The following is a 57572-nucleotide window of genomic DNA, read 5'->3' on the forward strand; positions in this document are numbered from 1 at the left end:
CTAATTAAGATACACTTTTACAAAAAGATGCCTATCATGTGCATGATTCAAGACGTTACATCCCATTGCTTTATCCATACCTTGATATGTGAAAACGTCTCAAAATCAAAGCAATCTATTCCATTGTTCAATAACCATGCACGCCTCACGAATTATATTCTTCAATCACCAAAATTGTCCACCAAGTACACCCGTAATCCATTTTTATCAGCAGGAAAACATGGCTTCCTGATAATGACCTTTATCTTGACCATGTTTCCTCAAGGTCAACGTTAATCCGTTATGTAACTTCCGCCGGATGTTATTTCTTATGCATTTCAAGAAAAGTGATTTATACTGCACCCTATATTCTCATGTGCTCTGTAAAAATTATCCTTTATGGTCTAAATATTAACATTTTCTGCTCGCGCTGCGCGCTCGCAAAATTTGATTTGTCAAGTACCTATTATTTTCCTGTATTCCATAAAGTTCTGTAAAAACGTATCAGCTAACGCTGCACGCTCGCATTTAGATTGGTGAGTTATGTATATCTCAATATTAATTATATAACAAACTACTTAAGATCCCCATTTTATGACATTTTATCTAAAATTTCGGCTTGCGATTTATGATGTGATGTTTGTCCACATTCTTTAAAGCTCTTTTCATTCCATTCTTGAAAGCTCTATCCATTTAGTTCTTGAAAGCTCTATCCATTCATTTATTCAAAGCTCTATCCACTCCAACATTAGTGATTGCAATATTCAAATTCTCGCATTGATTGTTAAAGATATATATTAACTCATGCATCTTATTCATAATTACAAAAATGCTTTATATGTCTAGTTTTCATGCCATAATATTAACAGATTTCGCGCTCTAATTAGGCTTATTAGATTAATGAATAAGATATTAATTTAATTATCAAAAAAAAAAAAATCAGAATGGAATATCGACAAGTTTCATCTCGCGCTTAGGAAGAGAAATAGGAAGATAGTCATCATTATCACATGATAACATAAGGTTCTCAGAATGTCCCGGTCGTATATATAACATATATCAGCTCTTTTTTAACTGTGATCCATATCCACCTCACAATTTTCCTACAAAGTGCTTGAAATACAGAGGTTAAATTGATCCTTTTCAGATCGAAATATCAAATATTTTAAGCTCGCGCTTCGCGCTCGCTTTATTAATTTTCATGATGAAAAAAAAAGGTATTTAGAATGTTCAGAGAAGGGGACGGGGTAGACGAGGTTTTAATTAGGTAAATGTGTCGGTGCAATTAAAAATGCGGAGTCTGAGATGTTGGAAAAATGATAAATTGTCTGTTACGCAAGAGCAGGGGTGTTGGACTTCCGCCTGTCTATGGGAAGGTCATGCAGGGCTGTTCGATCCAACCACCTCCATGTTCCTTGTTCAAGCCTAGTCTTTGAGATCCCTTATCTATGTACAATGTCAATTTGCCTATTGTTATCGTTAAATTGTGGTATTTTTTCGCAATGGGAACAAACGAGCTCTTTGTACCGACAGTGAACACAATTCCCGATTTAAGGTGTAAATCTCAACAACAACAAAAATCAGCTCGGGCTTCGCGCCCGTTTCGTATATTAAGTGAGGTCCATTATCCTCTCCACAACTTTCCTTCCCTTTCGGGTCAGTATATCAAAAATTTCACCTTGCGCTTCGCGCTCGTATTATGTTTATTAAGACAAGTCCACCCCAACATAAAGTTGATTAGAATAAAAAGAGATAAATCCAACAAGCATAATCGGCTGTAAAATAAGAAAGTTATGACATTTTAAAGTTTCGCTTAATTTCACAAAACAGTTATATGCACACCCTGGACGGTATGCAAATGAGGAGACTGATGACGTCACCCACTCACTTTTTATTTTGTATTTTGTTATATGAAATATTATAATTTTCTCCTCATTGTCAAGTGAAACAATAATTGATTCCTCTCTGAACATGTACTGTTTAATATTAATTAATTGATTCAACTCTGAACATGTAGTATATTGATTAATACTATATGGTTCAGTGAAGTTGGTCCTTATTGTAAAAAAAAAAAGAAATAGTGAGTGTGAGGGGCATCATCGACCGTCACATTTGCATGCTATTGGGTTGTGCATATCACTGTTTTGTGAAAAATAAGCGAAACTTTAAAATGTCATAACTTTCATATTAATACATTCGATTTTAATGGAATTATCAGCGTTATGTTTGTTTGATTTTTCTCTATTTATTTATATCATTATTTTTCTGACGTGGACTTGCACAACTTGTTCAATTCCATATGCGGAATCTGAGTTTTTCAGAAGCTGTCTGTTCGCACTTCTGTACCGACAGTGATTAAAATGTCCCGGTTTAAGGTCTAATCTACAAAAAAAATCCAGCTCGCGCTTCGCGCTCTCGCATCATATATTTTAATAGCGAGATCCATATCCTCTCCACAATTTTCCTTTATGTTGGACAGTGCTTTAAAGGTTCCTCTTTGGGTCAATAAATAAAAAAATGAGATACACAGCTTGTTCAATAACAGATGCGGAATCTGAGTTTGTTCTTTATATAAAGAAAACGAGTTTAAATGTTTAGTTTTCAAGTCAAAATATCATAAATTTCAGCTCGCGCTTCTCGCTCGCATCGTTCGAATGATACCCTTCCTTTTCATAAAAGCTGCATGGAATGTCCAACTCTAAAAACAGCTAGCTTGCGCTTTGCGCTCGCATATTTGATTAGATACCCATCGTAGTAATAATTGCAAAAAGTGTTTAGAATTTTCAATTTTCAGGTTGTAAAGGGAAAATATTACAACAGTTGCTTAGTTCTATTCGGATGTCCTGTTTTTTTTTTTTATCTATATCTTTAAAAAATTCAGCTCGCTCTTCGCGCCTGTTTACTGTATTCTTTATTGGAACGTATAACCAGTCACGTTTTCAGCTCGGATATCATATTTTTTTAAATATTAGTAATAAAAAAGGGAAATCAATTTAATCATCTCTGTTTTGTTACGGTGCTTGTGGTTGTTCAACTTCAAGCAGAACCCATTCTTTTCAATTGGCTCCTGTATCGCAATTTCCTCAATTGCTTGAATAATTTATAAATCAAACTTACCTCTTCAACTTCATTAAATGAGAAGTCGAGTACATCATGACCAAGTTTGATAAAAGAACTCATTGATATGTGTATTGATATCCGTGCCCAGAGTTCCTCGTCTGAAAGATCTGAGGAAAACGACGACGGTGAGAACACCGACGATGATGATGTAAGAGCCTCAGCCATCGTGGGTTTATCGTAATCCTGCACTGCATGTGGATGTCTCTATATTTTCATCCATTTCACATCGCAGAGTAAGCTAACATATATCACAGTGGTGTATAAAGGGAACATACTGCAGTAACATCCAAAATGCTCTAGAAACATGACTTGTTGAAATATCATTATCTCTTCGTGATCAATTCAGCATTCAAGTATATGTAGTCAGTCACCAATCTGATTTCAACCCTTAACCCTTGCGCGATGGCGTTCCAAACCGGATCAAACAATAACTCCAGTGATTTGGTATTCAAAGAGCTCGCCAAAAAAAAACGAAACTGAAAGCTGTCTCATTCAACAAACTTGTCTAGCCGATCCAGATTTGCAAGCTTCAAAAACTCGGTCAGAGCAATAATTGTAGGGGGACAAGGGTCGAGTTCACGTGACCTTTTACTCAGACCCAACAATTTTTTTTATTCTTTATGGGACATCAATCATTTTCAGCTTGAGTTTGAGAGTTTCGCTCGCGCATATTTGAGTAAATACTCATGATCCTGCTCATGGTTACAAAAAGTGGAGTGCTTGAAGTGTCAAGTTTTTAATCATAATATAAAAAAATTGAGATACATATCTTGCTCTATGAGAAACACTATACCATGACTAATTACCATTGACTTTACACAGTTGGATTTACTTCATTTCATTTCTTTTATTTTCATTCTCAACGTTTATATACAATTTTTGGTATTGTAAATCGTGATATCTAAGCTAATGAAATATATACAAATATGTTCGAAAAGTATGATACTTGGAATCCACTATGTTTGGCAAACCTTTGAAAAGCTCTCAAGCTGCCAATAACAACTTTTGATGAAAATGATGCACAAAATTTGAATATGTTATCAAACATGTCTACGCCTTGATTCCTTGTGAAAGGGTACAGTTTATTTCTTTTCAGGATTTTATTTCGTTTCATGGTTTACAATCATCATTTTAAAGGGATAATTGGTGAAAACTAATTGGAATTATGATTATGGAAACAGTATTCAAAACTATTCCATACTTCTTCAAGAAACAGAAAAAATCCACATAAATAAAGGCGACATATTCCAGTGGTGTCACAACTTCATTATTATATCGTTGATTGATATCTCTATACTCAAGCATGAGTATAGAGACATCAATCAACGATCGAAAAAGGAAAAATAACGATAGAAATGGAAGAAGAAATAATATTGTTTGAATTATGTATTATTAAAGCATGATATATCAGTGAGAATATATTTTTGCTTTCAAGCCTTTTGAGTGCCCCATTCTCGTTCTCCATGCGCTACTTGCAAGCAATATTTCTCACAATGGACTTTAAATAGAACATGATAAGAGCACGTGTTTACACAGAAAATACTATTGATTGTCATGCAGGGAGTCTTTTTTGAATGAAATTATGACATTGTTTGGCATAATTATTGTTTGTTCGTGCGGTAATGGGGATATTCCCCTTTTTGCCATGTACTATCCCCACGTCTTCCCGGGAACCACTATGATATAAACTGTTGGTTAAATTTACCCTATATCAAAGTAATTTCACATGCTTCTAGTGATTGAAAATGGGTTTATTTGAAATCGAAAAAGAAAAAGGCTACTACAGCTAATAACCAAGGACAGTTTTTTTGGTAGTTGATCAAAATCCAAATATGGGGGCAACTTAATGCAATATGACAAAGCCAGAAATTTACTCTTTACGCACATTTTTGGTTCAATTTCCACAAAACATGCAAAACTACCCGCTTTTCCAGATTTAACTTTCTCAAAAAAGAAGAAAAAGGGAAATAATAATAAAGAATGGAAAGTCAACTAATCTCCAGGTATTTGCTCGAAAGGGTCACATCCAGGAAAAATAGTCTTTTCCAATCAATTACTTATGCAGTACTATATGGCAATGATGATTTTATGTAAAGGTATGCTCACACTGAGGGACGTCTTTTTCTGTCTAAAAAAGAGTTTTACGCATGACCAACTGAACCTTCCACAACTTCACCGGCAAAAGTGCATTCATAAATCAGTTCGAAATTCTAAAACTCCCTTAGTGGTAATCTATTTGAATGCATTCAAACACAGACTATTTCCTACAACAGTTTTCAATGTGACTGATATTCAAATTTCAGTTAGCTTAATTTCCCCCCCCCCAAAAAAAAAAAAATGTATATTGCCACCTTTCGCAATCCTCACGGACGCTAATATTAGGGTCCCCTAACACAAAAGTTGACGCTTAATCATACACTTGATTTTTAAGATTGATTGTACATTATAGTCAATACAATCAAACGTAGAAAACTGCTCTACAATCAATGCTAAGATTTTTGTTACAGGGGGGTTACAGGCCCTACAGATCTGCTTTTCGTGTGCAAAATTCTTTCCCGCGACACCCGCGCGCCATACATGCATGTATTACGACTAGTCCAGGATAGAAGGGGTCGAACCTTGTTTTTTTATATATACAATGTTTTTTTATGGTTTCTTGTCAATTCGAGGGTGCTGATTCCGAATCTGAATGATGCCACTCGTGTAACCTTGAGCATTTTCTGCAAATTGGCAAAATCCAATATGGCCGCCAAAATATTCAAATTACCCATGAAAATCATAAAATTGTCCACACATTGGCTATAAAGTACATGCAATTGTGCTGCTGGAGTGAAATAATATCTGAAAAATGATTTTTGTCAAAATATTTATTTTCTTGATATCAAAATGGCCGCCATCATAGACCCCTGTACAATATGAATGGGGAAAATACATTTTTACAAAATTGAGCACTGAAATGCAAGTAATTATGATCTATGAGTGAAGCAATGTCTGAAAACATGTTTGCTAACGATATTTATCATTTGTTATGTCACTTATGTGATAAATCCTGTATTTTGATATTCAAAATGGCCTCCAAAAGCCCTAACACTATTATGTACAATGTGAATGGTGACACAAAAAAATCACAAGAGTGAGCACTAAAATGCATTTTGTTAAGATAAACGAGTGGAATACTGACTAAAAACATTACTGTTAACGAAATTTATTATTTAACATGCCATTTATGTGATAAACCCTGTATTTTGATATTTAATATGGCCGCCAAAGGCCCTAAAATTATGATCTACGATGTGAGAGAGGACAAAAACAATCACAAGGTGAGCACTAAAACGTATTTTTTGTGGTAAATTAGTGGAATACTGTCTTCAAATATAATTTGCAACGAAATATATTATTCGGATTTCATATTTGTGTTAAATATTGTATTTTGACTTTCAAAATGGCCGCCAAAAGACATTGACTGTATTATGTACAACCGATCTGGGAAACCAATTTTCACAGGAGTCAGCACCATAACATGCATATAATTGTGATTTAAGAGTAAAATATTGTCTGAAAACATAATTTTTAACAAGATATATCATTCATTCTGCCAGGTAGGTGATAAATAATGTATTTTGAAAGTCAAAATGGCCGCTACAGGCCCTAACGGTAGGCCTATTATGTACTTTGTGAATGGGAACATATAATTTTAACAGAATTTGGCTTTGCTTGACTAAATGGTGTCGCATGTGTGAGTGAAATATCGTCTGAAAATATGATTTCTAACCAAATAGATAATTTCTTATGTTATTTAGGTGATAAATGCTATATTTAAATTTCAAAATGGCTGCAATATGTTTCTTTGTGGAAATTATCTTTCCCCATTCAAATTTTACATATTAAGATAAGGGACTATGGCGGCCATTTTTCATTTTTAAAAGGCTGCATTCATCACCTTTATGACACAAGCTATGATATATTTCGTTAGAAATCATTGGGTTTAGACAATACTTAACACTTACATCAAAATTAAGCCATTTTCATAGTAAAAATTTTGTCAAAATTATCTGTCCCCAGTTACAATGTACATACTACTTTGGGCTATGGCAGCAATTTTGAATTTCAAAGTAAGGCCTTTATTACCTTCTCAACCATTATGTGATGTATTTAGTCAGAAATCATGTTCAAGACCAAATTTTACCCATACATCACATAGTTACGTGCGTTTTTGGTTCTCATTCTGGTGATGATTAGTTTCCCTATACGCATGTTACAGAATTTGTAGGGGCTTGTGCGGCCGTTTTGAAAGTCAAAATACAGTATTTATCACCTACATGGGAGAGGAAATGTTATATTTCATTAAAAAAATCACGTCTTCAAACAATATTTTCCTTATACAACAGAATTATATGGATTTCATAGTCAGGCAAATCCTAATTCTTTCAAAAGTATTTGTCCCCATTTACATTTTAGATAATACTGTAAGGGCCCAAAGGGGCCATTTTGAATTTTACAATACAGCATTTATCTCATGCATGAAAAAGGAAATGATATGTTTCGCCAGAAAACATGTTTTTATACAATATTTCACTCGTAGATTACAATTACATTCATTTTATTGTTTTTACTCTTGTGAAAATTAGTTTCTTCATTCGCTTTGTTCATAATACAGATAGGGCCTATGGCAGCCATTTTGAATGTCAACATGCAGCATAATTACCGAAATAGCAAGGGAAATGATATGTTTCGTTAGAAATCCTTGTTGTCAGACAGTGTTACACCAATATTTTGCAGTTATTGGCATTTTAAAGTCAAACAAATTCAAAGGTTGTGAAAATTATTTGTCCCCTTTTATATATTGTACACAGTATAAGGGGTCTATGACAGCCATTTTTAATATCATAATACAGCATTTATCACATTAGATAGTATACAAATGACATAGTTTTGTTAATAGTCATGTTTTCAGACAGTAGTCCACTCGCAGGTCACAATCACATGCAATAATAGTGCTCTTGTTTGAAAAAATATTTTTCCCCATTCATATTCTACATAATAAAGTATACAGGGGTTATGGCGGCCATTTTGAATATCAATAAAATAAATATTTTGTCAAATATCGCTTTTCCAATTGGTATTTCACTTCTGCACAACAACTACATGTATTTTATAGCTAATGTGTGGGCAATTTTATGATTTTCATGGGTAATTTGCATATTTTGGCGGCCATATTGGATTTTGCCAATTTGCGGAAAATGCTCAAGGTTACAAGAGTGGCATCATTCAGATTCGGAATCAGCACCCTCGAATTGATAAGAAACCATCAAAAAACATTGTATATCTAAAAAAACAAGGTTCGACCCCTTGTCTATGGGGCCTATCCTGGACTAGACTGATGGCTGGAGATATTCGAAATGCAGGACCTAAAATAGAATATGACATGGATAAGAAAGTGGTTTTTCAAACAAATCGAGTACATATTGAGTGAGGAAAAACTTACTAAATTAAGGCTTAGATATAGATCATTACAGTCCTTCGAATCGATATTGCATTTAATGTGGATAATTGGTGGATGACTGGCAGTTGATTCCATGGGTCAGATCACCTCTCCAGCCGAACCCATTTCGCATATGTACACAGCGTATGCAATACGTTTGAAAATGCGGGTTTCTTTTGTTCACTCCTTCTACACAAACGATACGCCTCTAGCACACGATGTAAAGGGTATTATGTTTTACTTTCCCCAGAAATGGGGGGTTAGATTCAAATTCCGGGGGGACCACTTCCATTGATGAGTGGATACCAGGCATGACCATGGGGTTTCGAAAAGTACCCTAAACAAGGGAAGCAAGTCTTTTCCAGATTATGAAAATGCATATTTTAACAATTATTTGGCTTGTGAAACCCTACAAGTAATGGAAATATATCCCTTTTTTCAGTATTTTAATCATCGTTTTTGACACCTTTATAACGTTACATAGGCCTATACGTAACGTACCCAGAAGGAAAAACCAGTTCCACAGGACCAGTTAGACCAGTAGAATTTTAACTGGTAACTCTGGAAATTGGAACATCGGTTTACAGGTCTAACTGGTCATACTGGTCCAGTTAAAATTTTAATGGTCCAGTTAAAAATTAAACTGGTCTTGAATTACTGAAATTTTATACTGGTCTTGTTTCTGGTCTTGTTTCTGGTGGCTGTTACTGGTCTCACTGGTCTTCAATTCAAGCTGGTCTTTACTGGTATATTTAACTGGTCTGACTGGTCCCCGTACTGGTCGAACTGGTCCTCGTACTGGTCTTACTGGATCAATTTATTACTTGCATTTGGTTTGTTATATACCATGGTCAGTGAAATGTGATGGAAAAGATGGTTAGTAAATTAATCTTTCTGCTGTTATTTTAAATGTGATATAATGAAATTACACATTTTCATTGTGAATTAGTTCACACACTTATTTGGAAAGTTTTTGAATAACAATGAGTGCCATGGCAAGGATATTCCACTCTAAATCCTGATTTTTCTTTTTAAAATAGGAAATATGCAAATGAGGTAAACCACGTGATCAGCATCATCAGAATTACTGGCATTACTGGTCTTGACCAGTTCAATTTCAAACAATGAATTACTTCAGACCAGTTGACTATATCAGAGGAATATATCTTGCTTTGATCTTAATCATAATTAAAGGAAATAATTATTTTAATGATAATGTCCTTGATCATTATGATAATATTAATAATAATAATTACAATATCAATAACAATGATAACAGTAATAAGAATGATAACAACAATGATAATAATCATAATAATAATAATTATGATAATTATAAGAGAATGATGAAAACAATTATAACGATAATAACTTTCTCTGAATTGCAAGATTCATTCTCCATAATTCGTCAAATGATCTGACTTGAAATAAAGTCATTATTGGACCAGTAACACCAGTTTGATGAAAAACAATTTAACTGGTACTTTGCTTCAACTGGAATGCAAATGTTTGAACTGGTCTCCAGTTGATTTTTACTGGTCCAGTTAAAAATCAACTGGTCCAGTAAACATATACTGGAAACCAGTAAAAATCTACTGGAAACCATTTATTGGACCAGAAACACAAGTTTGATGAAAAACAATTTAACTGGTATTACTAATTGCTTTAACTGGAATGCAATTGTTGGAACTGGTCTCCATTTGATTTTTACTGGTCCAGGTAAAAATCAACTGGCCCAGTAAAAATATACTGGAAAGTGGAAACCAGTAATATCCTACTGGAAACCAGTAAAAATTCTTACTGGTCTTACTGGTTTTTCCTTCTGGGTACTTACCCACTCTTTGCCTTTTTACGCGTTGTTGCGCCTGGTATCCACTCTTCAATGAAAGTGGGCGGCCTCTCGAGCTCTGGGAGGAACCAAATGTGGATTTGGAAAGTCGTCCTAAATCGGATATATCGCTGTTACCATAGTAGCAACCAGAATTTTGCACACGAAACGCAAATTTAATGTTTCCGTTCCAGATGCGAAACGATAAAAAAATCTCATGCCACACAATTTGCATTGCAGGACAGAGTTTTAAGACCATGACGACGGGCCCAAAAGTCTCTTCCAAAATCAACTAACGTCGTAAATAAGCGTTCGCGTTCTTCCAACGAAAGGTCGGGTATAATATCAAGTATTGAGTCCGCGCGCCTGTCAGTCAGCTAATCCTATCATCATCAAGGGGCTCTTTCACAAGCTCTGCTTCTATGGGGTCCAAAAACTTTCATGCTATATTCTTTTTGCCAACCTAAATATTTGTATTATATATATCACCTGATTGATGGATGGGTCGGTTGGTTGACTGACGGCTTGATTGATTGATTGATTGGTTGGTTGGTTGGTTGACTGATTGATTGATTGATTGATTGATTGATTGATTGATTGATTGATTGATTGATTGATTGATTGATTGATTGATTGATTGATTGATTGATTGATTGATTGATTGATTGATTGGTTGGTTGGTTGGTTGGTTTGGTTAGTTGACTGATTGATTGATTGATTGATTGATTGATTGATTGATTGATTGATTGATTGATTGATTGATTGATTGATTGATTGGTAGGTTGGTTTGGTTGGTTAGTTGACTGATTGATATCTATCAACATTATACAAGCACTGATAGTTTATCATAACTTTAGGGGAATCTACTATCATCATTGCTACCATTGTATTTGTTTTAGTACCTATTTTTATCGATAAAGTATGATAACGATAACAATAAAAATTGACATGAAAAGGGTCAAGTCCACCCCAGGAAAATGCTGGCTTGAATAAATAGAGAAAAATCAAACTAGCATAGTGCTGAAAATTTCCTCAAAATCGGATGTAAAGTAAGAAAGTTATGACATTTTAAAGTTTCGCTTATTTTTCACAAAACAGTGATATGCACAACTAGGTGAGTCAGTCGATGATGTCCATCACTCACTATTTCGTTTGTTTTTTATTGTTTGAATTATACAATATTTCATTTTTTATAGATTTGACAATAAGGACCAACTTGACTGAACCATATAGTATTAAAAAATGCTAATTCCACATGTTCAGGGAGGAATTAATCGTTGTATCACTTGACAATGAGGAGAAAATTAGAATATTTCATATTTCATATAATAAAATACAAAAGAAATATAGTGAGTGGATGACATCACAGTCTCCTCATTTGCATACCAGCCAGGATGTACATATATATTTTTGTGAAATTAAGCAAACATGTCATAACTTTCTTATTTTACATCCGATTTTGATGAAATTTTCAGTGTTATGGTTGTTGGATTTTTCTCTTTTTATTCAAATCAAACTTTTGTTGGGGTGGACTTGTCCTTTAATCCCATCTTTCACTTTTCCCTCTCATTTTATTTCATTTCTCCTTTGTGTGTGTGTGTTTTGTTCTTGGTTGTAGAACTTTGGGAGCCTAGTGGGCCCCAGGCACCCTTCAATAATCCGTACGTCAGTGCTATGGGGTCGGTCTATATTGTTAATCAAATCGTGGAAATGTTTTACACATCACAAAACTTCAACGCAGTGGCGTAATAAAATAAATATTTTGAGGGGTACAACGTGGCAAATGAGGGAAGATCTCTGAACAGTCGCGTCTGAGCGAAGTGAGCGAAAGAAATTTTGGCCTTTTGAAAATGAAAGTCTGAATGTGATAGATTTTTAAAGTATATACAGCAACATTTTATATTTCACCCTTTTCCTGTCATTAACTTTCGTTGCCTCCTAAATCCTCCCCCCCCCCTCTCTCTCTCTCTCTCTACATGCCAGTGCTTCTTCCTAAAGCTTAAAGGGATGGTCCGGGCTGAAAGTATGTATAGCTTAATAAATAGAGTAGAATTCACTGAGCAAAATGTTGAAAATTTCATCAAAATCGAATAACAAATAACAAAGTTATTGAATTTTAAAGTTTAGCAATATTTTGTGAAAACAGTCGTCATGAATATTCATAGTTGGCTGATGATGTCACATCTCCACTTGTTCTGTTGTATTTTATTATATGAAATTAGGTTTACTCAAATTTTTCCTCCAAGAACTAGAAAAATTGGATTGACAACTGATTTAGTGCATTAGATATTTATTGCTGCAACTTAATTTCATTATAAGGGAGACATATTATTCACACAAGTATGAAATAATGAAAAAAATATGATTTTAATTAATAACATAAGAAAACGGAAAGTGGAGATGTGACATCATCAGCCCACCTAATGAATATTCATGACGACTGTTTTCTCAAAATATTGCTAAACTTTAAACTTCAATAACTTTATCATTTGTTATCCGATTTTGATGAAGTTTTCGGCATTTTGCTCAGTGAATTCTACTCTATGTATTAAGATATAAATATTTTCAGCCCGGGCCATCCCTTTAATGCAGGAAGAGTTCATACAGGGGTCATGCCCACTGGGCAATTTGTTACCGATTACCAATTTTACCGGTTATTACCGGTAATATCACCCGGAAATTTGAGTAACACCAAATATTACCGTTATTACCATGTTATTACCGAAATTATAATTCCTGTTGATACCTGTTACTGTTATCACCCTGATGAAACCTACATTTACCTAGTTACCAGTGGCGTAACAGGCGGGGGGGCAGGGGGGGCAAGTTGCCCCCCCTGGCGGATTTCACCGGGAAAATAAAAGAAAAACGGGAAAAAGAAAAAAAAAGAGGGAGAAAGAAAGGGGAAGGAAAGGGGAAAAGGAAAGGAGGAAAAGGAAAGGGAAAAGAAAACGAAGAAAAAACTTTTTTTAAATGGAAAAGGAAGGAAAGCGGGAAAATGTACGAAAGAAGAACATCTGAGAAAGAGCAAATCATTCCAAAATAGGCCTATGTAATGCAATAGCACAGTGGGAAATAAATCAAAAGATGACAAAATGGCAAACAATTGCGGGAAACGAAGGTAGAATGTAATTAGTCAAAAGCTAATGGACTGCATACAACATTGTGCTTTAAGCTTGCTAAATGCGGGGCTAAATTTTATGCAAATAAGCTACCGGGGCTTTGCCCCAGACCCCACGCAGTAGGGGCTCTTCATTTATAACCTTCAAATGGCTCTATAACGCCCCCCGTTCAATCACTGGCAGACAGGCGGGGGGGGGGGGTCTTGGCTCCACACCCAAGAGGAAAGAAAATAAATTATATGAGACAACGTATAATGAAATGAATGGAAACAATAAAAGGTGTTATTTGCTGATTATAATGGAAAAATATATCACATAATTAGAATTTAATTTCAATAGGCATTTTTTCCAGCTCGCTTTGCACGCTGGCGACTTTTTACAAATTTTTCCCACATTGCAATGTTTTGCTCCCTCAAAATATTTGGTTCATTACGCAACTGGGTTGAATAAAATTTGTTGTGTAAAATTAAGCTATATTCTGTATATGCCCGCGATTTGATTAAAATAGCGGCAATCTGCGAGGTTTAAATGGCTTTGATATCAAGAAGTTCCGGGGGCTCCGCCCCGGACCCCAACCGCACAGCACAGCGTATGGAAGGGTTGGGCCAAGGAGATATCACTCTGTGATATCTCCTTGGTTGGGCCATGGCTTCAAAAAGTTCTACAAACAAGAACAACAAAAAAAGGAGGAAAGAAAAGCAAAGGAAAAGTGTAGGATATGATTTTATTTACTGAATAAAAAATAGCTCAAAGTTAGATTCTCAGGAAAAGGTGATTTTTTCTCGCTCGCTTCGCTCGCTCGGGACTTATATAAAGCAGCTTTTTAGCACATGTGTTATAATGCGCCCTTCCGTTTTTTTTTTTTACTCTTCACGCTACTGCCGCACAGAATCCTGTTCACAGTGGCGTACAGACCACAAAAAAAGGAATCTAAAGAGAGAAGAGTGAAATATATTATTCTCTGGATATCATGTCAAAATCTATCACAAAATTGGATTTTTGTATTAAAAAGGTCAAAAATTTTTGCTCGCTCGCTTCGCTCGCTCGCAACTTTTTTTTAAAGATAAATTCTGCCTGATACGCAATATCTGGCCTTCTCAAAATAGTCGCCTCATTACACCATTGCACCTGTTCATACCATGATATGACCGGGAAATTTTTGGCTCTTGCCCCCCCTGGCCACCGACCCCTGTTACGCCGCTGCTAGTTACAACATGGTGATGAGGGGTAATAAGGGTAATGTTGAATGACTTTGATTGGTTATAACATTGCAAACTTTAGTAATAAGAGCAATCTTACAGCAATCCCAGCGAAATTTTCAAAGTCCAAAAAATTACTGTTATCACCCTGATGAAACCAACATTTTACCCAGTTACAAACAGGTTGATAAGGGGTAATGGTGGGTAATGTTGAAACGCTTCCATTCCCAGACAGCAAAGTATCTGGATCACATACGGTTCTTATCTGGGATATCTGGGTCCCATATGGGCCCACATGGAACCCAGATGAAAACATATACTTGAACCCACATGGTGCCCAGATAGGACTCAGATGGAAACGAGACCTCCAACCCATGCGGAACCCATTAATATTGGGTAAATGGAGTAATATCAGATGGTAATATCAGGAAAATGCTGGGAATATTAGTTACTCATGAATATTCATTACTACAATAAATGGCCAAAATTTTAGCTAATATATATAGCTGTAATAATTAATGTGTTTATGTTTATGCAATTATTCCACCCAGAAAATTTTCAGAAAAATGTGTAGTTTATATATCATATTAGTCATAATCATGACATTAATTTTAGAAAAATGTTTTAGGGTTGAATAATTGTTAACCATAATTTGTCAAGTGTTGTAAACTCGCTCAATATATAGAAGTAAATGACAGGGTTTGGTGGATAGGTGTAGGATAGGATTAGGATTAGGATGTAGGATTTTAGGATAGGATAAGATGATATGGCTTAGAGTATGGAGTTGTAAAAATGTGCATCAATGACCCTAATGACACTAATTGTTTTTTTAATGAGCCGACATTAATTGGGTAATATTGGGTAAACAGAGTAATATGAGGTGGTGATATCATTAAAATGCTGGAAATAGTAGTTACATCATACTGAGAAATATTGGGTAAATGGAGTAATATCGGGCAGTAATATCATGAAAATAACTGGAAATATCGGTTACATCATACTGGGTAATATTGGGTAAATGGAGTAATATCGGGTCCGGGTAATAACGGGGAAAGATTGGTCTACTATTTCCCCGTTACTACCCACTGGTGTTACCGTGGTAATAACTATACGTTATTACCTGTTACAACCCGGGTAATATCGGGTAAAATGCCCAGTGGGTGTATGCAGAGTCCCAAATGCACGGGGCCTGGCGGAGAGTCTCCTTGTATAAAAAAAAACCTATATAGCTTTGGGGAGTTTTAGACACATGCAGTAAAAGTATGGATTTCCACGGTAAATCGTGCCAGTGTTAAGCTTTACAAAAGTGGGTTCATGGGCACGTATAACCCTTGCCTAAGGACAAACACAATGCTCCTTCAAGGGGTCTGGGCGGTATCTCCGATCATCGATCACGAAGTTCTGTAATTTTTCGTCCCGATTGCGACCGTTATTATATGAAAATCCGGGATGAAAATTAGCAACCCTATATTGACTACAATTCATAACACATACGCCATCCAATTCTTTCTTCCTGTTTTCTATTTTAATCGTCGGCAGCCCCGCCGTCATTCTTAATTTTGTTTCTTGTCTTTCTCTTCATTTCGATCCGATTCAATATTATTAGGGCCTACTATTAGCCGATGCCATTCTCCCTCATTCCCCTTTTTTCTATTTTATTTCCCTTCCCGTCTCGGCACGCGCTTCGCTCTCGTATATACTGTGTTCCATGATTTACCTGTCCAGTTTTCAGATGGGAATCTATAAAAATTCAGGTCGCGCTTCGCGCTCACATTATTTCATTGGTGAGATAAGTATTCTATTAATGAGTCACTACAAGCAGAGTACTTGAAAGGTCCTGTTGCAGGTCAGAACATTAACAATTCTAATGAATCGTTTAGTTAGATGCACATGTTCATGCTACAAACATTCCTCAGAATCCAAATATCCAATTAAAAAAATGAGTTCTTAAGCTTCGCAATAGAATGCTTTAATTAGGCCTTATCTTGTTTGTATTAAGAAGGAAGTTAATATGTACTTAAAACCTTTGTTTAAAGTCTTTGTAGTCAGTTCTACCCCTCAAAAAATAAATCAACAACGAAGATTAGATTTGGCTGCCGATCTAGAAAATGTATATAGTGTGAAGTAAAAAAAATTTCCGCCCCTCCTATAAAATATGAGAGCTGGATCCGGGGGGGGGGTCAAATGTATTGCTATACACATGCGTAACCAATTATTTCCAAACACCCTCTAAACGAGTTTTTTCTCTTTGTGCAAAATAACCCCCTAAACAAATTTTTCGTGGGCTTTATTTACACATTTTGGCCACTAAACAAGTTGTCGCCAGAATAATCCCGGGAAAAAAGCTTAGGGAAAAACATACCCTAATTAACACGTTTGGCTTAATCCCGGGGCTAGTCTTGAAAAAAAAAGCTGCGGAAAAAATAATACCCTAAATACGTTTGACTCCGCGATTGACAAAACCACCCTTTTTCTTGAAAATCGGTGTTTTTGCAAGGTCAGCCCCCCACTTTTGGCTCAGCCCCCCCCCCCCCCCCCCCCCACTTTGAAAACCGTTCCGCCGCCCCTGAGTTCTGTATGGGGGTATTCGGCAAGGCCTACACATTTATCGTTAACACTTGAATGGCTGAGCTTAACAAAGCGTTTCAATTTGCGTTTTCACTTTTAGCTTCTATAGAAAAGTGCCCCTGTATATTCAAATTAGTCCTTTGTCTATCAATTTTATCTTCACGCAAACGATACCTTTAATAGTCTTAAATTGCAGCAGTAGGCCTACTTGATCAATTCAACTTACGATTATGTAATTCTAGTTTTGATATTAGGCCTATATTCCGTTTTATTTCCATGATAATTCATGCCCTGTACATGTACGTAACGTAGGTATGATTTGCCTATCCGACTTCGATCCCCTCTAATTATAAGTTCTATTTTATTCCCCGTTCTGATCCCGTACCCGAGATCTGCACAGATAAGACTAGACAGTACAGAGCTCGAGCTAGTTCGCTGCTGTAGCTATAGTAACTGACGTCACTCATACAACATCATCGCAGCTAGCATGCAGCGCACGTTAGGCTAGGTGTGTGTGATGTGGTTCACGTACGATACACGCAAATCCAATTTGTGTGTATTATTTGTGCGGAGATTATATTGCAGCGAATTTGAGACGACGAACTGGGACAACTTACTTATTTTGGCCAACTATTTTACTAAATAATCATAGTGATTTTCAATTTGAAATTTAACCAGACAATTCAACAAAATACTGAAGAGAGGAACAAGTAACCAAAGTGACAGCTTTGTCGCCCAAGAAGTGTGAGATCATCGTTTATTTTGGGCTGACGAAACCGAGGCTTCTTCGCCTTCGAGATGCTGGCTGCACAGAAACCCCGCCGAACCCGGGAGTTCACCGGTCCGACTCCCCACTCTGTAGCGATAGTGAGTATGGAAGTGGATTGTATCATCGAACACTTTTCATGAATTTAATTATAAGAAACACAATATTCTCATAAAATCCACCAAACTGTCACCATAAATAGACAAACACTTACAAAAAATAAATCTGTAAAAAAATTGCCGAAATAGTTTTTCTTTTTTTACGATATCAGCTTTCAATCGGACCCCTCTTCACTTCAGACTTCGGCTTCGCATGTGAAATATTTTGGTTACTTGAAAATGGTATTGATTGTATTCCCAAATGTGTTTATGGGAAAAGTTGAGAAAACAACAAAATCACTGATGAGCTATTTTTACAATATTTTATTATTTTGAGAATATAAATACTTTAAAAATGTGCTTTTTACTATTTTTCATCATCTTTCTATTCAAGTTCCTTAGCCTAGGCTTTAGGAGGATCTTCCAAAGTTTTGTTATGTTATACTTATACCGAGGTTTTTTACCTGACTGCTAAGAAAGCACGAATGCCTGTGAGCAAGCAACCAGGGGACCGACGGCTTAACTTCCTTAAGGTCCTCTCCGATTTTGAGCACATGAAATTATTTTCTGATGCGAATGATGCGCACGTTCGGTAATACAAGGCTTCAAGGCCGGTCGGTAATAAAATCAGTCACTACATGTACATGTATATGACTATGAAATGAAGGAAAGACTGCAAGTGCAAGGAGACAAATGAAATGAGGAGTTAGGCCCCCGGGGGGGGGGGGGACTCACATATATTTTGTTGGTACGGGGACGTGCCGCTTTGATGACCACCTTTTTCAGACCTAATTTTCAGTTCTCTAGATACCATTACTCCGAATGACAAAATTTCAGTTCAAATGCCGCCCAGCCCGCTCGCAACTCCCCCCTTTACGAAATCGACATCTCAGTTGAGTATGTAGCATGACCTACTGTTTGTTTATGGAAGGAAAAAGCTAATCCAAAAACATTAATTTCATATTTAAGAGAATCCTTGGCCATGGCAAAGGTATGTATAGAAGAATGAAATTGGAACAATATTATTTTGTAATTATACATGTGTACTTTCAACATCCTATCATATCTCTATTAAAAGCATGAAAATTGTATCCAGCTCAACCAGAGTGTCTATATTTTATACAGAGAGCTAAGATGCCAAGCAAACTTCCTCCAGACCACCTCATCCTGGAGAGAAGAAAACGAGATGACCAGCGGGAAGAAGCAGAAGCTGTCACAAAGTATAATGCACTGTGTGACCTAAAGAACGACTGGGAGAAGATCACAGACCGGAGAATCCAGTCAAACACAGTCAAGAGACGGGTCCGAAGTTTGATGCAGCAAGAAGAATTCACACTTGAAGACAGAAGACAGAGGTTAGTAGGCTTGACAATCAAGCCTTGAAATATGCAGGCGCTGAGCGCAAATTCGCGCTCATAAAGACATCAATTGCGCCCATAAAGCCCCAAAATCATCAAAATTTTGACGACCGGGCGCAACTATTTTCCAGGTAATTGCGCCTGCCGTGAGTGAGCAGTGAAGCAATATCATACATGTAATTTAAATATCTGAAAAGCCAAAATCAAGTAACTCTCAATTTACGATAAGCACAGTTTCAAATTGCCAAGTGCGTCTTTTTTTCTGTACCATAAAAAGTGAGCTACGTCCGTCTTTTTTTTTTTTCTGTAATACATGTGCGCGGGTGCTTCCGGTAGCGGTTTTTCCATACTTCACCATGTGCAATTTCTAATGCACACATTTCCAGTTGGGATATCACAATTCTGCGATATAGCAATTCGAATTGCACAGAAGATAAATCCCTTCACAGCACATAGGATGTGCGAGTCTTTTATCCTCAGTCACAGTCGCCGACTTTGCTTGTCAAAACGGAGCCTTAATAATCCAAAATCACTTGGCTTATAGTTGTGAATTGTAGCTTTTTAATTTCTTTCTTGGAGAGGGGTAAATATCAGACAATAAATCATCAAACAAGGCTCCATCTAAAAAAAAAAAATAGGAGGACGCTGTGCACTTGAGTGTGGTGTTAGCTAGCCAGTTTGAGCTCATGTTCTCTGCCAGAGCTCTGGGTGAGAATTCTATCAGTAATGGCCAAAGTGATGGTAATTTTCCGTTTCAGATAGAGTTTAGATTTCATGTTAATTTTTGAAAACTGTCAATATTTAAGTTATTAATGAATACATTTTCACCGAATTTAGACTCTCCCAGAATGAAAGGCATTTTCTGTGGAGATCTGCGTTTTCAAATAACTTGTGAAAAACTTAAGGTACATGAACCTACAATACATGTACATAGCCTGTGGCTATGTCATGTGCTGGAATTTGAATAGACTGAGTTAGATATTGATTTCATTTCTTTAACATAATTTATATGCAATCCACACCCATGATTCTAACCATGAAAAAAAACCTTTAAAATTATTTTTCTAAATTTATTATTATTTGATCTGAATTCTCTCTTTCTCCATCTCTCTCTTTTTTTATATTTTTATTTTATTCTATTTATTTAGATTTTTTTGGGGGGTTCATTGTTCATGGTTCATTAAAGATGAAAAATAAATAAGCCTGTGTGTGTTGTTGTAAAGGGGGTGTGGAGTGAGGGTGTCAAAACACACTTAAACATTTAAATCTGATTTCTTAAATGTTTGAATAAGCCTAATACTTAGCATGCTATTCATGTACTAATTAAAAAATTGCAGGAGCTGCGCTTACTTTAAAAAAATTTGCGGTGTGGTTCACCGTTATATATATATTTTTTTAATTGCCCCCGGTTCCTGTAAAAAGCCTGTGAGCCGGGGGCAATTTTTTTTTTAAATTGCCCCTGGTCTGCAGCTGCTTATTTCAAGGCTTGTTGACAATATATCTCCAGAATTTGTATTTTGTGTAAATTCATGTGCCATGTTCATATATGCCTCTTTCATTGGCCTAGGATATTTTGGTTCATTTTTTTTAGTTTTCCCCTTTGTGCTGTAAAATGGAAGGTGCCACATATAAAAGTGGCCTTGCCCTAAAAACATTTAAAGCCTGGAGCAACATGTTAAAAAGCATATATGCAACATGTTATGAATTTCTGCTGTTGGCATGCGCAAACTCCATGATGGGTGCTAAAAACGATCCTACCAGAAAGTTCCACCATCAGTTTTGGTTTTGGAGAACCGTGATAGTCATTGCCGATTCTGACAGGAATTAGCTCTAATCACAAGAAGCCACAGAGATGATGATAAGGAGGAGGAAAATACCTTTGGTTAACTGGGGGGGGGGTGCTCTTAAATCTGTAATACGCAGTCAATATACATATAATTACTAGATTTTTTTCAAGAATCACAATGACAGGTCAAAATATATGGTCCTTTTCACGGTCAAGGGTGTAACTTTCAAAATTCAAGATCAAAATTTCAAAATGGACTGTCATAAACATTTCTACTAAAAACAGGTCAATAAATATCTTAATTCTTCATTTCTGTCTGTTCTGGAGCTTAATCTACTTGAGAAACCTGAAAAAAATTATGTGCAACTGTGAAAAATGAAAAAAAAAATGAATAAAATCAGTCTTTTGATTTTATTACCAAAATGACAAATTTTTTCAAGGAAAATATTTTCATTTGCCATTTTTTATTCACAAATTAAATGTTCTTTGAGGTTTTTAAAAGTTTTGGAATCAAACTTTATTAGTTTTGTAAAAATTTCTATGAGTTCTTGAAATTTATCACAAATTTGGATTTTGACAACAAAGTGTTTAAAATTACATGTCTTCCAAGAGGAAGAGGAAAGCTAAAATTATTGTACATTAACTTCTCCATGAATGTTTATTACTAACACAAATCCCATGGAAATCAGATACCAAGTAAGAAAGTTGGAAATTTCTCACAAGTGTGTTTCGGAGGCTTCAGTTAACAAAAGTATGTGTTTCGGAGACTTCAGTCATGTTAGCACTATAAAAGTCCCTTATTAAAGTTGATTACTTTTACAACTCTACCTTTTTCATATGGCATATCAGTTATAAGACTGAATGCAAACAAAATCAAACAAACTAATGTCTTGTGAATGGGAAAATGTAATTCACGAATGTTAACTATTACACAAAGACCAATGCCTTGTTGCTAAGATAGGTAAACATTCAGCTTTAAAGGGAATATAGTAATAGAAATACATCTAACTACAGAAAAGAATATTTATGATGCATAAACAAAGTGATGAAATGCCGAAACTTGTGTTTCAGTGGCTTTGCTAGGGTTCACAGAGTGTTTCGGAGACTTCAAACATGTTAACATATTGCATTTTCCATCATTTAGCTAACAGATTATTTAAATTTTAACACTTGTTTATTGTTATGTTAAATCCAATTATTAAAAAAAATCCCAAATTATCTGTTAAGTTCAATGCAGAAAGTTGGTTGGCAATTAATTTGTTATATGCCTTTAGTGTTTAGGAACATAGCCATGAGCAATCATGTACGTGCAATTATTGATACTGCACTTTCTGATTTACTTAATAGCACTTTACTTTGCATTATACAACAAGCTGTTTAAAAAAGTACATACAATACATGTAAGTTATATGTACATGGTTGGTATTGGAATCACTTGTAGTGAATGGTGTTAGGGTAATTCTATTTATGGCAAAAGTACTAACTATCCACCTATACCTACCTAGAGCTCAAGCTCATAAAATTAATCAAATTATAGTTGAAAAAAATTGTTAATCATAGGACATTATTGTCAACACAGTCTTCTCAAGGATTTAGTTAGTTATTTTCTCAATATCTAAGTTTTAAATCATGCTTTGCTTTCATCTTGATCTTTTGTCATCTTTGGCACTTGGATTTCTTCCCACCTTTTTTCTTAATGAAGACATACATCATAAGCTGTACATAAAGTATTTATAAACAAATCATATCAAATCACATTCTAAATTGCATCTAAATATACCTTTCAAAACTTAATATTTTTGTAGAGACAACCTGGCAATTGAAATCTAAGTATGAGACAAAATTGTGAGCAGCTTTTGTATAAATTCAACTGAAATGAAAATCCTTCAAGGCAAACAGATTGCAATACATCTGTCACAGAAAGTAATTTAAGAAAGTTTCCTTTAAGCCTAAAACTTATAATGGTATATGGCAAAGAGAATGAAGCCTCTGAATCATACGAGAATTTACATGTACATGTCTCAGATGCCTTGATATTTGAGAAAATGCAAAGATTAATTTTAAATATTTGTATATTAAAGTGTTCCTAAATTGTTCCTAAATATTACATTGTATATTTGTGCGCATGTGTGTAAGTATGCACGTATCTAAACAATAAAGAAACCTGAATTTGATAGAGGGTAACACATGTTTACAACTGTAAAATTGAATCACAAATACAAGTTCTTTTGTATATCATTAAAAATATGAAAATCTGATGAAGACATGCTCATTCCTGTAATTTTAGAAATCAAAACCAAACGTGCTGTTGAAAAAATGCCAAATTTTTCTTATCCAGGACATTGGAATAACACAAAATACTGGCGGTGTTAACTCTTCTTTGAAGCCTCCGAAACAAGTGTTAACATAAGTTTAGGATGCCTGTTAATTTGGGAAAATGCAGAGCTTTATTTTGAGCCACTGTATATTACAATGTTACATGGTTTATATGTGTGAACTTTCTTTCTTTTAGTTAATGTGTAATTTTTATATATTCTGAGTTAGAAATAGGGAAATGCATGTTTTATGAGTGGAAAATACCATCTCAAATACTTAGCTCAGGTATAACTTAAAAAATATTATTAATTCATAAAATGAAATATGTTTCTGTTCTTTAGTAGATCAAAACCAACCAAAATAAATTTAAAATGTGAACACTCTCTTATCTATGAATTCAGAATAACAAAAAAACATGTGTTAACTGATGTTTGAAGCCTCCGAAACAGAATTTTTATGTGATCAGCGAGTTCTGAAAAAAATTGAATTGATATACATACAATTTCTACCTGAGGCCAGTCTATACATCATAACATATGATTACAATACAGATTTAACCTGAAAATTTTTGATTGAAGTAACAAAAAAATCAAAACAAGTGATTTGACTGTTTCGGAGGCTTCATGTGTTTCGGAGGCTTCAACTGTTAACGGAAAGTTTGTATCATCTCTTATTTTCAAACAGCAAGGAATATCTCTGCTATTTATTGACAGGTGAACTAGGTGTCCAGATACTACAATGTGATGTATTGATTGGTCAAGTTCCTTCGTTCATATTTATATGAGCGGTCTGTAAAGTTTGTTTCGGAGGCTTCAAAACAGTTAACGGAAAATTTACCTTCATCAGTTAGGCTTTGTAAAAATTGTAAAAAGAAGTGTGATCAAATATATATTTTGTTATTATTTGGAAGTTTATACTTCAAATGTTGCATAAAGGTCCTAGGGAGCAGAATTTTTATTTTTTTTAACCACTGCTCGGAATACAAAGTTTGTTAGCTAATGTTAACGTAAAATGAAGCCTCCGAAACAACAAATTAGACCACCCTGTTCTAAAAAATAAAGAAGCAGTCACACTAATAACCTATCTGGTATTTTTCATTGAACATCTGACTTCACATTCTGCATATTAAAAAGTAATCCTCAACATTCCAGAAATAATACAGGGCATTACAAAAGAGTCTATGTATTTTATGTACACAAAAAAGGTGCAACTTTGGGTACTTATGTGCCTGCCAAAATTGAACGAAGTAATGAGTGAAGATGTCTATGCTACCCGAGGTAGCACTCATTGAGGTCACTCATATGCCAAAGCATCTTCAAATTATGTGGCTTTATGAGAATGCTACAGATAAAAACATTGAAATTTCAGAGTTACACCATATATTGTGAAAATGACCATATGTATTATTTACATCCTCCCCCTTCACATCATCAACTATTTTGATACTGTGAAATGGGGAAACGTGTAGTATGCTGTCACAACCATATGATTTCTCTGTGATATAATCTGTGTACTTTTCATTCTTTCTCAGATTACGAGAACTGCTAGCAGAGGAAAATGATCAATACCTGGTCGAGATGGAAGCAGGTCAAGAAACACTTTTGGAACGACAAGCAAAGATGAGGGAACGGGCAAAATTTCTGAAGGAGAAAAGGGAGAAAGAAAGATTACAGATCGTTGCAGAAAAACTTGATCAGAGATGGAGGTATATGTCTTTGCCCCAGCATCATAAATAACTCGTATCTTTATGTATTGGTTAAGTTTTTAAGATTTTCCACATTTTAGGTGATTCCAAGTTCTACAGTGTGTATCAAAAAAAAGTTTACACTATAAAATTATACATTGGTAATATCCTGGTGATTTTTCCACATTTTAACATTGGTGCAGATCCATTTAAGCAAATGACGATATAATTGTCGAAAAATATTTCCGCTTGAGTGAGCACCACTTTTGAAAAAATAGTGAAAAATGATTTGCGCAGAACATTGAAATAGTTATGCGAATAAAAGTAGACCTTAATCATGAAGAACACATGTAATTTAGCTAGTAAAATTGATTTGAAGATATCTTTTACCTTTTTAACGTGTTTCCTTGCTCAAAACACTTCGAAGGGTGCATTGCGCCCCACCCCGCTCCCCCACACACCGAGGCCGTCGTGACGATATTTGCTTTACACTGAGCTGTCATTTACATGAATTGGCTTAGGCTTGATTTTCATTTTGTTATCATTGTCAAGCTTGGGAAAAGTGTGGAGAAACAAGTAATTAAATAAAAAATGAAATGTAAACCCACTTTAAATGATAAATAACTTAGTGAAAAAATGCTGGAGATTTCTGATATAAACATTTGTTCATATTCAGTTATGTCCTTAGATCCAGCTGGAACAAAAAGGTAAAGGTTGTGCTTACAAGTGTTGAAATTTTATTTTGGGTGGCAAAATTGTTACAAAATGCTTGAATGTATTTGTTTTATTTCAATTGACTAAAAGTGCAAGGGAAATGTATGAGAAATGTTTCGCAGGGTAAGTTTGATTTTGCCCTTTCCCCTTGACACAAATTAACCACATGTTGTATATTTTTCAATTCCCAGGGCTTTTTCAAAGTGTAAACTTTTTTTTAATATTTACGCACTGTAGACTTTGCTCCTCAGAGTTATAATTGATTCAATCAATGTCAAGTATGGAATACTATAACACTGTTTATATGCAAATGAAGATAAGTATGACATTATGTAGGCATGAGTGTATGCCAAATTAGCAGAACACTTTGAACTGGAACCTTTGCAATATATTTTCTGCTTTTTATTAAAATCAAATTGACATCGTGTTGGACTTTTACAGTCATTGTAACTTAGGAATACCTTTGTGAAATATCCCCAGAGTTTTTGCTTCCTTCTTATTTGTGCAATGAATTAGAGCATAAAATTGTTCTTTACCTTCTGTTCTGCAGGGAGGAATGTGAGGAGCTTAGGGCTACCCTCACCCGGCGACATATGGATGAAGTATGCATGGACCGTAGCCATCAGCTGGAGACCAAGGCTCGCATGGATGCACATGAGAAGGAGGTGGAGCGCATGTATGCGGACCTGTGGGAGAAGGACAGGCTAGCCAAGGAGGACAAGGAGGAGAAGATTGCCCAGGACCAACACGCAAGAAACATGGAGATGTTGAGCGTCTTGCAGAAGCAGATGGCTGCCATCGAGGCCAAGCGCCAGGAAGAAAAACAGCTCAGGATTGACGGTGGCAGACTTAGGGTAAGGATTGTCACCGAAGTGTATAATAAGAAAAGGATAGGGACTACGTATTTGATGCAAATCACTGTTGTACAATAGAAGGTAATTTGCTCACTATTTTAAAATTAAATCTAGTTTTACATGTACTTATAACAGTTTGTCATGATTTGATGTAACTCAGCCTTCTACTAGTAAGGAGATAAGATTTTTTTGTATATTTAAGTCAATCATCTGTGTATTCAAGGCTCCACACTAACTTTTTATTCTTGGTGGCCCAACCGGTCCACCAAAATCATCATTAACATATTCTTGGTGGCCTGAAAAGCAAGTTTGGTTACCCTAAAACAATAGAAAACATTACAATTTATCAAAACTTTGGTAGCCTGACTGGGCCACTTGTACAGAATTTTGATGGCCCGTCTCTCATTTTTGGTTGCCCCGTGCCACTGCTAATGTTGAACCCTGGTGTATTCATCTGTACACTGCCTTTTTGTAAGAACAAATAAGTAGATTCAATGATTATGTCCATTGCTACTGATATTATTCATAAAGTAATGCAGCAGCAGATCGTCATACAATGAAACATAATAATCCAAAATTCAAGTAAGGATATAGAAATTTCAAATCATTTCAATATTAACCAGGTAAGAGATAGTTTAAATAAGTTTTTTATCCTGCACATTTCTCTAATTACTACAAGAAAGCATACAAAAATAGAGCTAAGATTTGATAAAGATTGAAAACATTGACAATTTTCGACGAAAGAAACTTACCATGCCTATAAATCCCAAATAATAACTTAATTGATTTATCGATCATTTTTCCCTTCAGAAAGAGGAGGCAGCACTGAGAAAACTGGAAGAGCAGCGTGCTTTGGCGGAAAAGAGGGCCCTTCAACAGGAGATGCGAGCTGGTCTTGATCAGAATGTCAAGCTCAAAGCCAAGCGAATGGCAAAGGAGGTCCAAGAAGAGTTAGCCCTTGACATGAAGATCTTGGAGAAACTCCTTGAGGACTCCAGGAATGAAGCCATGGAGATTGCACAGAGAAAGGTCAGCTATTGTGACTACCATTTCGTCAAAAACTCCCATGTTTTACAGTCGGGTCCAATTGATTGTATGCAGAGCCCTATAAATCTTACTTAATATTACCAAAAAGAAATTGTGATGAAAACTTTTGTGCACAATTTTTTTTTTTTTTTGGGGGGGGGAGGTGGGCAGAAGCTTATATTGCACATTCATAACTATTTCAAACAGGGATGTTCATCTCACCATGCCTAGACACAAAGATAAGTATTGCTAAACTGTGTTGCACCATATCTGAACTAGGTTTTAAGATAATGTAAATATAGATATATCACAAAATCTAATTGCTATATCCATCGCTCATTGACTTGTTGCTGTATCGTGGTAAATAATATCACATTTTCATCTGTACTAGTTGTGTTATCAGTGCCCCCCCCCTTCCAAACTAAAGATAAGATAGTGCTAGCAGTTGATATCGCTTTAGTCTTAAGACAAAGTCTGAAATTGTAACCAAAGAATTGCAAGTGATTGTAAGATTTGCTGCAATTCAATTTTCAATTCAAAGTTTATTTCACTATAGCATTGAAAGCTGTGACATGATAATACATAAAACACAGTTGGGACAATATATCAAATGTGGCTAGGCTACCTTTTTGGAACTGATATGAAATTTCCTCATGAGGTTAATACAGGTTATATTGACATTGTTTTCAGTTCAATATTTTTTTAGATAGTACATGTACCATGAAAATGTGATCATTTGTCCTATTCTCGGCAGCTTACTTTTCACCTCCTTGTCCCTTCTTTATTCTACTTAAGAGCCAGGGCCCATTTCATTAAGATTTATTGATATGGTAACTTTGCCACCATGGTACAAATAAATGTAAATCCTTTATGAAATGGGCCCTTGAGGTGCAAATATTTTGATTAACTTCATATTTTGTCTCGCATGCATAGCAGAGCAAGACTATAGGCGCCGCTTTTCCGATGGCGGCGGCGACTGCGGCGTCGTCAACAATAAAATCTTAACCAAGGTTAAGTTTTTGAAATGTCATCATAACTTAGAAAGTATATGGACCTAGTTCATGAAGCTTGGACATAAGGTTAATCAAGTATTACTAAAAATCCTGCCTGAGTTTCAGGTCACATGACCAAGGTCAAAGGTCATTTAGGGTCAAAGAACTTAGACCATGTTGGGGGAATCAGTATCGAAATCTTAACCAAGGTTAAGTTTTTGAAATGTTGTCATAACTTCGAAAGTATATAGACCTAGTTTATAAAACTTAGAAGACATAAGGGTCATAGTGTATCACTGAAGATCCTGTGCGAGTTTGAGGTCACATGATTAAAGTCAAAGGTCACTTAGGGTCAACAAACTTTGGCCATGTTTTTTTTTTTTTTGAAGAATTGTCATCATAACTTTAAAATTTTATGGATCTAGTTCATGAAACTTGGACATAAGAGCAGCAATTTATCCCTGAATACCCTGTGTGCGTTTCAGGAACTTGGCCAAGTTCAAAGGTCATTCAAAGGTTAATGAACTCTGGCTGCGTTCAAAATATGTGTTGAATTGGCATCATATCTTTAAAAGTTTATGGATCTAGCTCATGAAACATTGACATAAGGGTAATCTAAGTATGAATGATTGTTTTGCACATGTCTTAGGTCACATGATCATGGTCAAAGGTCATTTTGGGTCAATGGACATGATATTTTATTATCATATTAGTGTTTTCTTCAGTGAATAGTTGAAATAATACAGTTCTTGTATAGCGCATATCACATTATATTCATTCATTAGCTGTTTTCAAAGGCAGCACTGCAGCTGCTATATCAAATTGCGTAATGCAGGCGAGACTGCCAGAGGTGTTCCACTTGTTTGAAACTTAACATCATATAAGGGTAAATTGCCAATTCGTCCACTCACCACATGGTCTACCTTCATTTCATCTAATGCCATTCCGTCCATCAACATTTCGTCTAACAACTATTTGGTCCAATAATCATTTGGTCCAATCATTGCTTCGTCTAATCACCATTTCGTCTATTACCATTTCGTCTAATAACCAGTTGGTCTAATACCCATTTTCTTTTCATTCATTTTGCACAATTAACACTTTGGTTTAATTAGACCAAATGGTGTATGGACTGAATGGCTATTGGACCATTAGGCGGAATGGCATTAGACTATAAAATGAAAGTAGTCCTTGTGGTGAGTAGACACACTGCTGATAGACCAAATGGTAGACAAGTTGGCAATTGGACGAATTGGCATTAGAGGAATTGGAAATAAACCCATATGAGTATACAATACCAGCTTTTCTATTTTGTATGATTGATGAATATGCTTTCATCAAACCTCTTTGCTGCTTCTGTCAATACAGAAAGAATTGCGGGAGGAAGATCAACGTTACCGCAGGTACCTCCAGGAGCAGATGAGGCTTGAGCAAGAGAGGGAAGCAGAGATTGACCGCATGATATCAGCAGAGGTTGAGAGACAATGGCAGAAGAGACTCACTCAATGGGCCAAGGAACGCAATGCACGTAAGAGGCTCATGGAAGAGGTACTTGCAATTAGGAGACAGCAGGTGGAGGAGAGATGTAAGCAAAACTTATCTTTATTGATAGTCTTTGGTGGTGAGGGTGGATGAGATGATGTTGCGGATGGTGACAGTTATAAAGTGTGATGGTAATGTTTTTTAAGAATAATGAATCCAGAGGGAAGATAAAGGGAAGAACATAAGAAAGGAGGAACTAATAGTAGCAGAACTTGTAAACATTGATTTCGTTATTGGGATGAATACATGTTGCATATTGAAAATTTAGATTTCTATTTTCCAAATTTATTCACCTATTGAAAATTGTATCTAAGTAAATCAAATTTCTTTCTTCTTTTTTTTTAAGAGATAAATTCTGCCTGATACGCAATATCTGGCCTTCTCAAAATAGTCGCCTCATTACACCATTGCACCTGTTCATACCATGATATGACCGGGAAATTTTTGGCTCTTGCCCCCCCTGGCCACCGACCCCTGTTACGCCGCTGCTAGTTACAACATGGTGATGAGGGGTAATAAGGGTAATGTTGAATGACTTTGATTGGTTATAACATTGCAAACTTTAGTAATAAGAGCAATCTTACAGCAATCCCAGCGAAATTTTCAAAGTCCAAAAAATTACTGTTATCACCCTGATGAAACCAACATTTTACCCAGTTACAAACAGGTTGATAAGGGGTAATGGTGGGTAATGTTGAAACGCTTCCATTCCCAGACAGCAAAGTATCTGGATCACATACGGTTCTTATCTGGGATATCTGGGTCCCATATGGGCCCACATGGAACCCAGATGAAAACATATACTTGAACCCACATGGTGCCCAGATAGGACTCAGATGGAAACGAGACCTCCAACCCATGCGGAACCCATTAATATTGGGTAAATGGAGTAATATCAGATGGTAATATCAGGAAAATGCTGGGAATATTAGTTACTCATGAATATTCATTACTACAATAAATGGCCAAAATTTTAGCTAATATATATAGCTGTAATAATTAATGTGTTTATGTTTATGCAATTATTCCACCCAGAAAATTTTCAGAAAAATGTGTAGTTTATATATCATATTAGTCATAATCATGACATTAATTTTAGAAAAATGTTTTAGGGTTGAATAATTGTTAACCATAATTTGTCAAGTGTTGTAAACTCGCTCAATATATAGAAGTAAATGACAGGGTTTGGTGGATAGGTGTAGGATAGGATTAGGATTAGGATGTAGGATTTTAGGATAGGATAAGATGATATGGCTTAGAGTATGGAGTTGTAAAAATGTGCATCAATGACCCTAATGACACTAATTGTTTTTTTAATGAGCCGACATTAATTGGGTAATATTGGGTAAACAGAGTAATATGAGGTGGTGATATCATTAAAATGCTGGAAATAGTAGTTACATCATACTGAGAAATATTGGGTAAATGGAGTAATATCGGGCAGTAATATCATGAAAATAACTGGAAATATCGGTTACATCATACTGGGTAATATTGGGTAAATGGAGTAATATCGGGTCCGGGTAATAACGGGGAAAGATTGGTCTACTATTTCCCCGTTACTACCCACTGGTGTTACCGTGGTAATAACTATACGTTATTACCTGTTACAACCCGGGTAATATCGGGTAAAATGCCCAGTGGGTGTATGCAGAGTCCCAAATGCACGGGGCCTGGCGGAGAGTCTCCTTGTATAAAAAAAAACCTATATAGCTTTGGGGAGTTTTAGACACATGCAGTAAAAGTATGGATTTCCACGGTAAATCGTGCCAGTGTTAAGCTTTACAAAAGTGGGTTCATGGGCACGTATAACCCTTGCCTAAGGACAAACACAATGCTCCTTCAAGGGGTCTGGGCGGTATCTCCGATCATCGATCACGAAGTTCTGTAATTTTTCGTCCCGATTGCGACCGTTATTATATGAAAATCCGGGATGAAAATTAGCAACCCTATATTGACTACAATTCATAACACATACGCCATCCAATTCTTTCTTCCTGTTTTCTATTTTAATCGTCGGCAGCCCCGCCGTCATTCTTAATTTTGTTTCTTGTCTTTCTCTTCATTTCGATCCGATTCAATATTATTAGGGCCTACTATTAGCCGATGCCATTCTCCCTCATTCCCCTTTTTTCTATTTTATTTCCCTTCCCGTCTCGGCACGCGCTTCGCTCTCGTATATACTGTGTTCCATGATTTACCTGTCCAGTTTTCAGATGGGAATCTATAAAAATTCAGGTCGCGCTTCGCGCTCACATTATTTCATTGGTGAGATAAGTATTCTATTAATGAGTCACTACAAGCAGAGTACTTGAAAGGTCCTGTTGCAGGTCAGAACATTAACAATTCTAATGAATCGTTTAGTTAGATGCACATGTTCATGCTACAAACATTCCTCAGAATCCAAATATCCAATTAAAAAAATGAGTTCTTAAGCTTCGCAATAGAATGCTTTAATTAGGCCTTATCTTGTTTGTATTAAGAAGGAAGTTAATATGTACTTAAAACCTTTGTTTAAAGTCTTTGTAGTCAGTTCTACCCCTCAAAAAATAAATCAACAACGAAGATTAGATTTGGCTGCCGATCTAGAAAATGTATATAGTGTGAAGTAAAAAAAATTTCCGCCCCTCCTATAAAATATGAGAGCTGGATCCGGGGGGGGGGTCAAATGTATTGCTATACACATGCGTAACCAATTATTTCCAAACACCCTCTAAACGAGTTTTTTCTCTTTGTGCAAAATAACCCCCTAAACAAATTTTTCGTGGGCTTTATTTACACATTTTGGCCACTAAACAAGTTGTCGCCAGAATAATCCCGGGAAAAAAGCTTAGGGAAAAACATACCCTAATTAACACGTTTGGCTTAATCCCGGGGCTAGTCTTGAAAAAAAAAGCTGCGGAAAAAATAATACCCTAAATACGTTTGACTCCGCGATTGACAAAACCACCCTTTTTCTTGAAAATCGGTGTTTTTGCAAGGTCAGCCCCCCACTTTTGGCTCAGCCCCCCCCCCCCCCCCCCCCCACTTTGAAAACCGTTCCGCCGCCCCTGAGTTCTGTATGGGGGTATTCGGCAAGGCCTACACATTTATCGTTAACACTTGAATGGCTGAGCTTAACAAAGCGTTTCAATTTGCGTTTTCACTTTTAGCTTCTATAGAAAAGTGCCCCTGTATATTCAAATTAGTCCTTTGTCTATCAATTTTATCTTCACGCAAACGATACCTTTAATAGTCTTAAATTGCAGCAGTAGGCCTACTTGATCAATTCAACTTACGATTATGTAATTCTAGTTTTGATATTAGGCCTATATTCCGTTTTATTTCCATGATAATTCATGCCCTGTACATGTACGTAACGTAGGTATGATTTGCCTATCCGACTTCGATCCCCTCTAATTATAAGTTCTATTTTATTCCCCGTTCTGATCCCGTACCCGAGATCTGCACAGATAAGACTAGACAGTACAGAGCTCGAGCTAGTTCGCTGCTGTAGCTATAGTAACTGACGTCACTCATACAACATCATCGCAGCTAGCATGCAGCGCACGTTAGGCTAGGTGTGTGTGATGTGGTTCACGTACGATACACGCAAATCCAATTTGTGTGTATTATTTGTGCGGAGATTATATTGCAGCGAATTTGAGACGACGAACTGGGACAACTTACTTATTTTGGCCAACTATTTTACTAAATAATCATAGTGATTTTCAATTTGAAATTTAACCAGACAATTCAACAAAATACTGAAGAGAGGAACAAGTAACCAAAGTGACAGCTTTGTCGCCCAAGAAGTGTGAGATCATCGTTTATTTTGGGCTGACGAAACCGAGGCTTCTTCGCCTTCGAGATGCTGGCTGCACAGAAACCCCGCCGAACCCGGGAGTTCACCGGTCCGACTCCCCACTCTGTAGCGATAGTGAGTATGGAAGTGGATTGTATCATCGAACACTTTTCATGAATTTAATTATAAGAAACACAATATTCTCATAAAATCCACCAAACTGTCACCATAAATAGACAAACACTTACAAAAAATAAATCTGTAAAAAAATTGCCGAAATAGTTTTTCTTTTTTTACGATATCAGCTTTCAATCGGACCCCTCTTCACTTCAGACTTCGGCTTCGCATGTGAAATATTTTGGTTACTTGAAAATGGTATTGATTGTATTCCCAAATGTGTTTATGGGAAAAGTTGAGAAAACAACAAAATCACTGATGAGCTATTTTTACAATATTTTATTATTTTGAGAATATAAATACTTTAAAAATGTGCTTTTTACTATTTTTCATCATCTTTCTATTCAAGTTCCTTAGCCTAGGCTTTAGGAGGATCTTCCAAAGTTTTGTTATGTTATACTTATACCGAGGTTTTTTACCTGACTGCTAAGAAAGCACGAATGCCTGTGAGCAAGCAACCAGGGGACCGACGGCTTAACTTCCTTAAGGTCCTCTCCGATTTTGAGCACATGAAATTATTTTCTGATGCGAATGATGCGCACGTTCGGTAATACAAGGCTTCAAGGCCGGTCGGTAATAAAATCAGTCACTACATGTACATGTATATGACTATGAAATGAAGGAAAGACTGCAAGTGCAAGGAGACAAATGAAATGAGGAGTTAGGCCCCCGGGGGGGGGGGGGACTCACATATATTTTGTTGGTACGGGGACGTGCCGCTTTGATGACCACCTTTTTCAGACCTAATTTTCAGTTCTCTAGATACCATTACTCCGAATGACAAAATTTCAGTTCAAATGCCGCCCAGCCCGCTCGCAACTCCCCCCTTTACGAAATCGACATCTCAGTTGAGTATGTAGCATGACCTACTGTTTGTTTATGGAAGGAAAAAGCTAATCCAAAAACATTAATTTCATATTTAAGAGAATCCTTGGCCATGGCAAAGGTATGTATAGAAGAATGAAATTGGAACAATATTATTTTGTAATTATACATGTGTACTTTCAACATCCTATCATATCTCTATTAAAAGCATGAAAATTGTATCCAGCTCAACCAGAGTGTCTATATTTTATACAGAGAGCTAAGATGCCAAGCAAACTTCCTCCAGACCACCTCATCCTGGAGAGAAGAAAACGAGATGACCAGCGGGAAGAAGCAGAAGCTGTCACAAAGTATAATGCACTGTGTGACCTAAAGAACGACTGGGAGAAGATCACAGACCGGAGAATCCAGTCAAACACAGTCAAGAGACGGGTCCGAAGTTTGATGCAGCAAGAAGAATTCACACTTGAAGACAGAAGACAGAGGTTAGTAGGCTTGACAATCAAGCCTTGAAATATGCAGGCGCTGAGCGCAAATTCGCGCTCATAAAGACATCAATTGCGCCCATAAAGCCCCAAAATCATCAAAATTTTGACGACCGGGCGCAACTATTTTCCAGGTAATTGCGCCTGCCGTGAGTGAGCAGTGAAGCAATATCATACATGTAATTTAAATATCTGAAAAGCCAAAATCAAGTAACTCTCAATTTACGATAAGCACAGTTTCAAATTGCCAAGTGCGTCTTTTTTTCTGTACCATAAAAAGTGAGCTACGTCCGTCTTTTTTTTTTTTCTGTAATACATGTGCGCGGGTGCTTCCGGTAGCGGTTTTTCCATACTTCACCATGTGCAATTTCTAATGCACACATTTCCAGTTGGGATATCACAATTCTGCGATATAGCAATTCGAATTGCACAGAAGATAAATCCCTTCACAGCACATAGGATGTGCGAGTCTTTTATCCTCAGTCACAGTCGCCGACTTTGCTTGTCAAAACGGAGCCTTAATAATCCAAAATCACTTGGCTTATAGTTGTGAATTGTAGCTTTTTAATTTCTTTCTTGGAGAGGGGTAAATATCAGACAATAAATCATCAAACAAGGCTCCATCTAAAAAAAAAAAATAGGAGGACGCTGTGCACTTGAGTGTGGTGTTAGCTAGCCAGTTTGAGCTCATGTTCTCTGCCAGAGCTCTGGGTGAGAATTCTATCAGTAATGGCCAAAGTGATGGTAATTTTCCGTTTCAGATAGAGTTTAGATTTCATGTTAATTTTTGAAAACTGTCAATATTTAAGTTATTAATGAATACATTTTCACCGAATTTAGACTCTCCCAGAATGAAAGGCATTTTCTGTGGAGATCTGCGTTTTCAAATAACTTGTGAAAAACTTAAGGTACATGAACCTACAATACATGTACATAGCCTGTGGCTATGTCATGTGCTGGAATTTGAATAGACTGAGTTAGATATTGATTTCATTTCTTTAACATAATTTATATGCAATCCACACCCATGATTCTAACCATGAAAAAAAACCTTTAAAATTATTTTTCTAAATTTATTATTATTTGATCTGAATTCTCTCTTTCTCCATCTCTCTCTTTTTTTATATTTTTATTTTATTCTATTTATTTAGATTTTTTTGGGGGGTTCATTGTTCATGGTTCATTAAAGATGAAAAATAAATAAGCCTGTGTGTGTTGTTGTAAAGGGGGTGTGGAGTGAGGGTGTCAAAACACACTTAAACATTTAAATCTGATTTCTTAAATGTTTGAATAAGCCTAATACTTAGCATGCTATTCATGTACTAATTAAAAAATTGCAGGAGCTGCGCTTACTTTAAAAAAATTTGCGGTGTGGTTCACCGTTATATATATATTTTTTTAATTGCCCCCGGTTCCTGTAAAAAGCCTGTGAGCCGGGGGCAATTTTTTTTTTAAATTGCCCCTGGTCTGCAGCTGCTTATTTCAAGGCTTGTTGACAATATATCTCCAGAATTTGTATTTTGTGTAAATTCATGTGCCATGTTCATATATGCCTCTTTCATTGGCCTAGGATATTTTGGTTCATTTTTTTTAGTTTTCCCCTTTGTGCTGTAAAATGGAAGGTGCCACATATAAAAGTGGCCTTGCCCTAAAAACATTTAAAGCCTGGAGCAACATGTTAAAAAGCATATATGCAACATGTTATGAATTTCTGCTGTTGGCATGCGCAAACTCCATGATGGGTGCTAAAAACGATCCTACCAGAAAGTTCCACCATCAGTTTTGGTTTTGGAGAACCGTGATAGTCATTGCCGATTCTGACAGGAATTAGCTCTAATCACAAGAAGCCACAGAGATGATGATAAGGAGGAGGAAAATACCTTTGGTTAACTGGGGGGGGGGTGCTCTTAAATCTGTAATACGCAGTCAATATACATATAATTACTAGATTTTTTTCAAGAATCACAATGACAGGTCAAAATATATGGTCCTTTTCACGGTCAAGGGTGTAACTTTCAAAATTCAAGATCAAAATTTCAAAATGGACTGTCATAAACATTTCTACTAAAAACAGGTCAATAAATATCTTAATTCTTCATTTCTGTCTGTTCTGGAGCTTAATCTACTTGAGAAACCTGAAAAAAATTATGTGCAACTGTGAAAAATGAAAAAAAAAATGAATAAAATCAGTCTTTTGATTTTATTACCAAAATGACAAATTTTTTCAAGGAAAATATTTTCATTTGCCATTTTTTATTCACAAATTAAATGTTCTTTGAGGTTTTTAAAAGTTTTGGAATCAAACTTTATTAGTTTTGTAAAAATTTCTATGAGTTCTTGAAATTTATCACAAATTTGGATTTTGACAACAAAGTGTTTAAAATTACATGTCTTCCAAGAGGAAGAGGAAAGCTAAAATTATTGTACATTAACTTCTCCATGAATGTTTATTACTAACACAAATCCCATGGAAATCAGATACCAAGTAAGAAAGTTGGAAATTTCTCACAAGTGTGTTTCGGAGGCTTCAGTTAACAAAAGTATGTGTTTCGGAGACTTCAGTCATGTTAGCACTATAAAAGTCCCTTATTAAAGTTGATTACTTTTACAACTCTACCTTTTTCATATGGCATATCAGTTATAAGACTGAATGCAAACAAAATCAAACAAACTAATGTCTTGTGAATGGGAAAATGTAATTCACGAATGTTAACTATTACACAAAGACCAATGCCTTGTTGCTAAGATAGGTAAACATTCAGCTTTAAAGGGAATATAGTAATAGAAATACATCTAACTACAGAAAAGAATATTTATGATGCATAAACAAAGTGATGAAATGCCGAAACTTGTGTTTCAGTGGCTTTGCTAGGGTTCACAGAGTGTTTCGGAGACTTCAAACATGTTAACATATTGCATTTTCCATCATTTAGCTAACAGATTATTTAAATTTTAACACTTGTTTATTGTTATGTTAAATCCAATTATTAAAAAAAATCCCAAATTATCTGTTAAGTTCAATGCAGAAAGTTGGTTGGCAATTAATTTGTTATATGCCTTTAGTGTTTAGGAACATAGCCATGAGCAATCATGTACGTGCAATTATTGATACTGCACTTTCTGATTTACTTAATAGCACTTTACTTTGCATTATACAACAAGCTGTTTAAAAAAGTACATACAATACATGTAAGTTATATGTACATGGTTGGTATTGGAATCACTTGTAGTGAATGGTGTTAGGGTAATTCTATTTATGGCAAAAGTACTAACTATCCACCTATACCTACCTAGAGCTCAAGCTCATAAAATTAATCAAATTATAGTTGAAAAAAATTGTTAATCATAGGACATTATTGTCAACACAGTCTTCTCAAGGATTTAGTTAGTTATTTTCTCAATATCTAAGTTTTAAATCATGCTTTGCTTTCATCTTGATCTTTTGTCATCTTTGGCACTTGGATTTCTTCCCACCTTTTTTCTTAATGAAGACATACATCATAAGCTGTACATAAAGTATTTATAAACAAATCATATCAAATCACATTCTAAATTGCATCTAAATATACCTTTCAAAACTTAATATTTTTGTAGAGACAACCTGGCAATTGAAATCTAAGTATGAGACAAAATTGTGAGCAGCTTTTGTATAAATTCAACTGAAATGAAAATCCTTCAAGGCAAACAGATTGCAATACATCTGTCACAGAAAGTAATTTAAGAAAGTTTCCTTTAAGCCTAAAACTTATAATGGTATATGGCAAAGAGAATGAAGCCTCTGAATCATACGAGAATTTACATGTACATGTCTCAGATGCCTTGATATTTGAGAAAATGCAAAGATTAATTTTAAATATTTGTATATTAAAGTGTTCCTAAATTGTTCCTAAATATTACATTGTATATTTGTGCGCATGTGTGTAAGTATGCACGTATCTAAACAATAAAGAAACCTGAATTTGATAGAGGGTAACACATGTTTACAACTGTAAAATTGAATCACAAATACAAGTTCTTTTGTATATCATTAAAAATATGAAAATCTGATGAAGACATGCTCATTCCTGTAATTTTAGAAATCAAAACCAAACGTGCTGTTGAAAAAATGCCAAATTTTTCTTATCCAGGACATTGGAATAACACAAAATACTGGCGGTGTTAACTCTTCTTTGAAGCCTCCGAAACAAGTGTTAACATAAGTTTAGGATGCCTGTTAATTTGGGAAAATGCAGAGCTTTATTTTGAGCCACTGTATATTACAATGTTACATGGTTTATATGTGTGAACTTTCTTTCTTTTAGTTAATGTGTAATTTTTATATATTCTGAGTTAGAAATAGGGAAATGCATGTTTTATGAGTGGAAAATACCATCTCAAATACTTAGCTCAGGTATAACTTAAAAAATATTATTAATTCATAAAATGAAATATGTTTCTGTTCTTTAGTAGATCAAAACCAACCAAAATAAATTTAAAATGTGAACACTCTCTTATCTATGAATTCAGAATAACAAAAAAACATGTGTTAACTGATGTTTGAAGCCTCCGAAACAGAATTTTTATGTGATCAGCGAGTTCTGAAAAAAATTGAATTGATATACATACAATTTCTACCTGAGGCCAGTCTATACATCATAACATATGATTACAATACAGATTTAACCTGAAAATTTTTGATTGAAGTAACAAAAAAATCAAAACAAGTGATTTGACTGTTTCGGAGGCTTCATGTGTTTCGGAGGCTTCAACTGTTAACGGAAAGTTTGTATCATCTCTTATTTTCAAACAGCAAGGAATATCTCTGCTATTTATTGACAGGTGAACTAGGTGTCCAGATACTACAATGTGATGTATTGATTGGTCAAGTTCCTTCGTTCATATTTATATGAGCGGTCTGTAAAGTTTGTTTCGGAGGCTTCAAAACAGTTAACGGAAAATTTACCTTCATCAGTTAGGCTTTGTAAAAATTGTAAAAAGAAGTGTGATCAAATATATATTTTGTTATTATTTGGAAGTTTATACTTCAAATGTTGCATAAAGGTCCTAGGGAGCAGAATTTTTATTTTTTTTAACCACTGCTCGGAATACAAAGTTTGTTAGCTAATGTTAACGTAAAATGAAGCCTCCGAAACAACAAATTAGACCACCCTGTTCTAAAAAATAAAGAAGCAGTCACACTAATAACCTATCTGGTATTTTTCATTGAACATCTGACTTCACATTCTGCATATTAAAAAGTAATCCTCAACATTCCAGAAATAATACAGGGCATTACAAAAGAGTCTATGTATTTTATGTACACAAAAAAGGTGCAACTTTGGGTACTTATGTGCCTGCCAAAATTGAACGAAGTAATGAGTGAAGATGTCTATGCTACCCGAGGTAGCACTCATTGAGGTCACTCATATGCCAAAGCATCTTCAAATTATGTGGCTTTATGAGAATGCTACAGATAAAAACATTGAAATTTCAGAGTTACACCATATATTGTGAAAATGACCATATGTATTATTTACATCCTCCCCCTTCACATCATCAACTATTTTGATACTGTGAAATGGGGAAACGTGTAGTATGCTGTCACAACCATATGATTTCTCTGTGATATAATCTGTGTACTTTTCATTCTTTCTCAGATTACGAGAACTGCTAGCAGAGGAAAATGATCAATACCTGGTCGAGATGGAAGCAGGTCAAGAAACACTTTTGGAACGACAAGCAAAGATGAGGGAACGGGCAAAATTTCTGAAGGAGAAAAGGGAGAAAGAAAGATTACAGATCGTTGCAGAAAAACTTGATCAGAGATGGAGGTATATGTCTTTGCCCCAGCATCATAAATAACTCGTATCTTTATGTATTGGTTAAGTTTTTAAGATTTTCCACATTTTAGGTGATTCCAAGTTCTACAGTGTGTATCAAAAAAAAGTTTACACTATAAAATTATACATTGGTAATATCCTGGTGATTTTTCCACATTTTAACATTGGTGCAGATCCATTTAAGCAAATGACGATATAATTGTCGAAAAATATTTCCGCTTGAGTGAGCACCACTTTTGAAAAAATAGTGAAAAATGATTTGCGCAGAACATTGAAATAGTTATGCGAATAAAAGTAGACCTTAATCATGAAGAACACATGTAATTTAGCTAGTAAAATTGATTTGAAGATATCTTTTACCTTTTTAACGTGTTTCCTTGCTCAAAACACTTCGAAGGGTGCATTGCGCCCCACCCCGCTCCCCCACACACCGAGGCCGTCGTGACGATATTTGCTTTACACTGAGCTGTCATTTACATGAATTGGCTTAGGCTTGATTTTCATTTTGTTATCATTGTCAAGCTTGGGAAAAGTGTGGAGAAACAAGTAATTAAATAAAAAATGAAATGTAAACCCACTTTAAATGATAAATAACTTAGTGAAAAAATGCTGGAGATTTCTGATATAAACATTTGTTCATATTCAGTTATGTCCTTAGATCCAGCTGGAACAAAAAGGTAAAGGTTGTGCTTACAAGTGTTGAAATTTTATTTTGGGTGGCAAAATTGTTACAAAATGCTTGAATGTATTTGTTTTATTTCAATTGACTAAAAGTGCAAGGGAAATGTATGAGAAATGTTTCGCAGGGTAAGTTTGATTTTGCCCTTTCCCCTTGACACAAATTAACCACATGTTGTATATTTTTCAATTCCCAGGGCTTTTTCAAAGTGTAAACTTTTTTTTAATATTTACGCACTGTAGACTTTGCTCCTCAGAGTTATAATTGATTCAATCAATGTCAAGTATGGAATACTATAACACTGTTTATATGCAAATGAAGATAAGTATGACATTATGTAGGCATGAGTGTATGCCAAATTAGCAGAACACTTTGAACTGGAACCTTTGCAATATATTTTCTGCTTTTTATTAAAATCAAATTGACATCGTGTTGGACTTTTACAGTCATTGTAACTTAGGAATACCTTTGTGAAATATCCCCAGAGTTTTTGCTTCCTTCTTATTTGTGCAATGAATTAGAGCATAAAATTGTTCTTTACCTTCTGTTCTGCAGGGAGGAATGTGAGGAGCTTAGGGCTACCCTCACCCGGCGACATATGGATGAAGTATGCATGGACCGTAGCCATCAGCTGGAGACCAAGGCTCGCATGGATGCACATGAGAAGGAGGTGGAGCGCATGTATGCGGACCTGTGGGAGAAGGACAGGCTAGCCAAGGAGGACAAGGAGGAGAAGATTGCCCAGGACCAACACGCAAGAAACATGGAGATGTTGAGCGTCTTGCAGAAGCAGATGGCTGCCATCGAGGCCAAGCGCCAGGAAGAAAAACAGCTCAGGATTGACGGTGGCAGACTTAGGGTAAGGATTGTCACCGAAGTGTATAATAAGAAAAGGATAGGGACTACGTATTTGATGCAAATCACTGTTGTACAATAGAAGGTAATTTGCTCACTATTTTAAAATTAAATCTAGTTTTACATGTACTTATAACAGTTTGTCATGATTTGATGTAACTCAGCCTTCTACTAGTAAGGAGATAAGATTTTTTTGTATATTTAAGTCAATCATCTGTGTATTCAAGGCTCCACACTAACTTTTTATTCTTGGTGGCCCAACCGGTCCACCAAAATCATCATTAACATATTCTTGGTGGCCTGAAAAGCAAGTTTGGTTACCCTAAAACAATAGAAAACATTACAATTTATCAAAACTTTGGTAGCCTGACTGGGCCACTTGTACAGAATTTTGATGGCCCGTCTCTCATTTTTGGTTGCCCCGTGCCACTGCTAATGTTGAACCCTGGTGTATTCATCTGTACACTGCCTTTTTGTAAGAACAAATAAGTAGATTCAATGATTATGTCCATTGCTACTGATATTATTCATAAAGTAATGCAGCAGCAGATCGTCATACAATGAAACATAATAATCCAAAATTCAAGTAAGGATATAGAAATTTCAAATCATTTCAATATTAACCAGGTAAGAGATAGTTTAAATAAGTTTTTTATCCTGCACATTTCTCTAATTACTACAAGAAAGCATACAAAAATAGAGCTAAGATTTGATAAAGATTGAAAACATTGACAATTTTCGACGAAAGAAACTTACCATGCCTATAAATCCCAAATAATAACTTAATTGATTTATCGATCATTTTTCCCTTCAGAAAGAGGAGGCAGCACTGAGAAAACTGGAAGAGCAGCGTGCTTTGGCGGAAAAGAGGGCCCTTCAACAGGAGATGCGAGCTGGTCTTGATCAGAATGTCAAGCTCAAAGCCAAGCGAATGGCAAAGGAGGTCCAAGAAGAGTTAGCCCTTGACATGAAGATCTTGGAGAAACTCCTTGAGGACTCCAGGAATGAAGCCATGGAGATTGCACAGAGAAAGGTCAGCTATTGTGACTACCATTTCGTCAAAAACTCCCATGTTTTACAGTCGGGTCCAATTGATTGTATGCAGAGCCCTATAAATCTTACTTAATATTACCAAAAAGAAATTGTGATGAAAACTTTTGTGCACAATTTTTTTTTTTTTTTGGGGGGGGGAGGTGGGCAGAAGCTTATATTGCACATTCATAACTATTTCAAACAGGGATGTTCATCTCACCATGCCTAGACACAAAGATAAGTATTGCTAAACTGTGTTGCACCATATCTGAACTAGGTTTTAAGATAATGTAAATATAGATATATCACAAAATCTAATTGCTATATCCATCGCTCATTGACTTGTTGCTGTATCGTGGTAAATAATATCACATTTTCATCTGTACTAGTTGTGTTATCAGTGCCCCCCCCCTTCCAAACTAAAGATAAGATAGTGCTAGCAGTTGATATCGCTTTAGTCTTAAGACAAAGTCTGAAATTGTAACCAAAGAATTGCAAGTGATTGTAAGATTTGCTGCAATTCAATTTTCAATTCAAAGTTTATTTCACTATAGCATTGAAAGCTGTGACATGATAATACATAAAACACAGTTGGGACAATATATCAAATGTGGCTAGGCTACCTTTTTGGAACTGATATGAAATTTCCTCATGAGGTTAATACAGGTTATATTGACATTGTTTTCAGTTCAATATTTTTTTAGATAGTACATGTACCATGAAAATGTGATCATTTGTCCTATTCTCGGCAGCTTACTTTTCACCTCCTTGTCCCTTCTTTATTCTACTTAAGAGCCAGGGCCCATTTCATTAAGATTTATTGATATGGTAACTTTGCCACCATGGTACAAATAAATGTAAATCCTTTATGAAATGGGCCCTTGAGGTGCAAATATTTTGATTAACTTCATATTTTGTCTCGCATGCATAGCAGAGCAAGACTATAGGCGCCGCTTTTCCGATGGCGGCGGCGACTGCGGCGTCGTCAACAATAAAATCTTAACCAAGGTTAAGTTTTTGAAATGTCATCATAACTTAGAAAGTATATGGACCTAGTTCATGAAGCTTGGACATAAGGTTAATCAAGTATTACTAAAAATCCTGCCTGAGTTTCAGGTCACATGACCAAGGTCAAAGGTCATTTAGGGTCAAAGAACTTAGACCATGTTGGGGGAATCAGTATCGAAATCTTAACCAAGGTTAAGTTTTTGAAATGTTGTCATAACTTCGAAAGTATATAGACCTAGTTTATAAAACTTAGAAGACATAAGGGTCATAGTGTATCACTGAAGATCCTGTGCGAGTTTGAGGTCACATGATTAAAGTCAAAGGTCACTTAGGGTCAACAAACTTTGGCCATGTTTTTTTTTTTTTTGAAGAATTGTCATCATAACTTTAAAATTTTATGGATCTAGTTCATGAAACTTGGACATAAGAGCAGCAATTTATCCCTGAATACCCTGTGTGCGTTTCAGGAACTTGGCCAAGTTCAAAGGTCATTCAAAGGTTAATGAACTCTGGCTGCGTTCAAAATATGTGTTGAATTGGCATCATATCTTTAAAAGTTTATGGATCTAGCTCATGAAACATTGACATAAGGGTAATCTAAGTATGAATGATTGTTTTGCACATGTCTTAGGTCACATGATCATGGTCAAAGGTCATTTTGGGTCAATGGACATGATATTTTATTATCATATTAGTGTTTTCTTCAGTGAATAGTTGAAATAATACAGTTCTTGTATAGCGCATATCACATTATATTCATTCATTAGCTGTTTTCAAAGGCAGCACTGCAGCTGCTATATCAAATTGCGTAATGCAGGCGAGACTGCCAGAGGTGTTCCACTTGTTTGAAACTTAACATCATATAAGGGTAAATTGCCAATTCGTCCACTCACCACATGGTCTACCTTCATTTCATCTAATGCCATTCCGTCCATCAACATTTCGTCTAACAACTATTTGGTCCAATAATCATTTGGTCCAATCATTGCTTCGTCTAATCACCATTTCGTCTATTACCATTTCGTCTAATAACCAGTTGGTCTAATACCCATTTTCTTTTCATTCATTTTGCACAATTAACACTTTGGTTTAATTAGACCAAATGGTGTATGGACTGAATGGCTATTGGACCATTAGGCGGAATGGCATTAGACTATAAAATGAAAGTAGTCCTTGTGGTGAGTAGACACACTGCTGATAGACCAAATGGTAGACAAGTTGGCAATTGGACGAATTGGCATTAGAGGAATTGGAAATAAACCCATATGAGTATACAATACCAGCTTTTCTATTTTGTATGATTGATGAATATGCTTTCATCAAACCTCTTTGCTGCTTCTGTCAATACAGAAAGAATTGCGGGAGGAAGATCAACGTTACCGCAGGTACCTCCAGGAGCAGATGAGGCTTGAGCAAGAGAGGGAAGCAGAGATTGACCGCATGATATCAGCAGAGGTTGAGAGACAATGGCAGAAGAGACTCACTCAATGGGCCAAGGAACGCAATGCACGTAAGAGGCTCATGGAAGAGGTACTTGCAATTAGGAGACAGCAGGTGGAGGAGAGATGTAAGCAAAACTTATCTTTATTGATAGTCTTTGGTGGTGAGGGTGGATGAGATGATGTTGCGGATGGTGACAGTTATAAAGTGTGATGGTAATGTTTTTTAAGAATAATGAATCCAGAGGGAAGATAAAGGGAAGAACATAAGAAAGGAGGAACTAATAGTAGCAGAACTTGTAAACATTGATTTCGTTATTGGGATGAATACATGTTGCATATTGAAAATTTAGATTTCTATTTTCCAAATTTATTCACCTATTGAAAATTGTATCTAAGTAAATCAAATTTCTTTCTTCTTAGCAATATAGTATGTGGTTTCTGTCATAAACAATCCAACCTCTTTCCTTGAGCAGTCTTTGATACATTTTATACTGGTTAAATGCATCCCCCCCAAAAAAAAAAAATCTTTGTATGTTCTGTTAAATAATTCTAACTATTGTACCAAAGAGCCTCACATTAATTTTGTTGATTCTCTTGTGATTATTTTTTAATCAATATTTTCCCCTCTGTTTTAACAGTGGCAGTCAATGCCAATGCACAGGCAGAGCTAGCGAAGGAAAGAGAAGCCATGCAGGCCGCTATGGAAGAACACAAGAGACTCGAAGATGAGAAACAAGCCTCAATCCTACTCGCCAACAAGAATTATGAACAGGACCTCCTGGGCCAGATGGACTATACCCACAGACAGACAGAGAGGGCTAAAGATGAAGAGTACAGGGAATACCTCCAAGGACTGGAGACAGAGGCCGAATACCAGGCTAAGTTGAAGGAGGCCCTCGCCAGGCCGATCATTGACAAGGCCCACCCAGTCCGTAGGATGCATATGTCGGCAGGAAAATCACCTCAGATAGCATAAAGTAATCGATGGTTTTGCGATTGAGTCATTTCATCAACAGAATGTGTTCCTTCAGATGATATTTGCCTTGAAACAGTGTCATTCCAATTTTCTAAGTAAACAGACATGTACCAAATCTATTTTAGAACATGGATTTTACATTTTTGCCATTATGGGACTTAAAATAGATCCTCATAAAGCATTCTATGGTTGCATGCTTATAATGTGTAATGTGGTTTACATAAGTTAGATAGGATCCTTGTCTCAGAACACATAGAATCTGCCGTGAAAAAAAAATATTCTTGTCGTTATATTTTACATGAAAGGCATTTCATTATCATTTTGATAATTCACTCAAATTCATCATGGCCTTGCATAATGGTACAAAGCACTACTTGTTCACCCTATATGTGTATTTTGTTGCCTCTATTAATCCTGATATTATTTTATGGACTAACATTTATTTATTGTGTGTAAAATATTTTGTTCATACATGTCAGTAAGAATGATTAATCTGATGAATTCCTAAAATGCGTTTGAAAGACACTTTAAAAGAATGAAATTACACACAAAATAGGTTCATGTGTTGATATACTGAAGGCTAATCAATTTTTTTTTACAAATTGTATTATGATGGTAGCCCTATAAAGCCAAATCAAGTATAACTATGATTTTGTTTTTCCGTCCAAGGAAAGTGTGTTGTACAACATGTTAGCTAGATATGTTTTAATTTCATTGTAAATTTTTGGATAACCAATATGCATTGACCTTTATTAGAATGATATGAACTTTTAGCCAATTATTATTCATTTAAATTAGAAGTCTCATGATGCCAATGATTAATTGTTACTTATTTGTATTAACTCACTGGTACATTTTGATTACTTTGCAAGAAAGAAAATTGGTAAAGACAGATTTCTATTCAACAATGAATCCCAAGTTGACTACTTCTGTGGCATCCTACAGCCAGGAATAGCACGTTTTTCTTGGATTTGAATTCATGTCATTAAATAGGAATTGGACAGTCATCTCATAATCTGTAGATATGTATAGGATTGAAATTGAAGATTTTTCCTTGTGTCTCCAATTCTGCAGATATTGCTCTTTTTTGTGTTATTTACAGGGAGAAGGTATATTATTGAATCAATGAGAATTTTATCGTTTGTTTGTGCAGGTTCTGTAGAATACTATATCCGTCCGTATGCAGAGTGTATATAAAGTGTTTTATTAAAACAAAACCACCTTGTGTGAATCGCAGGTTGTATTCAATTCTTGGTATTATCATGTAGTGTTTATCCTGTCAACTTTAGGTTAACTTAAACCACACTGCTATGAAGTACCTGTTGCCGTACCATTTACCAACTACTTTTTTTTTCTTGTGGTGAAAAACTTAATTTTTCAATTAAATGAGAAGGAATGTGAGTATGGAATTAAATTCAATTAACTCCTGGAAAGAAAAATTAAATATAGCATTCCATAAAAGTGAGAACTTGATCAGTTTGAGAATACCATCAAATGGCATGAATCCATGAAAAAGGAGTTCAAACCTCCAACTAGGTTTTATAATATATATCTAAATAAGAGCAAATAAATGTAAATTCTTGTGGGCACCTAAAGAAAATAAGAAGTTGAATCACATTCAGTGTGTGTGCAAAAACCTAGGATTGAGTTTTGTGAATTCAAGCCAATGTGTCTGTACAATGTATATAAATTAAATATAAATATACAAATATATATTCAAAGTATTTGTATCTGCTTTGGAAAGAAATGTTATGTTACAGTTCCTATGAATCAGTGGTAACTGTCTCAATAAAAAAACCCAGCTAAATATATCAGTAAGTGCATTTTTTAATTTTTGACTGAATGAGTTGTAAGCATGTATTATTGTTAGCTCTTAATACATATGACACCTAATAGTCTGGTCTGTTAGCGAAATTATGTGGACACGGTGGACAAAAGCGTGATTTTTTCTCCAGACCTTTGTTTATGTATAAGAATTAAGAATGGGGTATGCTCCAAAAAATCTGGCTGCAGGAACAGAGAAAAAATGGGTGAAAATGTCAGAATTTATGAGTTTAGATTTGTCTGATATATAGACTAGCGCTAGTGCAAAACTCAATAGCAGTGCATTATTTTGCATTGGATTAGTTCTTGAATTCAGACCCTTTTTGAACAGATCTTCTGTTTGTCCTCGCATCTCAATGAACCAAATATCTGAATGCAGATGCTAACCAAGCCAAAGGGTGGCAGTGGAGGGTGTTGAATGTTGGTGTGTATGTACATATTTTGGTCTTGGGGTAAAGATGTGCAAGACACATTTTTTTGCATGTGTTGGAAATTGTGTTGCCATGGTAACAGTGTATTACTGGCAAAATAAGGTAAAAATCTTGCAGTTAGAACTACTTCCTCTGTTTTTAACCGATTCTCATGAAATTTGGCGCACACATTGGTCTTGAGGTGAAGATGTCTAAGACACATTTTTGTGTGTCTTTCAGAAATCTTGTTGCCATGGTAACAACATATCATATGGTGAAAATTGGGAAAAAACTTACAATTCAACCTGCTTCATCAGTTTTCAATCAATTCTCATGAAATTTGGCACACACCTTGGTATTGAAGTAAAGATGAACAAGGAACTTTTTGTGTGTGTTTCAGAAATTGTGTTGCCATGGTAACAACATATATGGCAAGATTTAGGTAAAAAAACTTGCAATTTGAACTACTTCAATAGTTTAGAACCAATTCTCGTGATATTTGGCGCACACATTGGCCTTGGGGTAAAGATGAGCAAGAACCTTTTTTTTTGCATTTGTCAGAGAGTGCATTGCCAGGGTAGCCACATTATGATAGCCAGAAATGCAGGAAAACTCATTGTGGATCAAACTACTTCCCCTGTTTTTAGTCAGTGCTCATCAAAGTTTGAAAAAAATATTCATCTTGGGGTAAAGATTCATATCAAATTCTAAATGTCTTCTGTGCATTAAAATGTTCACGCCAGAGTGTGGGGGTATTAATCACCTTCATTAATATTTCTAGGTTTAGGGGGGAGGGGCGGGATTGGTCCTTAAAATCTGACATCAAAATAAAGGTTAAAGGTGCTGGCCATTAGAAACATAAAAATGATAAACACTCTTAAAAAACACATTCTCTCAAGGCATAGGCTTGAGGTACACTGGGTGAATGTGAAACCTTCCGCTGAGGCAGAGGAGTTCCAACACTGGCAAGCAAAACGAAATATGCACCCCTTCTACTTTCAAAAGCTGATTTTCCAAACCTTAGTTCCACCTCCCCAAGATGTTCACCCCTCCCCATATCACTTGTAGTTCTACCTCCCCATGCTCAAACCAGTCTACACCTTTGCCCCTCAGGGGTCTTTGCATTTTTAAAGCTAGACATTACTCTTTTTTGTGGGGGTCTTTAGAAAATGACCTCATAAAAGTTAAAGGATTATGACTAGGAACTTAATCTCCCCCGAAAAATAGGGGGCTGATATATTTTTTAGCAGAAAATGCCCCCCCCCCCTAAAAGGTAAGAAGAGTCCTTTGCACTTCATTCATTTGAAGTTTAATGCATTCTGATTTGATAAAAAAATTGTTTACGGTACCCAATTAACCATTGTTTATTTATATTATCATACTCAGTTTTTTATTCATATTCATATGTGTAGTAGGTCCATGATATTCCGTTCCTACTCTTTCTTTTTAACTTTTAAATCACTCTTGATTTTGAGCTTCACCATACCATCTCCTTCTGTTTCCTCTCTCTCTCCAAGTATATTTTTTATGACATATTTTAAAGTGTACCTTTAATCATGTCATAATCATAATATTGATAGAAATATAAATATATACAAAAACACATATGTGCACAATAGATTTTAGCCTTATATTTTCTTTCATTTAATTTGTCAGTATATTTCTGTGACAGCCCCTGCTTTATACATCCTACATCTCCCATTGTCAAAAAATGAATATTATGTTTCAGAAGCAAAATTGTTGGATGCAAACTCTGACTGTCATAAAAACAAATGCAAATAATTTTCCATTGGAGTAAAGACAAACTTTACGTAAGGAATATGACTAGAATATAATTATATGTAGAGAAACTTTTTTATTTCTCTACATATAATTATATTCTAGTCATATCCCTTTCAGATGGTGGTTACTGCAGGAATGGGAAAACTCAGTGATAAAACTAAAATTTTCACAGAGGATTTTCGGAAATGTCAAGCAACAGTTATTCCATTCTGAATGCTGCAACCTTGTTTATATGAATTTGATGTACCTTCACCAAAATATAATATCATGACAGTAATTTATTCAATTCTTTAAACTAGACATTAAATATCGCTAATAGTATCGACAGAGTGTAGCCAAACTGGATTTTAAAAGATTATGAAGAACAAAAAATAAATGTCATGCTATTATATTTCGGTGTAGGTGTAAGCATACATAATGGAATAATTGTTGCTAGATAATAATGAATTAAAATAGCAAAGAAAAATGTACTTAGACAGGAAGACAAAGAGGGGCGGGGGGGGGGGGAGGGGGAGAGGAAACAAAACAAGAAGGTATGTTAAAGCTCAAAAGTGCAAAGAGTGATGAAAGACAGTCAGAGTAGGAACTGAAATGAACAAAGACTGAGTAGATGAAGATAAATAAAACATTGATTAATTGGACACCGGAAACATTTTTTTTTCAAAGCAGAATGTTTTAGGCTTTAAATTAATACGCTGAAGTGTAAAGGATTTTTCTCCCCCCCCTTTTTTTTTGGGGGGGGGTTAAGTTCCTATTCGTAATAATTTCCTTTTACTCTTTATGTGGCAATTTTCTAAAGCCCCCCCCCCAAAAAAAAAAAAAATTAAAGGGGTGTTTTTTTAAGACTGTTTAAATTCCTAATGGTCATGGCCTTTAACCTTCTGTATTTTTATGTTGTCAGTTTTAAGGACCTTCTCCGCCCCCCAAAAAGAACCTACAAATAATTTTAAAGGTGATTAATACCCTGCGCTATTATATGACGTTATAAAGGGGAATCCGACCCAAATAAACACTTGTTTTTAGAGGAAAATGAAAAATCAGACAAGTTTATAGGTCAAAGTTTGATCAATATCGGACAAACCATAAGAAAGTTGTGAATATAAAAGTTGTAAACATTGGTAATCACTATACCCATGAAGACTTCAAATTGACAGCATATGTGATGTCATAGTGATGTAAGGCAAGGACCACTCTTCCATGTACTGGAATAATTAATTGGCTAAAATTTCTTTTTTTCAAAAGTTTTACTTCAAATTATATCTTTCTTTCATGAGGACATAAAACATTATACTACCAGGTTTATATTATGCCCCCAATGGAATAGGGATTTAGGAGAAAACCAAAAATCTTGATAACTAAGTACTAGTCTTATGGGAAAGTTATCCTTGCAGCCTCACCCCTTGTCATAATTTACTTACCCAATTTGAATTCTACATACATGTACTAGTAGCCTTGGGGATATTAATTTTAAAGCAGCCATGACTTTATTTTGCTTGTCCGATTTCTTTCAAACTTTCACCATTCTTATTTTTCTTCTTTTCCATGCACACAACATTATGACCAAGGCTGGATTTCCTTTTAACACTGAATATGAATCTTTACCCAAAATAAATATTTGTGTCAACTTTTATGAGCAAAGGCTGAAAACTGAGAAATAGATCCACAGTGAGTTTTCCCCATATTTCTGGCTATATATGGTTACCAAGGCAATGCACTTTCTGACAAATGCAAAAAAAAAGGTTCTTGCACATCTTTACCTCAAGGCCAATGTGTGAGCCATAATTATTTCATGAGAATTGGTTCAAAACAAAAAAAATGATGAAGTAGTTCAAATTGCAAGATTTTTTCCTAAATTTTGCCATATAATATGTTGTTACCATGGCAACACAATTTTTGAAACACACACAAAAATTGCCTTGTACATCTTTACTTCAATACCAAAGTGTGTGCCAAATTTCATGAGAATTGATTGAAAACTGATGAAGCAGGTTGAATTGTAAGTTTTTTCCAAATTTTCACAAATAATATGTTGTTACCATGGCAACAAGGTTTCTGAAAGACACACAAAAATGTGTCTTAGACATCTTCACCTCAAGACCAATGTGTGCGCCAAATTTCATGAGAATCGGTTAAAAACAGAGGAAGTAGTTCTAACTGCAAGATTTTTACCTTATTTTGCCAGTAATACACTGTTACCATGGCAACACAATTTCCAACACATGCAATAAAATGTGTCTTGCACATCTTTACCCCAAGACCAAAATATGTACATACACACCAACATTCAACACCCTCCACTGCCACCCTTTGGCTTGGTTAGCATCTGCATTCAGATATTTGGTTCATTGAGATGCGAGGACAAACAGAAGATCTGTTCAAAAAGGGTCTGAATTCAAGAACTAATCCAATGCAAAATAATGCACTGCTATTGAGTTTTGCACTAGCGCTAGTCTATATATCAGACAAATCTAAACTCATAAATTCTGACATTTTCACCCATTTTTTCTCTGTTCCTGCAGCCAGATTTTTTGGAGCATACCCCATTCTTAATTCTTATACATAAACAAAGGTCTGGAGAAAAAATCATGCTTTTGTCCACCGTGTCCACAAGTAGGGCATTTTTTACGCTAACAGACCGGACTATAAAAGTTAATGTCAATTCCTTAGAACTGCAATTTCCCTGGCATATTTAGTGTTGAATAGCCAGTTTTGAACCTACAGGAAGAATACTTGATGATCGTTGTATCCGTTTTTTGGCTTTTTGTGTATGTGTGTTGGTAATTGCCAACAACCATGGACACAAGTATGACAGAACACTATCAAATCGGGGATGGTCCTTGTTTTGAGCCTCTCAAATTGAATATAGGTAATGCTGCTAAAATACTTTGATGAAAATTCATATGAACCCCTTATGTCCTCGGTTACTGGCAAATTATTACACACAGACATATGAGTGTGTGTCCCAACTTTTCTGCATTATGACAGCTTTTTTTTGGGGGGGGGGCTCTCTGTCCATGATTAATGCCATAAGCATGTATGACTGCCTGTGGATATGTGTGTATATATGAAAGTGAGTGTGTGTATTTTTCATACCCTTTACAAAATCAATATTGCTCACTTACATGAATTTGTTGAAGATTTCCTTTTGTCATTTGAAAATTTAGTCTATGAGCTTTAATACGTTTACAAATTTCTGCACATATTTTTTGGTGTCCATTTCATAAGTTCTTTTTTGTTGTTTTTAGATAAATAGTTTAGCCCCTTATCCCCCTTTTTCCCTTATCCCTTCAATCATTTCTCTCTCTCTCCCCCTCTCTTTTTCTTTTTCTTCCTCACAACCTCTATCTTGTTCAGCTTGTATCATAATTATCAAAAATTATTTTTAAAAAATTGTAGGAGTTGCCATTATATATATTTCTTAATAGTGCTTATCAAAAATTTTATTTTTATTTTTAAAAAGTCAGTTCTATAAGCATGCTGTTCTTAAGACTTGTAAATATTAAATTATATTTGAAATTATCCCTCAGAGATATGTATGTTTATGACGTATAGTTCATTTAAGATGTTCAATTATCTCCTGACCTGTGAAACTAAATATAATTATGCTGCCTTGTGATCTCTTTGAGCGGGGGGGGGGCGTTTCACCAACATATTGTCAGATCTGACTTCTTTCCTTACTTTTGATTGGCTTTGAAGCAAAGTTCCTATGGTACCTGATCGGTAAAACATACTTTATCGGCAGTAAAAACATGACACAACATACGACAAATCCGTTCAAGTAACTCTCCAGGCGACTCGGCGCCATAGATCAGTGATTAGCCCTGAGAACAGATGAGGTCTAGCGCCCTCATACATCAGGATTATAATTGAAAGTCTTCATTCGATGTCATTTTGAAGAATATCGGAGTTCTAATTTAAAATCCCGGGAGGGGGAGGGGCACTTCCATTGACGAGTGGATACCATGCGTGACTGGGGTTTAAATAATTACCTTAAACAAGTATTTTCCATGTTCTGAAAATGCACCCCTTGACAGACATACCAAGTCCATCCCAACAAAAAGATGATTTGAATAAAAAGAGAAAAATCCAACAAACATAACATTGAAAATTTTATCAAAATCGGATGTACAATAAAAAAAGTTATGACATTTTAAAGTTTCGCTTAATTTCACAAAAAAAGTTATATGCACATCCCGGCCGGTATATGCAAATGAGGGAACTGATGACATCACTCACTGTTTTTTTATATATATTTTATTATAATTTATGAAATGTTCTAATTTTCTCCTCATTGTGAAACAATGTTTTATTTCTCCCTGAACTTGTGGAATTACCATCATTTAACATTTTATGGTTCAGTCAAGTTGGTCCTTATTGTCAAATCTGTAAAAATAGAAATATTGTATAATTCAAACAAAAGAAATAGTGAGTGAGGGACATCATCGAATCTCTCATTTGCATCAGTGTGACCTGTGACTAAATTGTGCATATAACTATTTTGTGAAAAATAAGCGAAACTTTAAAATGCCATAACTTTCTTATTTTACATCCGATTTTGATGAAATTTTCAGCATTATGCTTGTCTGATTTTTATCTCTATGGATCCAAATCAACATTTTTCTGAGGTGGACTTGATCTTTAACAAGTATTTGAAACAAAACGGTACCCTTGACAAGTATTCCCTGAAGTGATTTCCTAAACAAATACAACGTGATCACGGACGTCTGCTTTACCTTTACTTTCATTGTGTTTAGTATTACCCCACATGCACTCCTCGCTCAAAACGGACCCTAAACACGTAGTGTTGGGGGAAAATAAGATATTTTAGTCTTTATACGGGTTATACCCTCGCAAATTGGACCGTAAACACGTATTTTTCCTAGCGAAATATACCCTTTTTCGCTATTTTAGTGTTTTGACACCCTTATTACGTTACGTACGTAACGTGCCCTATCTTGAAAAAGAGATCCCGTGTTTTTTTTATTTTTTTGGTCACGCATGGTATCCACTCGTCAATGGAAGTGCCCCCCCCCCCCCCCCCCCGGGTTTAAAATATAATTTAATCTTTAAGGGTCATGCACAATCTAGAATATATCCATTAGGCCCGTACAGTCTCCAATCAGGGGAAAGCTGGTCCAATTTTCTCCAGCATCATCTATATGGGATCTAATTCAACATCAACCTATGATCTTGAATGAAAACTGTCACAACAAGTGTGCAGATCGGGGTGCAGATTGGCCAACCTGACCATCAGACGGTACACTGAGGGGGGGGTATAGTCCGGGGGTTGCCTTCACGGTTCGGGTAATAATAAACCTTTGGTATAAACTGTACGCATGGTTCTGCGCGAGTTCCCCGCCCCCTGCCCCTACAAAATAAAAGATGAGCTATATTATAGCATATCATCAACTATAGGGCCCGGGCCTCATCTGCATATTTCCTGAAAATTGTCTTTTTAAAATCTGATATCCATCACGGAACCCCATGGAACCAATGATCGACTCAATGTTGTGGTAATTAACAAATTTTGGGGAAATATGAATTCTCAATATTCATCTCGGGCTATATTTCATCTATTTATTTAGAAGAAGTTGCAAATCCGATCTCCAGCTCTTGCATTCTTTAGTTACAAACATGAATTCTGGCATATGCCTTGGACATTTATTGATTCTATTTTGGGGCGTTTATAAGACATTCTTAAAGAATAAATCAATAATTGACGAACAGAATATCTAAGGTTGATCAAGTCACTCAGCAACAATAAACTACGAGCAGTGTTCAGTGACGTCATACCTGTGTAGCTCATGAATATTCAAAAGTTTGATTATTGTGATATTGATTAGAGTGAAATGAACGTCTGACTCTGCCGAGATCTCATTTTGACCGTCGAAAATTTTGGATGATTACAAAAGGATTTATATTTATTTCTTGGATTTTACTGTGTGAATTCTGAAGTACTAAGTAAGCTAATTGCAACTTATCCAGAGGTGAGGGATTGACAACATACTTTCGTGCATTTGCGTTTGCATCTGTCTGTGAT

At 35.6% G+C, this 57572-nt stretch overlaps 2 protein-coding genes across 2 annotated transcripts; both read left to right on the top strand.

Moving 5' to 3' along the window:
- Positions 1–17763: 17763 nt before the first annotated feature.
- On the top strand, positions 17764–30542 carry LOC135157715 (cilia- and flagella-associated protein 53-like). The gene is made up of 6 exons (XM_064114401.1): positions 17764–18165; positions 19288–19517; positions 25154–25327; positions 26571–26874; positions 27685–27903; positions 30261–30542. Exons 1-6 carry the CDS (start codon positions 18097–18099, stop codon positions 30525–30527), a joined length of 1263 nt encoding a protein of 420 aa, XP_063970471.1. The 5' UTR covers positions 17764–18096; the 3' UTR covers positions 30528–30542.
- Positions 30543–33884: 3342 nt separating this feature from the next.
- On the top strand, positions 33885–49327 carry LOC129260958 (cilia- and flagella-associated protein 53-like). The gene is made up of 7 exons (XM_054898974.2): positions 33885–34353; positions 35476–35705; positions 41342–41515; positions 42759–43062; positions 43873–44091; positions 46449–46665; positions 47179–49327. Exons 1-7 carry the CDS (start codon positions 34285–34287, stop codon positions 47514–47516), a joined length of 1551 nt encoding a protein of 516 aa, XP_054754949.2. The 5' UTR covers positions 33885–34284; the 3' UTR covers positions 47517–49327.
- The last annotated feature ends 8245 nt before the right edge of the window (positions 49328–57572 follow it).

The sequence above is a fragment of the Lytechinus pictus genome, unplaced genomic scaffold, assembly GCF_037042905.1.
Source record: "Lytechinus pictus isolate F3 Inbred unplaced genomic scaffold, Lp3.0 scaffold_19, whole genome shotgun sequence".
NCBI lineage: Eukaryota > Metazoa > Echinodermata > Echinoidea > Temnopleuroida > Toxopneustidae > Lytechinus > Lytechinus pictus.

What these genes read in the sequence shown, in the direction of transcription:
- LOC135157715 (XM_064114401.1), top strand. Translation starts at nt 18,097, where the DNA reads ATGCTGGCTGCACAGAAACCCCGCCGAACCCGGGAGTTCACCGGTCCG. An exon ending in CTTGAAGACAGAAGACAGAG is followed by an intron (nt 19,518 to 25,153) that starts GTTAGTAGGCTT and finishes ATTCTTTCTCAG; the next exon opens with ATTACGAGAACTGCTAGCAG. An exon ending in TTGACGGTGGCAGACTTAGG is followed by an intron (nt 26,875 to 27,684) that starts GTAAGGATTGTC and finishes TTTTCCCTTCAG; the next exon opens with AAAGAGGAGGCAGCACTGAG.
- LOC129260958 (XM_054898974.2), top strand. Translation starts at nt 34,285, where the DNA reads ATGCTGGCTGCACAGAAACCCCGCCGAACCCGGGAGTTCACCGGTCCG. An exon ending in CTTGAAGACAGAAGACAGAG is followed by an intron (nt 35,706 to 41,341) that starts GTTAGTAGGCTT and finishes ATTCTTTCTCAG; the next exon opens with ATTACGAGAACTGCTAGCAG. An exon ending in ACAGCAGGTGGAGGAGAGAT is followed by an intron (nt 46,666 to 47,178) that starts GTAAGCAAAACT and finishes CTGTTTTAACAG; the next exon opens with TGGCAGTCAATGCCAATGCA.